We start from the raw sequence: 70,791 nt of genomic DNA on the forward strand, positions 1-70,791 counted from the left end.
CTAAGTACTGAGCTGAACTCAAGAAAGCCAGTAAAGAGAGGGAGACTGATGACCAAAGGGATTAAGACTGGGTTGGTTTAACCCCCAGAAACAGCTGACCTGACAAGGATTAACTCTTGAATCCCAGGCTGATGCATGGGACTAATCAAGACCCCTGAATGTGAGTGTCAGTGAGGAGGCCTAGGCAATCTATTGAGCCTTGGGCAGTAGATCAGTATTTATCCCGAGTATACACATGGACTTTAGACTCCCATCCAACAATATGAGATCCACTCTCACCCTGAACTCTTGGGGGAGGGTCTAGGCCCTGCCCTGGATGAAATGACAGACTATGGACACCCCCAAGGAGGGCTTCACCCTCCCTGGGGAAATGAGGGGATATTGGGGGGGGGGAAGGGGAGGGCACGGGAGGAGGGGAGGGAAACGGAGAAGGACCTGGAACTGACTTGTGAAGCAACCTTGTTTCTAATCTAAATTTAAATTTAAAAATAAATAAATAAATAAATAAATAAAAATATGTTTGTCAAATAAGACTTTAGGTGGGGGGATATGTGGTTGGCACTCTCAGCACCATGATTGGCACTTAGAAATCTCTAGGTCAGTGGTTCTCAACCTATCAGTCGTGACCCCTTTGGTCAAATGATGTTTTCTCAGGGGTAGCTTATCAGATATCCTGCGTACCAACTATTCACATTATGACTCATAATAGCAAAATTATAGTTATGAAGTAGCAACAAAAATAATTTTATGGTTGGAAGTCCCGCATACCATGAGGAACTGTATCAAAGGGTCACATATTAGGAAGGTTGAGAACCACTGCTGTAGGTAAATATTGACTATCACTATCATTATAATGAAGAAGATGAGGTAGGGAAATGGGAATAGGGGAGGAATGAATAGTTCACAAAGGCACAACTCAAAGACCAGCATGAGTATAATCTGTCCTTGTAAGCTGTCATAAGTAGACAAGAATCTATGCAAGTGACTCTGAGACAGACAGCACAGTAGGACTGAGTGGAGCTTGCACAGCTGTTTTTCCAAACACACAAGGCGGTTCTTACACTGAATTGAAGTAAGTGAACGGTGGAGTGGGAGAGAAGCCAAAGACTGCACTACAGATGAATGAATGATTCTACCTCATAAAACATGCCTATTTAGAGTCAGGGTTGGACTATGAAGAATGCTAAGACTTCATTGCTTATTTACGTGGTTGAGATGACATGTCCTTCTGTGTGTGTGTGTGTGTGTGTGTGTGTGTGTGTGTGTGTGTGCGCGCGCTAGAGACTGATATCAGGTCAGGCTCTCAATAAACCTAGAACTCACCAATTCAGCTCATATAGTTAGTTGGCTTGCCCTGAGGATCAGTCTGTCTCCCTGGTGTTAGGATTACAGGGAGGCCACATTACCCACCCAACTATTTCATGGGAGTGCAAGGGGTCAAAATTCTGACCCTCATGCTTGTGTAGGAAGCATGATTTGTCCACTGAGCGAACTCTCCGGGAGGGATATGTCTTAAGACATTCTCAAGCCAGATACAGTGGTACATGCCTATAATCGTATACACAGAAGCTCTTTCAAGGATAGCCTGGACTACTGAACTCTTCCTCTTTCCTCTTTCTTTCTTTCTTTCTTTCTTTCTTTCTTTCTTTCTTTCTTTCTTTCTCTCTCTCTCCTCTCTCCTTCCCATTTCCCTCCCTCCCCTTCCCTCTCTCTCACACACATTCTTAGTTTCTGTTTTATTCTATCCTTTTCTGTCTACTTTGACAATCTGTTAATACTTTTTTTATTTCCGAGAAAGGGTCTCACGATTTAACCCTGGCTGTCTTAGAACTTGCTAATTAGACCAGGTTGGTCTTGAACTCATAAACATCTGCCTGCCTCTTCCTCCAGAGTGCTAGGATTAAAGGTGTGTGCTATTAAGATCTACTTGGTACCCCCACCCCTACCCCAGTTGATATAAACTTCATCTAGGCTAAAAGTAACTCCAAGACCAGCTTATTCCTGAGTTTTTCTCTCCCAAGGTTGGCAGTAAAGAGTTGTTCTGCTACTATGCCAGCCAGCAGAGTAAGCCCAGAAGCTCAGAAGGCACATTAAGTCAAATTCTCAAGCAGGCTGCCAGTAGGTTTTATGCAGAAATGGAAGAGCACACCAAGAAAAAACAGAATTTTAAAATCACATTGCCCCTCTCCTGAACTCTCTGGGAGGTAGTTGCAGGACCCTCTTACCCTGAGTCACACACCCACACCCACACCCACACTCACACAGACACAGACACAGACACACACACACACACACACACACACACACACACACACACACACACACTGGCAAAACTTCTAGGCAGAGAAATTTGTTAACTATAAATAAAATGGAATAACTAAAGAAATGTTGAGAATAGAAATAATGAAGAAATGTTTTTAAATATTCAAAGAATTTCTAGATGGAAGGAGGACTGGTTTTATTCCAGTCTAAACAGAAGAACAGGGTAGATGCAGGTTTAGTAGACTGCGGATGTCACGATGCGCGCGTGTAGAAGCTGCTTTCCACCCATGCTTCCCAGCTCATCCCTCCCGTTGCCCTCAGAATTTCCAAAGGGACTAGCAGACTGTTGGGGTGTTGCGGCCCCAGAAGCAGGCCCAGCTCTATGACCTTCTGCCCTGCTCACCAGTTCCCCTTTCTCTGTGGAGAGCAGTCTGCATGCTCTGCCCTGACAGCAGTTTTCCCTGAGCTAAGGCGGAATGACTAGGGAGCAGCTGACCCCTGTCCTGAGATACACAGCTGACCACACACAACAGCTACTCCCTTCACAGTTTGCTGACCCCTGTCCTGAGATACAGAGCTGCCACTCACAACAGCTACCCCCTTCACAGTCTAATAAGCAACTCATCCCTGCTAGTGAAAAAAATCACTCCCATAACTTCGCATGTTATAATATGGAATTCTCTACAATTAAAAAAAATCTTTTGCTATCTGACCATACACTGAGTATTCTTAGAAGCGCTCCCACCTCTACATGTGACAATGAGTCTTTCCTATATAAACACATGTAAGTTTCACCACTTTCTTTGTTTCAGAAGACCATTGATTTGAGAACATCTCCTTTGTTCTCTTTATTTGGCAAAACTGTCTCCATTCTTTTTTAAAAAATGATTTATTCATTTTGTGTACATTGGTGTTTTGCCTGCATGTATGTCTGTGTGATGGTGTTCCATCCCCTGCAACTGGAGTTACAAACAGCTGTGAACTGCTGTAGGGTGCTGGGGATTGAACCTGGGTCCTCTGAAAGAGCAGTCAGTGCTTTTAACTGACTGAGCCATCTCCAGCCCTGCCCATGCTCTTTTATCTTCTGCTTGAGCTTATTATTGGCTTTGCTCTCACCATCAGCTGAGCTCATTGAATTTGGTATACATCAGCGATGGACTCAGGGCTACCGGAGTGTGTGTGTCTCCTCTCTCCCAGAGGCAATGATGTCAGGGATGTTGGAATTTGATCTGGGCACAAACTTCACTGACTGCTCCTATGATTGCTTCAAACCCTGACTGTCTACACTTATGTAAAGCAAAATGTTTGATTTATGAGGCTTGAAGATCTTTGGGGCAAAATAAGTAAATAAAGGCAAAAAGAATTGAAAATGTGTTACTCTTCATTTGGCCCACCAATCTCTATTGATTTTTAAGTCTCCCGTTTCATTTCCTCCTCTTCCAAATCATGTCACACAATCCTGATCTCTTTATGATCTGCAAACACATCAGTGTCCTTTGGCAGTTTCTGTTACAGGTAACTATTTTGTCTTCTTTAGAATTTTCATTATTTTCTGTGATTCCAAGTGACTTTATAATAAAGGGATGTCAAATAGTGGTTCTATTTCTTGACCTAAGTTGCAGAATCTCATTTTTGGCCATTCCATTAAATTTCTCTGTTTCCGTTGTCAGACCAAACCTCTCAAATAAAATAATCTTATCTTCTTGACTTCCGAAGTCTGAGCTGAGCAGACATCCCATCTGCTTAGCTAGGATCCCGTAGCTATGGTCCTTGTGTTAATATTATCAACATCCACTTTTATTTTTCAGTGGGTCCGGTAGACAATGTATTGAATTCCTTGTAATCATCCATTTATGTTTTTCATAACAAGGTTTTGCCCAAGCAACTGCACATATAACAGTGGCCCCATAAGATTACCGAAGGGCTGAATAATTTCCTATTAATAGTAGCACAATGCATTACTCACACATTTGCAGTGATCTTGGAGCAGCCAAACTTACCACATTGTCAGTCCTATAAAACCTACATATGCAGCACACAATAGTTGATAATAACTTCCATGCTAACAATGTATTTATACACTGTAATTTTTGCTCATTGTTCTAATTTTTTGCCTTACCCTTGTTAAGCAGTTTTGCTATCAACAGTCAAGCGGCATGCAGAACACAGCAACAGACACTCATTTGCCTTGTGTCGTGTTTCAGAGTAGTGCATCATTTTTTCTCTTGTGTTTTATCTATTTTTTGACTCTATTATTTTCTTAAGTATGGACTGAGGAACAGTAAGCTAATATACATACATACCACAGACACATTGTCAACTCTACCATTTAGACTTGTGAAAGCATATTTTAAGATGGTTGAACAATGGTGAAATCGCCTAATTATGCATTTCTAAGAAATTATCCCCAGTGTTAAGTGCCACGAAACTATTTTACTTTGCTCAATGAAGCTCCATTGCTGGGGTTCAAATTCAGAGCCTCACACCGTAGGCAGTGCTGTACGTTTGAATAGGATCTTCACTCATAGAGCTACTGACACCTAGTGGATAGAGTACAAGGATGCTGTTACATGAGCAGAACAGCCCATCATGACACGTTCTAACCCATAGTAGGAACTTAGAAACTACATTTTAGTGAATTAATCATTGAGTACAAGTAGGATTCTTTAGTGAAATGACTTAACCATGCTCAGACCCTGTCACTAATCCATGTTAAGCCTTCCAATCTGCTAAGGGAGGGGGCAGCTTCCTCTAGCTTTCAAGTGTTTTGAGCTAAGGTGAACTCAGTTACACTTTTGGCAAGTACATAACTAAGGCCACATCCTTCAGATGTAGAGGAGAGACCATGGTGGAGCCACTGGCGTGGTTTAGATGATTTTTTGTCATACTACCCTCGTGTGGGCAATGTGTAGAACTTGTTTTGAGCATCGATTTCTCTCTCTCTCTCTCTCTCTCTCTCTCTCTCTCTCTCTCTCTGCGCGCGTGTGTGTGTGTGTGTGTGTGTGTGTGTGTGTTTTAAGGCATCTGAAGAACCTTGGTAATAGTGAAAGTGTGTATGATGGCTATTCTTGGTGTCAAGTTGACTATATCTGGAACTAAAAACCTTCATATGGAGGGCATACCTGTGAGGGAATTTTTCCTTAATTTTAAGTAGGAAAATCAACTTCTTTTTAAAATTTTTAATTAATTAAATTATTTTACATACAACCATAGTTTCCCCTCCTCTTATCCTGTTCCCTCCCCCCCCACCTGCTTTTTACCCTCCCCATCCACTCCTCCTCTGTCTCCATTCAGAAGGACTAAGGCCTCCCATGGGAGTCAACAAAGCATGACATATCAAGCTGAGGCAGGACCAAGCTCCTTTCCCTTGTATCAAGGCTGGGCAAGGCATCCCATCATAGGGAATATGCTCCAAAGAGCCAGCTCATGTGTCCGGGACAGGTTCTTGTCCCACTGCTAGGAGTCCCACAAAAGATCAAGCTATACAACTGTCACCCACACGCAGAGGGCCTAGGTTGGTCCTATGCCAGATAACTAGCTAGCTGTTGGTTCAGAGTCCATGAGCCCTCACAAGTTCAGGTCAGCTGTCTCTGTGGGTTTTCCCATCATGGTCTTGACCCACCTTGCTCATACAATCCCTCCTCCCTCTCTTCAACTGAAGTCACAGAGCTTGACCCCGTGCTTAGCTGGGGATCTCTGCTTCTGCTTCCATCAAATACTGGATGAAGGCTCTGTGATGACAATTAGGGTAGTCACCAATCTGATTACAAGGGAAGACCAATTCAGGCACCCTCTCCACTATTGCTATGAGTCTTAGCTGGGGTCATCCTTGTGGGTTCCTGGGAGTTTTTCTGGCACCAGTTTTCTCCATAACCCCATAATGGCCCCCTTTATCAAGATATTTCCTTCATTACTCCCCCCATCTCACTCCCAACCTGAACATTCCGATCTCTCTAGTTCCTATCCATCATCCCTTCCATTCCTGGGCCCCTAGTATACCCAGGGCATCTCATCTATTTCCCCTTCTCAGGGTGATCCATGCATCCCTCTTAGAGCACTCCTTGTTTCCTAGCTTCTCTGGGGCTGTGAATTGTAGCTTGGCTATCCTTTGCTTTACATATAATATCCACTTATGAGTGAGTACATACTGTACTTGTCTTTCTGGATCTGGGTTACCTCAGGAGGAAAATCTACTTCTAATCTGGATCTTTGAGTTAGGAACACACACACACACACACACACACACACACACACACACACACACACATCCCCCCTTTAATCCACATCTTTCCAGCTGGGAAAAGACATGCCTTTCATCCAGATATTGAGGAAGAAAGACACACCTTAAATCAGGGCCACACTTTCTGCTAGGAACCATGAAAGATATGACAGAAGGAAGCTCTTGCTCTTTGTTGGCTAGCCCTCACCTTGATAACATGCTCACTCCTTTACTGGCATTAGAGCCTACTTGTTGGTATTCCTATAGCTACTGAAGACCAGCTGAGACATCCAACACTGTGGACTGAGCAACTACTGGATTCTTAGACTTTCCAATCACTGCCATCCATTGTTGGTTTAGCTGGATCACAGCCTGTCAATCATTCTAATAAATCCCATATATATGGGATTATATATGTACTCATATATAAATATTTATGCAATATAAACAATATTCATTCAATATAATGTATTATAATAATAAATATTCATGTGTATAATATTTATATTATATTAATATATATTCACTCTCTCTAGAAAATGTTGTTGTAGAGAATCATAACTAATGTAAATTTTGGTACCAGACATGGTTCTAGAACAACGAAAGTATAAGGATGAATCTTTTAAGCGTCTAGAATAGGCTTTTCAATTCTCCAGCACCTATAGCTGTTGAAGCCTCCTAGTCCCTCTCTTGGGAGCTCAAAGAGTACTGAAAGCCCATGGGGTGAACTATATTACAAACTTACGAGATAAGTGCACTCGATGTGCTGATCTCACCAATTGTGAGTGACAATGGATTTGGTGACCCTGTATAGTTTGGGGAAAATAAAGAAAATGTTGCTGCTGGTTAGTTGCTCTTAGTGTCTCTGGATAAACTGACGAAAGATAGGGTTGAGCTCTGTGATAAAATCAGTAGCTTTTAGCATCTCAGAATATGGTGAAACACAGTAATGAACTTAGTGATACAGTCATCCAGCTCCGCATGCACGAAACCATTTAAAACAGTAGTTCTCAACTTTCCTAATGATAAGACTTTTAAATACAGTAGAAAGTAATGAGTTTGCTAATTCTTTCAAGTAGAAGTGTGGGGAAATGGGTGGGAATGATTTTTTAAGGGTATGGGAGTAAGAACATAAAACTAGATCAGGCTGAGTTTATTGATGCAGGTCCTCTGAGTGGAGGTTCTAGGTTTAATATGGAAACTCCTGCAATTAAAAAAAAGCATCAAAAATGTGTTTGAATGGTTGACTGAAGCATCTGTCAAAGGATGGCCTACTGAAATGCAGTTGGCGATGCCTGATATCCCTTGGCTTAGTGTTGATGAAGGGATTTTTAAAGCTCAGGGAAATTGCAATGCTGAAGTGGGTACTCTTGTGCAAAGCCTAATCCTCCACCATGGGAAGGCCCAGAAGACACGCCCTTCACTAATTCTGTAAGACACAAAATGGTGAGAGGGGCACCAGCACGGCTGAAGAGTTTTGCTGTGGCTCTTTCTCTTGTGCGAGACCTGGGGTTTGGAGATGCTGCTGCTCGGTTGGATGGATTTTACCTGGGCCCTGAGGTGGCAGCACCAAAGTGACAAAGGCAGGGTGATTGTAGTTATCATAATAGGTAGCAAAGACAAAGCAATGTTCATAATAGCCTAACCAGTAATGGTCAGCACAGGCAAAGTGAATCTTATGGTGGCATGACTAGTCTTGCCCTTTGGAAGTTGATAATCAATCATGGTGTTTGTTGTAAAAAAAGTGGCTTGAGAGAGAAAGATGCCATGTAACAGAGTTCAAGTGAGTTTTATTTTTCAGTTAAGGGAAAAGGATAATAAGTGGAAAGGGGACGGGAGAGACTAGTCTCCAACAACAATGGGAAGGAGGAAAGAGAGGCAGAGAGAGGGATAGACAGACAGAAAGAGGGAGAGAAAGAGAGAGAAAGGAACACACACACACACACAGAGAGAGAGAGAGAGAGAGAGAGAGAGAGAGAGAGAGAGAGAGAGAGAGAGAGAGGAGGTGGATGGGAGGTGGACAGAGCCCTCTTAAAAGGGAAAATATGGAATAGCCACAGGTGGTGCTCTTAGTAGCAGCAGCTGAGGGTGCATCTTGTCAGAACTCCAAAGGCAAGCCAGTAAAACGCCTAAATATTAAGTGTTCCCAAGCATGAAATATATAAGAAGCCTACTGAATTTTTGTTTAATCTCCAAAAGCAGAAAAATTCTCAAACAAATGATAGAAAGACTACATTGGATCATGGCAAAAGAAAAATCTTGCCCCATGAATCAGTTTCCAGTCTTGAGTCAGTTTGCAGATTCAGAACCCCTTTAATGAAGGGACAGCTAGGTTCTCCTGAGGAAGAACCTTGGTAAACACCTAAAAGTTTTATAGTCACCCTTTCTCCTACCCTTCCCCAGAGGGACCTACTGCTGTTTACAACGGTAACTATACAAGGGAAGGAAACAACCAGACTTCCCAGAGTCTGTTGGATGCTGGTTCTGAATTGACAAAGATTCCAGTAGACCCCAAGAACCATTGTGGCCCTCCAGTTAAAGTCTGGGGCTTATAGAGTTCAGATGATTAATGGAGTTTTGGCTAAAGTCTGACTTACAGTAGGTCTAGTGTGTCCCCAGACTCATTCTGTTGCTTATTTCCCCAGCACCAGAATGGACAAAAGGGATAGATATACTTAGAAGTTGACAGAATTCCCTGTTAGCTCCCTGACCTGTGAAACAAGGGCTATTATGATTGGAAATGATAAATGGAAGCCTTTAGAGTTGCCTCTGCCAAGAAAACTAGTGAATCAAAACCAGTATGTTTTCCCTGGAGGAACTGCGGAAATTAGTGCCACCATCAAGGACTTGAAAGATGCAGGGATGGTGGTCCCCACCACATCTCCCTTTAACTCTCCTATCTGGCCAGCACAGAAGACAGATGGATTGTGGAGAATGAAAACTCAATCAGGTAGTGACTGTGAGCAGTTGCTGTACCAGATGTGATGTCCATACTTGAGCAGATCAACACATCTCCTGGTACATGGTATGCAGCTACATATCTAGCAAATGCCTTTTTCTCAGCACTTGTCCATAATGACAACCAGAAGAAATTTGCTTTCAGTTGGGAAGGCCAGCAGCATACCTTTACTGTTTTGCCTCAGGGATATATTAACTCTCCATCCCTGTGTCAGGAAAAGAGACACAGCCTGCTGAGTTTCTTGCCAAGGGTGGAGGAATTACTAGTAGAGGAAGGTAGTTATAAATATTAGCTAAGACGTGACCAGTTACAGAAGTGATGATTGTAAACTATAGTTAATATGAGTATTTATGCTGCATCTTCTTAAGAATGCATTTGTGTTTTCTTTCCTCAATTTCTTTGCCATGTGATGTAACATCATTTAAGAGAATACTAGTGGTTATATTTAAGTTTAAGATACTGAAAAAATGACCCTTAAGGGATATCACTACTTGTTCTAAATTTATAATATATTTGTAGTTATATCGGGAATAATTATATCATGTTAGTTATACATGTTGTATTATGGTTAGGCATTACTATGACCTGGTTATTGCTTTTATTTGAAAATTAGTCACAAAAGGAGATATAATTGTGCGTCAAGTTGACAAGGGGTGAACTTGTGATGGCTATCCCTGGTTGTCAAGAATATCCTTGACTACATCTGGAACTAAAAATCCCAGATAGAGGGCACACCTGTGAGGATTTTTTTTGCTTAATTAGAAGTAGGAAAATCAACTTCTTTTTTGAGACAGGGCTTCTTTGTACACAAGGCTGCAGCCTTGGCTGTACTAGAACTAGCTCTGTAGACCAGGCTGGCCTAGAACTGAGACATTCAACTGATTTTGCCTCCTGAGTTTTGGGATTAAAGGCAAGCACCACCATTACATGGTTGGAAGATCCACTTCTAATCTAGGTCTTTGAGTTAGGAATACACACATACACACACACACACACACACACACACACACACACACACACACACACCTTTAATCCAGGTCTTTCAAACTGGGAAAGGACAACCCTTTAATTCAGTTCTTGAGGAGGGAAGACATACCTTTAATCTGGGCTACACCTTCTGTTAGATACCTATAAAGGACATGGCCAGCCATTGTTGGATTAGCTGTACCACAGCCTGTAAGTCATTATAATAAATCCCCCATATATACTTATTATAACGTATATAGATGGATAGATAGATTCAGTCTATAAATTCTGTTACTCTAGAGAGCCCTGGCCAATAACCATGTGTTTAGTTTATTATAAGCTAAGTAAAGGTCTAGGGGTCAGTGATTCTCAATTAGGTATTTTGCCCACTTGGCAAAATTTAGCACTATCTGGGGCCACTGATTTTTTTCATTGCTGAGGTTCAAATTCAGGGCCTCATACAATAGGCTGTGCCATACCTTTGAATAGTATCTTCACTCATAGAAAGGGAGAATAGAGGATTACTGGCAGTGGGTAGAGCATAAGGATGGTGTTAAAAAGACAGAACAAAACATCGTGACGAAAATTTGCCCAACCCCAAATGTCAGTTGAGAAATCTGGCTCCAGATTCTTCTACTAGGGGAATTTGGTGTGTGTGTGTGTGTGTGTGTGTGTGTGTGTGTGTGTGTGTGTGTTGGGGGGAGATTCAGAGAATTACTGTGACAGTGACAAAAAAGTCAAATGCTTTTTAGACACTACTCTATCCTCTATACAGAAAATGGATCCTGGGTTTTAGCAGAGGGAGAGGCCTGGACTCAGTCTTGTCCACTCCCTTGGGGAAGAAAAAGCCTCACAACTTATTTTACCAAAGCAGTCACCTTAGGTGTTCACAGACAAGGCTGTGGAGTCATGGGTTGTAAAACATGTCCAGTCACACTGTCATACTAAGAAACATAAGACTGAAGTGAGCCTCTCATGGTGGATTAACTATACTTTGTTAATTCCCCAAAGTAGAACTATAGACACACACCTATAATTCTTGAAATTGGAAGGCTGAATCAGGAGACTGGGAGTTCAAAGCTGACATGGAATGCATAGAAAGACTTTTTTTTAAAAGTAGGAGAACCATAAATTTTAGGGGGCATATGAGCACTCGGTTTCTTCCCAAGCAACATGTGCGTTCTGTAACCATCACACACAGGCTGTGTGACTCCAAAAGAAGCTGAGGACTCCACCCAGGCATCAGAGCTTTAGCCTCTTAAAACTGAAAATGGGTTTGTTCCTCCTGACTTCTGAAGAATTCAGATGTGCTTGGTCAATTGAAAACAACGTTGGAAGAGCAACCTGGGGAATTCTGCCACTGTAGTCTTCTGCTTTAATACTGGCAGCCTGAGGGAAAGGTGATCTTGACTCAGTCAGGGCCATTCAGGGAAGACTGAAGCACACAAGTGTAGTACTGGGGAGGGTTCTCTTCCTTCTCCCCTGCTAGCTAGGCATGGGATTGCAGGGGGGTGGGAAGGCCAAGCATTGTTGGATGGGTGGCCAAAAAGAATGCCTCTAAAAAATAGCCCCTACCCTCAGTGAGGTCTGGAGTCTAGGGATTCAGGATAGCTTGGGAATAGAATCTCCTTCTTGGTTTCTGCATCTCCACAGGTAAAACTCAGCCACAGCAAAAACTCAAGTGTTAGGAGCTGATCTTCTATAGCTGCCTGAATGGCAGTAAATGAATGAGAACTTGTAACTCTAGGCTTTATACATCCCAGTTCCAAGTATCTCTATGGTTTTCAGAACCGACAGCTAGTCTTCCAGACTTGATACGGTTGATGCACACATCAATTCACAAGCAGCCTTGGTTGTCTACATAAGACCTCCACAAGACCAAACCAGTCAAAATTTCATCATGGAGAGAGGGATCTCTCAAAACTCCATCCTTAGCTGATGAGTTATTGACAGTTGATGGCTAATGAGAGAGGAGTTAATTTTCTTTACAGCATGGCCTTTTATAGGTTGTCCATGTCCCAGTGGATGACTCCATGCCCATTCTCACATGGTAAGCACTAACTGGATTCAGTAATAAAAAAGAGGGCATTGAGTCAGAAGGAAAATGGGTTGGTGGGTCTCTAGAGGAATTGTATAGGAAGGCAGTTGGGATGGATACAATCAAAATACATTGTACATATATGATAATTTCAAAGAATTAATAAGATTCTTTGGTCGAAGATTGTACAAGTGCATATAGCGAATCATTTTTGGTTTGCCATCTAAGCCTCACTTCTGTTTGGAGAACTTTCTAATTCATAAAAGGTAGAGGTTGCCAGTCACTAGAAAAGTAGTAAGATGAGGACATTGTGAGCTAGGTTTGGCTATTATGAAGTATCAAACTTTGAATTAGAAGCCAGAGATAAAAAGATGAAGGAAGGAACAATCATTTTGGTGGTGGACAATGCAGCAATAACAACTACTATTATCATGTTACTAGTGCAGCAGAAGCGAAAGGCAGTGGTCTATGCTCAGTGTTGTAGACAACGGTTACAAAACAGTGGCACCCAACGTAGCCTTGCAATCCCTAGAATAGCTTTGCAATTTTAGGATGGCCCTAACCATAGCCCATTCTCCCCTTACCCTCTTTACTTTCAAAGGAAGTGTGATGGCTGTTCTTGGTTGTCAACTTGACTACATCTGGACTGAACTACAATCCAGAAATGGAGGGCACAACTCTGAGAGATTATTTTTCCCTTCGTGAATACAGTCCTGGTCTGGACCCTTGAGGCAGGAAGACACACACTCTGCTGCAGATCTGAAGTGGTAAGACACACACCTCTGATGCAGATCTTGAGGTGTGAAGACACAACTTTAATCTGGACCGCACCTTTTCCTGGAAGCCTTTATAAGGACATGGCGGAAGGAAACTTTTGCTTTTTGCCTGTTCATTCTCTCCTACTAGTAAGTCCATTCTTCCACTGGCATTACAGCCTGCTTCTTCAGGATTCCAAGAACCTACTGAAGATCAGCTGAGACTCCTAACCTTGTGAACTGAGCAGCTACTGGATTCTTGGACTTTTCATTCATAGCCAACTGTTATTGGATTGGCTGGACTGCAGCCTGTAAGTCATTCTGATAAATCTTCCATCTATATTCATTCTATAAGTTCTGTTACTCTAGAGAACCCTAACTAATAAAGAAGGTTTTTCTGAACATCCTAGTAGTTATTTGAACCAACTGATATATTTTCTTTTTTACATAAAAATACAAAGTTAGCTTTTTTATTATAATTAGAAACCTTTTATAGAAGTTAATATCATGAGATGGGATACATAGAGCAACAGGACTTAACATTTAAACTGTCTAAATACATAAATGTATAGGGCAGTGGGACATCAGAGTTTTGAGCTGGGCAGTTGGTGTTCTTTGTTATGGAATGATACAATCAGGTTTTTTTATGCATGTGTAGGTTTTGTAGTGTGTGTGTGTGTGTGTGTGTGTGTGTGTGTGTGTGTGTGGGCGCGCGCGCACGCATGTGAATATGTAGGTGGCTGTGCTTGCAAACATCACAGGAGGATGCCAGTGTCTTCCTTTGTCACTCTCAGGGGACTTGATACTTATGACAGGCTGGGCCAGCTCACCATCAAGGTCTTAGGACCTGTCTGTCTCTGTGATACAGGCACTCATCCATGCCCATCTTTTTACATGGGTGACAGAAGTTTGAACCCAGATCCTGATGTTTGCAAAACAAGTAGTACTATCCAGTGAAACCCCCCTCCCCAACTCCACAATAGTTATTTCTTAAAGAATTTGCCCAAGTTGTGAAAGAGGGAGAGTAAGTTGAAAGATGGCCTCTCTGAGGGCAGACAACATGAAGAAAATAGGACTTAACATTGAAAGACTCCTTCTGCCTACAACTTGTTATCTAAGTGATTGAAATCCAATCATTTGAAACTGTTTGATCAAAATAATTTAATTTTCATTTGAAGATACATTTAGTACAAAGAGGTATTCAGTGAATAGGAAGTGCTTGGTAGACCTGCAGTCCCACAGGAGACCTGGGTTATAAAATGGACTCAGAGCCAAGGGAGGGAGAATCTTGACAATTCTGGGGTTTTTGTTTTTGGTTTTTTTCTTAAGGGAGTAAACAGAGAACTTAGATTCAAAAGTCCTTTGAAGAAGTGAAAAACCTCTGTGGGACAAGTTCCTCTGAGTATCCCAGGTTACTGTATAACAGCATTACCAAGCACTTGCTAACTGATTTCAACAGAATGCTGCTCGCTGACAACTATACCGCAAGGAATGCTGGGTAGTTTGCATTCTGTCTTCCAAAGCTTTAGTCGTCTTCAGTTTATTGACTTAGTTTGGGTTTTGCAAATAAAATACTGGTCCTTTTCCAGACTGGTAGCTGAGAAACCAGCATAGGACTGATCGAGACCCCCCTGAACGTGGGTATTAGTTAGGAGGCCTGGGCAGTTTATGGAACCTCTGGTAGTGGATCAGTATTTATCCCTAGTATGCTAACGGACTCTGGGAGACCATTCCACATAGAGGGATACACTCTCAGGCTAAACAAACAGGGGAGGACCTAGGCCCTGTCCCAAATGATACAACAGACTTTGAAAATTCCCCATGGAAGGCCTCACCCTCCCTGGGTAGCAGAAAGGGGATGGGATAGGGGGCTAGTGGGGGGGGCAGGGGAGGAGGGGAGGGAGAGGGAACTGGGATTGACATGTAAAACAAGCTTGTTTCTAATTTAAATAAAAAATCACAAAAAATACTGGTCCTTTTATAGAATGACCTCAGGCAACAAAGAATTCATTCTTCGTACGTCGCTTCATCTGGAGAGTGAGAGGGAAACTGAGACACAGAGCCTTGATCAGGTCTTGAGGTAACTGGGATCATCTTCCAGAATAAAGCAGAGAGTCAAATGAGACATCTTCAGACTTTGTGCCTTGTGCTCAGCCGTCTGAGACAGATGTTTCATATCCTGGCTGTTTTTCTTTGGGTTTTGTTACCTAACCCAGCAAATAGTGAGATGCTTGAACTCACATCGTCTATTTTGTCTGCTACAACAAAGATGCAATGCTGTATCAGGAGCTCTCTGCTCCGTCTGTGTGAGCTGCAGAGCAGGTTGCCTGCTTGGGAAGCCTCGCTGCCTTGTCCACAGATACGCCTGTGCAGAGCGGTCACCAGGGAATTGATTGGAGATGGGTACAGACGTGCAGCTCCCGTCACAGAGAACTTGGGACCTACGGGCAGGCTCAGTGTGTATTTTTATTCTTCCGTCTTCCTTCAAAAAGTCCTTTCACCGGGTGTCTGGGGGTCAGCTCTCCGGTAGTGTCACACTGGCATAAACTGTGGTGGGGTTTGGTTCCTGCGGGCAAAGAAGGTCATGAGTGAGGAGGCAGGGGAGAAGGTCACAGGCAGTGAACAAAGCAGCATTCCCTGAGAGAAGGAATGGCTTAGAGTTCATGCAGCACAGCTTTGAGTCTGTCACAGTCTGGACATTGCTAGAGCCACCACTCAGGTCTCCAAGCGCCTACCTGCAAACGGGGCTGTGTCTCTCTTCCAAGCATGTGTGCCGCCAAGGAAATGAGAGATGTGTCCCCAGTTATCTGAAGACTGGCCACGCCCTTCCCTCCCTCCTCTTCCCTCTCCTCCACTCCCTCTTCTCCTCTGGAAGAAACTCCCTTAAGTCAGGACATCTGCCATGCCGTGCTCTGCCGTGTCTTCACATGATAGACTGAATCGTCCACAACGGCAAACCCCTTCATGTTGTTCTCTTAGTTATTTTGGTCACAGTAACATAAAAATAGTTAACAGCCCTCCCATAGGGCCAAGAGAGTCAGAGGAAAAGCAAAGTCAGAAAAGCTCACATCCTGGCAGATAGGAAACAGAAACGAGGGATACCAAAAGAGACTACAGCAACATAATCCTCTTTCAAGGACACAGTGGGTGGGCTTCCTCCAACTAGGCCTCACCATGTCCTAACAGCATAGCTGTGTTTTGAGTATATTATGGATCAGAAACCTGTCAATCAGGTAAGAACCCTCACCATCTATTGCCCCTGGAGATGCCCTCGAAGACACACCCAAAGCTATGCGTCACCAATTTCTTAGGCACCTCTTAATCCAATCAAGCTGACAACCAAAAATAACCATCACTGAGTTCTCCAACAGTTCTTTTCTCCCTCTCCATCTTCCTTCCCTCCCTCTCACTGTCAGGCCCAGGGTACAGTTTGGGGAAGCCAAAAGAGGTCTAAGTTATTGAGTTTTTATAGGGACCAGTGAGGTCCAAATGTGGATGAGAGAAGTGGTACCTGCTCGTTGTTTTCTAACCAGTACGCCAGGTGTTCCAGATGTGTCCTTGGACGACTCTCAGGGAAACACTAGTCAGTAGATAGTGGCTCACGGTCCGTGAGCCTGAATGAACGGTTTTGTGTAATTAACCATGGCTGCAACTATTCCTTGCTGCTTGTGTGGTCTAGACTACTCTCCTAGTCCACATCTCTGCCCTAAAATGACTAAACAACAACCTTCCTCCTCCTCTTCTCTGCCTCTCTCCAGACACTCAGTGAGAAGGGGGAGAGTTGCCTCACCTGGACTGACTCTGGAGCAGGCTCTGTGGCAGCCACATAAATGGTCGTGCAGGGGTCCTGATCAGTCAGGGCATCATCAAGTTTCTTCTCTACAGGCTACAAGGGAAGCGGAGGAAACAGATTAGTTGAGCAGAAAGCTGGGCCCCAGCCCACAGAAAAGTAGCTCACATTCAAAACCTCCTTAGTTACTGGCTCTAACTTCCTCCCTGGCGAGAATTCTCCCAAACTTCCCTGTAGTTCACTTTGCTAGCCACTCCCAGAGTGACATCTTGGGACTTACAACTTCCCAAGGCAACATCATTCCTTATTTGCACTCCAGAGAAGAAATGTTCATCTCAACTGCCATGCATTTCTTAGATACCACGGTTTATAGAAAAATTTAATTTAATGAAACATGTCTGATTAGGGATGAGACAGGTGAGGAACGGATGGAAGCGCTTTATTAATCAACTTCCATTCACTGGTGCGCCCTTTGCCTCTTCTCCTGGCTGGGGGAACTTCAGTGTGACCAGACCTAAATGTAGGGATGAAGGGTGGGTAAATCACTTATATGTTCTGCCTTCAGTTGGGAAATTTTACAAAGAGGAGAGTACTTGGAGCAATGTTGTTGAATTTCCCTCTAAGATTTTTATCTAGGTATAAGGAATTACTCTAAACACAATTTAACAAGGTAGCCCATTTTTGTTTCTCATGTCTTCAGTTAGGAGCACTGATTCTCACGTCTCCAGGGATACCACATTGGAGCAACATCAGGTGTGTAACTTGTTTTTGCTACTCTTTGTGAAAGGAAGGCCTTGAAATGACAGTGTACGGCAGCAGCCATGCTAAGTCCTGGAGTAGTTTCTAAAAGACAATCAACAGTTGTTTAATTTTCTATGTTATTATGTTCTGTTTTCACTTTTTTGAGACATGGTCTCACTGTGTAGCCTTGGCTGGACTGGAACTCCCTATGTAGACCAAGCTTGCCTCAAACTCATAGAGAGCCACCTGCCTCTGCTTTCTGAATGCTGGAATTTAAGGTGTGCCCCATGACACCTGGCTGTTACTATGCATTATATAAAGATATTGTGCAGCCATTATGATGAAAATGAAAGAAATGCTAATTTTTGAATAATTATTTGTTATCATCTTTGTAGTGATAACATGATAGCATGATAAACATAAATGAAAGGAATTGTAAGGATATAGGTAAGTCTATGTATTGATATATAAAACAATAATAATGTCTTATATATTTAAAATACACATAAATTTAAAAAAACATAAAAATAGAACATAAATCAAGATTCAAAATTATAGTATAGCTAAAGTATTGTACTGGAGTATAAAGAATAAAAGGAACAAATGTGCGTTAGTAAGTCAGGGATCTAATGGACAATGGTGGCATATGCCTTTAGTCCCAGCATTTGTGAGACAGAGGAAGACAAATCTCTGTGACTTCCAGGCCAGGCTGGTCTACATAGCTAGTTGTATGACAGACAAGGCTAGAAACCCTGTCTTGAAAAACAAAGTAAAACAACAACAATAAAAACCACAAAAAAGAAAACAAAATGCATTAAGAACTAAGGGATGTATTTTGTAATTTCTAGGATATCCACTAAAAATGGAGAAAAGTTATTTAAATACTAATGAAATACAGAATAAAGTGGAATGATAAAAGTATAAGTTTAAAAAATCCTCCATCAAAGAAACCCCAGTCTCAGAGAGACTGTCATCTAAAACTTCTGCCAAATACATAAGGTAAGAAATGTGATCTATCCCACCCAAACATTTTCAGAGAGTCATGAAAAAAAATATGTTTGTTGGTGAGCTGAATTGTGGCCGCCAAAAGATACGTGCCACCAGAGTCAGGGTGTGCCATTTTGTGGCATTAAGGCCTAGGCAGAGGCGTAGATAAGACAGATAGTCAGAACACTGAGGTGAGGTCACTGGGTCAGAGGGGCCCACATCCAGTGTAGGATGCCCTAAGGGGCGGAAAGGAGAAGGCAGAGGTGCAGATAGCAATGTTACATGGAGATGGAGGCAGAGACTGTGGTGCAACCACAAACCAACAGATGTTGAAGTTTGGAGCCATCGGATCACACTGAGGTAAAAGCTTGTTCCAAGAGATCTCAGAGGATTTGGGGTGCTGCCATTATGTCACTTTCATTTTGGATTAATGGTTTCCAGAACTGAAGTAAACTAAATTCTGGTTGCTTAAACCACCAAGTTTGTAATAATTTGCTATGACAGTCTGACTGAAAGAATACAAGCCTCACCATTTGTGAGGTTAGCATAAACGTGATACAAAAACCTCACAGAGTTGCTATGAGGAAGGAGGATGACAGGCCAGTTTCACCCAGAAACAACTAAGTGTGTGTGTGTGTGTGTGTGTGTGTGTGTGTGTGTGTGTGTGTGTGTGTTCTTCCAGGGCTGGAACTGAAGCCAGGGCTTCATGCATTTCATACATGCTGGCAAGCACTTTATCACTGAGTTATATCTCTAGCCCCAGACAATATTAATTCTCTCTCTCTCTCTCTCTCTCTCTCTCTCTCTCTCTCTCTCTCTCTCTCTCTCTCTCTCTCTCTCTCTCTCTTTAATTTTTTAAGACAGGTAGGTAACCCTGTTGGTTTGAAACTTTTTACATAGTCCAGGCTAGCCTTGGATTTGCTATCCTCTTGCCACTGTCTTCCAAGTGCTAGGATTACAGGCATGGACTTCCATGCTTAGCCTGACATTATTTTTTTATTTATCTTATTTTAATTATGTATGTGTTGGGATGCTGACCGACTGTGTGGAGGATCATGTACATGAGAGAAAGTGTCCGCCAAGGCCAGAAGAGGGTATGTCATGCCCTGGAGCTGGTGTTGCAGGTGGATGTAAGCTCCCAGACTAGGAACTGAACCCAAGTCCTCCACAAAAACAGTATACACTCCTAATCCTGGAGTAATCTCTAGGCCCTGACAATATGTTTAATGCTATAAAAAGCTCACTAGAAAAACTTCAGCAAAATTCATGCTTAATGATGGTATATGTAAAGGCTTTCCGTTCATACCTGGAGCTTTAGGGTAATGTCATTATCACTACTTCTGTTCACCATCATGCACAAAACTGCAAAACCCCAGTCAGTGAAATAGGGCAAAGGAAAGCAGGTAGAGCTATGTGGTTTATAAATGAAAAAGAAAAACTAATTCTTGGAGATGATACAGTGGTGTAGGGGAAAACCCAAGTCATCTGCAGACAAATATGAGAACTTATGAATTAATTCAGCAGTGTTGCAAATACAAAGTCAATATAAAAATTGATATATCAATAGTAAGTAACTAGAAACTAAAATTTTTGAAAAGGGTAATGGTGATAATATTCTAAAATATAAAAGACCAATCGACAAATTAGAACGATACAGCCATATTTGGAAAACTATAGAAGATCATTTAGAAAAACTAAATAAGACTTAAAGAAAGGATAAGGAAAAATTTAAAACAATGAAGATGTTTACTGTTCTCATTGGTCTATTCAGTGCTAATTAACATTCTAGCAAGATTTTGAACTACATATCAAAGCACCAGAATTAGTCAAGAACTTTTGATGAAAAAGAACAAACAGGAAAACTCATTTTTAATCAGATACAATTTATATCTCTAATCAAGACAGTCAGCCAGTGGGCAAGGGAGCAGAATACATGACATCAAATGGAGCCACACATACATGCCCTCAAATTGTAATGAATAGGACATGGCCGTCAGGGAACAGCCTGTACAACAAATGACCAAAGAATGTATCCACGTGAGAAAAAAGTGAAACTTGGCCTCTCTTACACTAAAGTCAAAAACATTTCCCAAGTGTGTAATAAATAAATGTGAAAGAGGATACCACAAGAGTATTTTTATTATCTAGGACTGGGAAACATTTCTCAAACAGGTTATAAAAAGTGATAACTGTAAAGGAAGAGGTTACCACATTGTTCTAGCCTGACATTAAGAAGTGTTCCTTATCAGTAGGTCTTACTGAGAAATTACAAAGGTAAGCCACACATGATATGGATCTAACTTCTAAAGGGCTCACTTCTAAAATGGCCTTTTGGTTTCTATTAATTTGTAAAAAAAAAAAAAGGTCTAAAATTCAAACGTAAATGGGCATGAGATTGGAAAGTCCAGTGATTTTAATATGGTAATTAGCACATGAAAAGTTGTTACTTATCAGAAAAACAAAGCCATAATAAGACCCCTTACTGATATGGATAAAATAAAAGGGCTGATGGGAACAAATTTTGGCAAGCATGTACAACTATTAAAACTCATTTATTGGAAAAGTAAATTGATATTAACTTTGAAGAACAATTTGCTCTTATCCAGTTAATTGGAGAATCCATATACTGTATTATTCAGCAAATCTACTTCTAGGTATGTGTCCAACAAAAATATGTATAAACATATTCATCAGAAGATATTCATATCAATTTCATTACTGTAATTTTCATAATGACCTCAAAATGGAAATAACCAGATGCTGGTTAGTAGCCAATTGACTAAATCTATTCCAAAACAGCACATTCACACATCGATAAACCAATGAGAATGTATGTATCCTGAGCTCAAAGATATGAGTGAATTTATGATGAGATGTTAGAAAAGATACTGGCAGATTCTACTTTTATGAAGTTCAAGGAAAGAAGTACATAATTCATATTTTCTAGAAGCCAGGATAGTCGTTATCTCTGGGGAGGAGTTGGACAGTTGTGGTACTGAGGTGTTCTCGGAGGAACTGGCCATGTTCTGTTGCTTCAGGTGGGTGGTGTTTTACAGTGGAAGACTCAAACTGAAAGATGTAATTTCTTCTCAAAGTAGGTCAATAGGTTTGATGCTATCCTAACTTTTTTTTCCATTTTGTAATACTTGAGAAGCTGATTCTAAAAGACACACTCAGTCTCAGCTAAGTGAACATTTAGGTGAGAGGGTATCATTGGGGCTCTCATGTCTTTACATGGAGGTTTGTTTTTAATAGGAGTCTATGATGATTGTGGTGGTTTGAAAGAAAATGGCCCCCATAGGGAGTGGTACTACTAAGGAGTATGGCTTTGCTGGATTAGGTGTGGCCTTGTTGGAGGAAGTGTGTCCCTATGGAGTTGGACTTTGAGGTCTCACATATGCTCAAACCATGCCCAGTGAGACAGTTGCCTGTGGATCAAGATGTGGAACTCTCAAGCTCCTTCTCCTGCACCATGTCTGCCTGCATGCCACCCACTATAATGATAACGGACTAAACCTTTGAACTGTAAGCTAGCTCCAATTAAAAGTTTTCATTTATAAGAGTTTGCTGGGGTCATGGTGTCTCTTCACAGCAATAAGACCCTATCTAAGACAATGATGTAATAAACCCACTAGACTATTGCAGGCAGCAGAAAGGGATCTGCTCAGGACTCTCTCCTGGTCCTCAGAAATGAATTTATTGTATTATTAGGCAATTATCTTTACCTTCATAACCTTTACTCAAGAATATGCTTCCCCCACCATCCTAAATAGCCAAATTATGGGCTAAAAGTCCCTTAGAATTAACTGTGTATATCTATTGAGGATCCCAAACTATGTATCTATTGAGGATCCCATAGACTCCCTATCTCCTACTGCTAACATATCTGTTCCCGGACTCTATCATGTCTCATATTTTCCCATCACTCCCTTCTTAGTTCAGTGGTCATGCTACCTGTTTTGTTTTGCTCAACTCTCCCTCCATTCAACATGTCGCCCTTCGTTTGAACCCCACACTGACTGGAATTCTCAATATCTTCCCTTTCTCACCCTGGTTGTACTATGCAGATACCTTCATTTGAATCAGGCCAGCATGCCACACAATAGCTTTCCCATATCTCCCCCTTTTCCTAAGCCTGTACCCTTCAGGAAGGAAACTGAGGACACGCCGTATAGACTCCTAGAATGCCAGAGCTGGAGAGAGTCCACTGTTGTGTGTTTATAAGTTCATCTCATTGTGATGAAGAAGCAGTTGAGGAGATGGCTCAATGTTTTCCATTATTTCAAACAATATAGAGTTCCAGTGACACGGGTTCAACAATTTTTAGGGGGCTCTTATTCTTGCTTCTGCTTCCCTAATTTCATCAATCTAGAACCCCTGAAGAACCATGAATGTGTGCAATGTGGCCTAGTCTGGAATCCTGTAGGAAATATGATAGATATGTCCCAAGAAGTGCCTAGAACTTACCCCTGATTTCTGTACTTGGGCATAAATGGTAAGGCTGTTTTCTTCCACTGGTGGCTGGCCGTTCTTTTTACCTGTAAAGAGACACAGTGGTTATCTCCCTCTAGTCTTCAGCATGAGCCTCCCGCTCAGTCCTGTCTGGCCCTCCCTCTCCATGTTCCCCATCACCACCAAAAGAACAAGGCACTAGTTCCCAGCCTCCACTCATCTGTTTATAGCATTGGATTGGTTACTCGATCTGTCTAGACCTGTGTCCCCAACATCGAAAGGAATTTGAGATGCCTGTCTCATAGAGTTATTGTAGAAATTAAATGAGATAATACTTGCAAAGCATTTACACCAGTCACACTAGCAGATAGCAAATGTCCAATATGTGCTGTGACTCCCAGCTTTGGGTGGTATTTAGTTGCTGATTCAGTTACTGTAATCTCTATTTTTGTGCATATCTGCTCTCCTAACAGGGCTCTAGGTTTTCTGAGGCCATAGCTGGCTATTTGCAGCGTGTCTCTTATCCTCCAGCTGGTGACACGTTGCTTCCTTGCAGCTCTCTCACCCCCGCCCCCCCCCCCGTTTCTGGAGGGCTTGCTAGTGCGTGGGGTGGTGGTGTAGGTGGGATGATGCACTTGGAAGAATCTGGAAAACAATTCAGCAGTGTCATTCTTTCCTTCGCAGTCTAGAAAACTAGCCCAGAGCCTGAGGTCTCTGTAAATTAGTGAGTTGTGAAACATTTTAATTTTTAGCTGACATTTACATTTTCCTTTTTAAATTACAAAGAAACTCCTCATCATAAAATTGAAGTTGGACAGAAATACATAAGATAATAGTTCACAATTCTTTCTCCCTCATTAACCAACCCCGTCTCATTCCTAGAAGTAACCAATTAAAAAAGGAGAGGATGTGGAGAGAGAGGATCACTCCTCCATTGCTGGTGGGAATGCCGACTCATACAGCCTCTTTGGAAATCAGTATGGAGATTCCTCAGGAAAATGGGAATTAATCTACCACTAGACCCAGCAATTCCACTCTTAGGCATTTATCCAAATGAGGCAGGTTCATACAACAAGGGCATCTGCTCCACTATGTTCATAGCAGCATTGTTTGTAATAGCCAGAACCTGGAAGCACCCTAGATGCCCCTCAACTGAAGAGTGGATAGAGAAAATGTGGTACATTTACACAATGGAGTATTACTCAGCAGAAAAAAACAATGGAATCTTGAAATTCGCAGGGAAATGGATAGCACTGGAAGAAACCATCCTGAGTGAGGTAACCCAGTCGCAAAAAGACAAACATGGTATGTACTCACTCATATATGGATTTTAAATATGGATCAGGATAGTGCCAGTCTGCACTTCCACAGATAGAGAGTCTGGGAAACAGGAAAGAACCTAAAAGATATGCATATATGCATAGTACCCAAGAGAAGAGGATGGAGACAAGATCCTCTGAATGGATGGGGAACAGGGCGAGGGGGGTAGTGGGACCTGGGAAGAGTAGAGGGGGTAAAGAGGAAGGGAGTTGGTCATGGGGGAACAGGAAGTTGAGGGGGTGGGGGTAAAATAGGGGGAAGAGGGAATCATAGGATCGAAGACAGATCAGGCACCAGAGTGACCTCGAGTGATCTAAAGGTATAACATCAATTGGCAAGCTAAGCAATAGTGGAAGGACCACCTCGAATGCCCATTCCTGATAATGAACTTGATGTCTATAACTATCCGGGAGCCTTCATCCTGGGACTGATGGAAGCAGAGGCAAACACACAACTAAGCACTGAACTGAACCCAAGGAACCCAGTGACAGAGAGAGAGGAGTGATGAGCAAATTGGCAAGGAATGGGCTGGCAAAACCAGCAGAGACGGCTGATCTGAACAGGGAGTGCTCTTGGACCCCAGACCGACAGTGGGGAGGCCAGAATGGGACTGATCTGGACCCCCCAAATGTGAGTGTCAGTGAGAAGGCCTGGGCAACCTATGGGGCTCTGAGCTGTGGATCAGTGTCTATCCCTGGTATACAATCTGTCTTCATGTGCCTATGGCACAAAGAGAGATGCTCTCTCAGCCTGGACTCTTAGGGGAGTGCCTTGACCCTACCAAGAGTGAAATGATAGACTCTAGACATCCCCTATGTGGAGGGATTTGGCAATAGGGTGGGAGGGAGGGTGGAAGGGGAGTGCGGGAGGAGGGGAGGGAGAGGGAACTGGGATTGACATGTGAAACAAGCTATTTAAAATTAAAATAAAAAATGATTAAAAAAAAAGTTTCGTGTATGTCCATCTCTGGGCAATATAGTACTTCTGTGAGGGCATAAATGTTCCTTCTGCATAGACTAATAGCCACAAGTGGCAAGCACTTGAACTGTGTGACTAGTGAAATCAAGAAATTGTTACGTAATAGTAGTTCAATTAAATACTGGATGAGCATCTCAGATACCGTCTATATTTGATAGGTTTCTCTCTTTTGCACAAACGGTGCCATTGTGATCACACATCTCTGTGACTTGTCCCTTACAATGTGTTCAGAGGCTCCTCATGATACCACAGTGGACCTCTTCACTTTTCCTATCCCTGAATCACTCCCCTTCATGCGCCATGCACGGGTGAGGATGTGGAAAGGAAGGGACTGACCTGCGCAGGACTTTCAGGGGACCTCTGCAAGATCTAAGCCAAGACCACGGAAGCTCAGTTCAGCTCAGAAGAAACCACAGCCTTCAAGGCAAACTTGCCTAATGTCAATTCACTTATCTTTTTCAGAAGCTGGGAGCACACCTCTGAGAGGACAGCCCCAGGAAGTACACTTGCTTGGAAGAGAAACGCCTAGTCCTGTGATGTGTGTGTGGTGGGAGCTTCTGACTGAGGGTGTGGCTCTCGGTGAGGAAATGATGGGAAGTTACTGGGAAAGTTCAAGGAATCATAGTGAAATTTCCTCTGTGGGTATGGCATGCCGGATGGTTCAAATCTCACTGGTGTGTGTGTGTGTGTGTGTGTGTGTGTGTGTGTGAGAGAGAGAGAGAGAGAGACAGAGACAGAGACAGAGACAGAGAGACAGAGACAGAGACACAGAGAAAGATGAAAAAACCAGAAGTTAGGGCTCATAAGTGCATAGAAACACGTGGGGGGTAGGAGAAGGGTGCCAGGGATTTCTGTGAAATACTACTCTTTCATTTCAAATCCACTAGTGTTGAAGAGTGAGACCTGCTTGCCCAGCCCTCTCCTAGGTGCAGCCTGCTATGCAAACTGAGACTAGACTCCAGCCTAAGAACTTTTAACCCTGCAGGCCAGATAAGGATGAAGTTTAGAATGGCAGGACAGTCCCGAATGATCAAAAAGACCACTGAATCAAGGTGGCTTAGATTCCTCCTCCTCCTTCCCTCTCTCTCTGCCTCCCTCCTTCCCTCTCTCTCTGCCTCCCTCCTTCCCTCTCTCTCTCTGCCTCCCTCCTTCCCTCTCTTTCTGCCTCCCTCCTCTTTTTCAGTACAGAAACAGATTTTTCAGGAGGCAGCTCAACTTGGCTCCAAGTTAGCCAAGTCTTTGGATGTAACGAAAAAAATCTGAGCCCTAGATCTTAGCCTTAGAACCAGCATTAGCATTTGCTTTGAGGCACTGAACAGATTAAGTCATTTCAGTGAGGTTCTTTAAATACTGTAGTTGTAAAACCAGAGCATAAACCACTTTTTTAGTTCTCACAAGAAGCAACAAATTGTCTTATGTGGCCATAACTACAAGTACTTTAAGCCTCTCTAAGTACCATTTCTAGAATCTCCTGGGATAGTTCTCTGTGGGTCTTAAGACTTAAATATTGGCCCACTCACACTGAGAGATCTGTTTACAGATGTATGTGTATACATGTATCACCCAGGAAAACCACTGTGTGCTATCTGCGTATTGGCTTGCCAATCTCCACAGCAATACCACAAAAGGCATAATATCCTCGCTTTGCAGATGGTGAAACATTTGCTTGGTTACACAGCTCATTAGTGCCAAAGTCTGCATTTGGTTGTTGTCTAAGGCCAAAGTCCCATGTGTTCATTTGTTAATTTTGGGATGGGGGTCTCACTGTGTTGCTCAGGGCTGATATAGCATCCATGGGCTAGAGTGATCCTCCTGCCTCAGACCTTGCAAGCAGCTGTTACTACAGGCTTGCCTCACTGCACACTGCCCGATGCCCACACGCATAACTAGCGTATTCTCTTGGAAACGCCCTTGCCAGAACCACCTTAAAACTCCTGAGTCGGGCGCACTCTGGAGGAGACACACTACACGTTGCCAGCAGAACCTCTTGAGCAATGCTTTGTGGAGGGTACAGCGACTAAATGTAGGTTTTGGCGTAGGTTTGTATGATGCTGAGTTACAAGGTGTAAATGGTTGCTGGAAAAGCTGGGAAGGGAAGTACTGCTCCCTCAGAGCTCAGTCACGTGCTGAGCAGAGTGCGGGGAGGAACGTGGTGCGGAAGGGCAGCGCGCCTTCACTAGCTAGGCGAAGGTGGGAAACGTCCTCTGCTTTCTTAGCCACGGGATCTCACTGGTTTCTTGTAAGGAAAGCCAAGTGGGCCCACTCCCGGACCCCTTAGCTCTCAACAGAAGTTTTGTCTGAATAACACGGCCCTCCCCCACTGTCTTGTCAAACTCTTTGATGGAGGAAATGAGATAGAGCTCCTGCACTGTGCTCGACATCTCTCTTATATAAGCAAAACCGACATCGAGGTGCTGAGGTAAAGGCTTCTCTAAGAAGACCGTGTGCGGATCACATTGATCTGCCTGAGAATGACAGGAGCTGTCAGCTTGGTGATAGCCGGCATAGGTGTCTGTGCTCCCCGAGGAAAGGCCAATGGGGAGTCTGAGTCAGGATGCTCTGATCCAGATGGGTGAGTGGGAGTCAGTACGGCTGAGGGGGGCACGTGACCCTGAGATAGCAAAGAAAGGTCAAGCATTTAAACTTGGAATCACAGCCTTACTGCTTTTAGTCTACCCCGGGACATGTTTCACAGATGCAAGAGCTATCTGAATTCTCGTCCCTAGCAAATCTCAGTAGAGTATGCCTCCTGTTTCAATTCCTTTAGCCTTCTGTACAAGCCAACCTCAGTACTGCATTCAAACTGTCTACATACTGTCTTCTATCTCAGATGCTTGTGACTCTTTCCTCTACGGATTCCCTTAACCAGGTACAGGGCTCAACAGACTAGAATTAGGTTGAATTGAGTGAAGAGGTATTGATTTAGTACTTTTCACTGGGTGCTCCAGGTAAAAAACTATAGTGAGAGTGAGTCTGTGTTCATAGTGAGAGCGACCTGTGCTTGTATAAGACAGATCTTTTCTGCTTACCACTGGGAGCTGGTAAGAAGCCCTTCTTGCAAGACCTACCTTGTTTTTTCAGCATCATCACTGCCGTAGGAATCAGGATGATGACTATAATGACGCCTAAAGGCACAGCAGTCTGTGGTAGCCATGAGCTTGACTCTGAAAGAAAAGTCAAAGGACAAATCTCAGATGCACTGTGGGTTTAAAAATACCCCACCCAGAAGTGAGAAGACTGAGCCTCATGCCCCATTTCCGTGCCTGCCTCCCCAGGGAGACATTTGTTTACGTGGCTTTGGAGACCAGCCTTAGACCACTAAGATTTCCATGTCTGCCTTCTTACCCTCACTTCACTTACTATCCCTGACGTTCACGTTTCCAATTTCATAAAGATGTTCTAAATACAATGCTTTATTTTCTCTTTAAATACCACTTGTCTAAAATTAACTTGCCTTCTGTCTCCTAAGGCAATCTCTTGCCCTGCTTCTCTCTTTTTTTAATTTCTAAAGTATTATGTGCCCATTTTTGGTAAAAGGGATGTGACGGTCCCATGGGCTTGTCCCTATGCCCCCAAACTACTCCCATGAGACAACTGGGAGGAAGAAATATGCTTGTCTTCTTAAAAAAATAAACACAACGGTGCTATTATTGCCTTTGAATGCAAATGATTGTGTTGAACCCACCAGACCTGAACTAAAAGAAAAGCATGTCATTTTTCTTGTCAGTTGTTGTCATATTTTAAATTATGGAAGCTAACTAAATTATGAGCTTGAAACTGCAGAGACAAATTTTGTGGCTTTCTCTCCTTTAGCCACTATGCTGAATCTTTTTGAACCAAGAACACCACTTTGGAAAAATGAATAAGGCCTTTGTCTCAATCAACAAGACATGTGCTTACTAACATGATAGTGGACAGCCACTAAGTACTTACAGTACAGTGTTTTTAATAGTGAATCTTGCTCAAAAATGTATTTAACCCGAACAGTCCTAAGGGGTGGCACTTTTATTTTTTCCATTTTATAAGCAAGGAAACGGCATGAAGAATATCAAGAATTAGGGCTAGGGATAGGAGAGAAAACATGACTGAGTACTAAAGTCAAGCTCCCTGGGGGTCAGAGGGATTCCTGGACTTGGAATGAGCAGTGAGGTCTCATTTGAAGCACCAGGTTTCTAAGTAATGACACTAGGTTCTAGTGTTACTAATGAAACAAATGCAATACCAGGTATTAGCACTAATGTGTAGGGACACTTTATAAAAATGATAGTGAGAGAAAAGTGGGTTTATAAACATCTTACCCAGCAGTATACATATATACAAATAAGAAAACTTCCTCGTTGTTGAACCTTTGAGGGGTATGTCAGAAGTTGAAAGGAAGAACTAAGTGGGTTACAAAGGAACAGAGTAATTGTAGACACCATTCAGTTGCTTATAGAACTAATGAAAATATAGACAGAAGTCCCACGGAACTAATAAAAGGCCTTAGCCCAGCAGCTATTCAGTAGTTTCCTTTTGGGCTTGGAAGAATTACCTTCTTCATAGGCTCTCCATATAGCCAGCCACAATCCCGCTGCAATGACAGATTCTCTTTTTCAAATAAACTATGTTTTAACTCGGCCAACTACCAACTTCAATAGTCTTGAGTCAAAAAGGAGAGGATCTAGGTGTGGTGGTTCATGCCTCTAGTCCCACAACTCAGAAGGCTGAGATAGGAAGGCTGACAGTTAAAGGGCTATGGGGTAAGACCCTGCCTTAAAAGTGAATACATGAATGAATGAACAAACACTGGTAAGCAGAGAGTTGTCTTTGTATAACTCTGTATGACACCCTGAATGGCATATGATGGCTGAGAACCCTATGTGTATGTATGTGCATATGTATGTATGTATGTATGTGTGCATGTATGGCTGACTGAGAGTATACTTGGTTCAGATTTTTGCTGTCAGTACCAGGGACACACAGAAAAACTCCCTGGTACAAGGAGAGAAGCAGGGGCAGCAGCCCGAGCTCCTTTCACAAATCGTGGTACTAGTCCAGCAAACCATGATAGTAGCACTTACTATTTTGAGAGAGTTCCTCTTTCTTCTTCTAACATTTGTATCTTGAGAAAGTCTACAATAAAAGCTAATTTAAGACCAAAGACCTCAACCATTTATATCATTTCCAAAGATAATATTTCTTCTAAATTTCATAAGAGATTTACAAAAAGACCAAAAGCCAAGATGATGCCCCTGCTGCTGGAAAACAACAGATGACAGACTTTCATGCCAAAGCCGCCTCTCTCCCCTCCCCGGGCCTACTGCTGCAGCCCTGCTGCCCACCTAGTCACAGAAGTCAGTAACTGCAGATACGTGACTGGGGCTCCCTGCACGGTGACACCAGGCCCGTGTCTTCCCAGGATCCCAGTAGGATGCAATCAACCTGCTGCCTGCATCTCGTGACATAAAAGACCAGCTTCTGCTAGATATGAGAGGCAATCTGGCCCTCATATTGAAAGGTATTTCTATCAACTCTAATTCTCTCCCTGCCTTTTAAAATATGTATGAATATATTGGTGAATTAAAAAAATAAAACCATTGGCTTAAAAAAAAAAGAAAAAAAGACCTAAAAGGAACTATATATATAGTGTTTAGTTTCCTCATTTCACATTGAGGAAACGAGTATATACTGCATTCTAGATGTCAGTGGCCCAGCTGGGAAGGTGAGAACTGTGGAGTATGAGGTTTGTGACAGCCTCTGAGATGGAGCCCCATGGGGAAAGTAGCCACAGATGCCTGGGAGAGCTAAGGCCAGCCTGTCTCTTCGCCATCTTCCCTCCACACTCCACTCCCCCTCCTGAGGGTGCTTCAGCTGTCCACCACACCCCCTCAGGCTCTGCTCAGGCCACTCTTCCTTCCCCAGTGTCACCTTTCCTGAACATTCCAGCCTCACTCTGCCCTCTCAAGACTTTGCCATCACATGTAGTTTATGGCATATAGGTTAGAATCTGTGTTTTTCCACCGTTGTCTTTGCAATGCAAACCATTTTAACCGGTGGTATTAGAGACCAGATGGATGGATTCAACTCCTCGACTACTAATTAGTAACTGTGTGTCTCAGAGAGACTTTTGTACCCTCTGAGGCCTGTTTCTCGTCAATGAAGTGAGCACAAAAATACCTAGTCCACAGGGTTGTTCTGATGAACCAGCACAATGCTGCACATAGTGTTCAGAGCATCGTTTAGACTCGTCACATGATCATTGGACGTCGCCTGCTTCCACTAGCCTCAGCTCCCCAGTGAACCTGCAGGAGGCCAGAGGTCATCTCTTGACAGAGATATCTTTTCAGTCCCTTCAGTACTTGCCGCAGACATCCTCAGTAAGTTCCTAATGGTTGATTGGAACAAGAAAACGAATTGGCTCCTCACTGAAGCCCTGAGGTGCCGAGTCCCATCCTGTCACTTGGTTATGGCTTAGTTTTCCCATCTGAGTAGCAGGCCCCAAGGTGCCTATACTTAATGTTCACCCACTTGGTGCTATTGCTAGTCATAGTGTTTATACATAGAAGTTATCAAGGAACTATCAAACTTGAAGGCTTGAGGAATTCAGACAAATATGGACACAATGCCGCTTAGCTAGCTTGTGGGGGTCAGGTTGCATACAGTTTCCAAAGTTTCTGGAAATGTTTTCCTTGTGGTCCTCTGAGCCCCTGTTGCCCCTGCTCTGCTTGCTCTTCTGAGTGCTGTCTCGTGCGAGGACCGATCCCTCCCTCAGTTTCTACACCAAGCTAAAACAGGACGGAAGAACTCCCCACCAAGAGTCTGTGTTTCAGTCTTCTGTGGAGGATCTGAGGGCACTCAAGGAGCAGACGCTACTGTGACCCGGGAGCTTCCACACATCGCCTGATAGACTTTTCTTTTTCCTCATTGTTTTTTGTTTGTTTGTTTTGAGAGGCTAGGTTAGCCTGGAACCTGCTGTGTAGCCTTGTGATGCTCCTGTCTCAGCCTCCCCGTGCTGGGATTACAGGCATGCACCCGTTCCCTCAGCTGCTCTGTTTCTGTATGAAAACCATCTTTCCCCTTTCTCAGAGCATCCAGGCTATATATCTACATTTCTTGGGGTAAGGCCTTATTGTCTGTCTTCTACTAGCTACTAAAGCATGTCTTAAGTACTGTGTATCCTTCAAAGAGGAAGTATTTTGGGAGTAGCCTATTTAAAATGATAGGTTTATTTTTCATCTAGTAAAGTACAGAAGTCACATTTATGTTGACATCTCTAAAGGTGGTCTCTGTGCCTATTCTTTTTTTAAATAGCCCCCCCCCATCCCATCAGATACAGGACATGAAGTCGCTCCGTATACATTTTGTGAACTTGGATTATTGAACATGAATGGATCTTAGAGAACTGGCATGTGTTCTTTTGTTAAAAGTTATCAGAGTGCTAAATATGTGAAGGTCTCAGAAGGCATGCTGGGTCACTTTCTGAATGCCCTGAGACAGGAGTCCAAGGAAGTACCAATGACCTACTTGCCATAGCTTTGCAATAACAACACGAAGCTGGAAAGAGAGTGCTTGCCCGAAGCACATCACCTGTGCGCCTATTTCCAAACCGGAAGATCCCACTCTCTCTGCTTTTGCTCATTCATGTAGTGAGGCCTCTCAGGATGCTGGTTCTCAGAAATCAGATAAAACTTGTCCTTGGCTCCACAAGCCATTCAGTCACAAAGAAACATTACCTCAACCTCTTCTCTTGTCTTTCTTTTTTCCTTTTCTTTTTTCCTTTTCTGAATCAGAGATATGATGCTAAGGGGGATGGCTGAAAACACCTGTGCTGTTTAGAGGAGACAGTACTTTGCATGAGTCTCCAACCTGTGGTTCTCCACTATTAGCCGTGAGTTAACTGTAAGGAAAACTGTTAGCTGTAAGAAAACCTGCACAGAGTCACACCTCCAAGGAAAATGCTGGCCATCTTCTTTCCCTTTTTGTCTCTGAAAACTCTGTCGTCACAGCGACACAAAAGCTTCTCTCCCTTCAAGTCCTCAGATCATGTTATTTGAAGACGATAAAAAGAAAACAAAACAGAACCCAAGAAATAAATGTAGTTCATCCAGGAGCCTCTGAAATGCTCACATAACGGTCTGAGAGTACCGGATCTCTTTCCTGCCTTTCATGTGGTTTTGTCAGCAAGGTTACTGGCATGGAGCAGGCTCCTTGTGAAGTCGGCAGTCTTCAAGAGATGTCTTCTCAGTGGTAGTTTCCAGCGAGAATTGGGGGTGGGGAGAGGATACCAACTTAAGTCTGGGAGCATCCAAGAAAAGGTTTTTATGGAACTCACACCTTCTGAAATGCCACCTTACAGCAGCCTGTTTCTCCCCAGACAGTGTTGCAAAGGGAACTAGCCATGTAGAGTCATTTCTTCCATTCTTTCATAACTGTGGACACACAGCTGCCCAGCTAATAACTGTGCTTCCTGGATTTCCTTGTAACACGTTTAGCCACATAATGAGACTGTAGCTGATGAGAAGTATCCTACCTCTATCTTTTTGCCCTTGCTGTCAGGTTTGCTAGATGGGGATGGCACTGGGGAGGACCATGGCATGGAACATTTAAGTGACTATGAAAATGACGGGGGTGAGAGGGACACTCTGGAGCTCAGGTGTTAGCCCTTTCTTCCACTGAGCCAGCATTATACTAACTTCTTGAGAAAGTTTTTCCTTTTAGTGTGGGCTTCCAGGGGGTATTCCCTTCTAGCTAAAGTTTTAAGATTTTGAATCAGTCATCCTCACACAGACATAATACTTTCAAAACATAGTGATTAAGGGCAGCAGCAAGTCCCACACAGGATCTACTGTCAAACCACATTAATGTGCTTCACATGACCTAGATAAAAGATGTTGTAGAGCCCAAGAATCTAGGTCTTGTCATAAGAGACTTCATTATGAAGGACATTGAAGATCTATGAGGTTCTTAAATGCCAATCAGAACCCAGATGATTATATGACTGAGAGCCTAGACAAATGTCATTGAAACTTCCTTTCAAGGAACAAATATGTTCATGCACACCTTGTCAATAATTAAAGTGGAAAAATGTCTTCAAAATGACTCTTCTGACTTACTGATGGCAACACTGATGCACCCTCAGCCTACCACACAGTTTCATTCTGGGGCTGAGGCATCCCTTAGTGCACACTATGTAAGAAGTCTTTGTTGTACTAACAGCTGCTGCTTGGACAGGGGTCTCAGCACATCTGGATGGATTACTGTCGCAATGTCCTGCTGTAACTGGTTTCTTTCTCTTCGGCCTCTTACTGAACCCAGCCTATTCTCTGCACCACTGTACTTTCTCTTTGAAATGCAAAGACAATGGAGCCCTTCCCCATCTGAAACCTTCAGCTCCTATCACACTATAACCTTCTGGATGGTGTAGAATGTGGCACATACCTTCTCTGTTTTCCCTCTGCTTAAAACACCTTTTGTCAGAGAAGTTTGGGTAACTTCTGTACATTCCTCAAATCCCCATCTTTGATAAACCAGTGCTGTTCATTCCTTCTCTTTATTACCTTGCACATATTTTGGTTTTATAACCTCTCCTACATACTATGTGATTTAGGATAATTGTCTATTTACAGAATTATCTTCAGGACAATGATTGTACATCTCTGTTTTTCCATATTTGTGTGCTTGGTACCTTGCATGATGCTGGAATGTGGTGAAACCCCAACAGATGTTTGTGAAAGCAAGCACAGAACTTTTAAAATTAGCAGCTTCCATTTACAAACACAAAGTGATAGACCAGTGGCTCTTAATCTGTGACCCCGTCACAGGGGTCACCTAAGACCATCGGAAAACACAGACATTTACATTATGATTCACAACAGTAGCAAAATTACAGTTATGAAGTAGCAACAGAAATAATTTGATGGTCGGGGGTCACCACAGCATGAGGAACTGTATTAAAGGATCACAGCACTAGGAAAGTTGAGAACCACTGTGATAGACCAATGAAAGTGGCTTTCCAGTAATTTAGGTAATTTCCTCTACAGCTCTGTGTAGAGGAAAGGTCATGCTGCACAATGCCAGTGTGTCTGGTTTGGATATGGTGAAGAACGTCTCCATCTTTGGAGGGGGAGGAACCTTTACTTCAACTATGAGTTAAATTGTGTTCTCTAAAATCTTTATTTGGAAGTCCTTAGGATGTGACTTCCATCAGATATGGGAGCCTTACAAAGATAACCAAGTTAAAACTAGGGTGCTAGCCAGGCATTGGTGATGCACACCTTTAATCCCAGCACTTGGGAGGCAGAGGCAGGTGGACCTCTCTGAGTTAGAGGCCAGCCTGGTTTATAAAGTGAGTTCCAGGACAGCCTCCAAAACAATACAGAGAAACGCTGTCTCGAAACAAACAAACAAACAAACAAACAAAACCAAAACCAAAAACTAGGGTGCTATGGCTTAGTTACTACACTGTCAACTCTTATTGAAGCTCTAAGCCTCACCAGAGTACTGTTTGGGAACAAGTTGTTATGAAGGTAATTAAATTAAATTCAAACAAGGTCACTAGCTTGGCCCTTATCTAACTTGACTGGTATCCATATCAAAAGAGGGGAGGGAGAGAGGCATGAGGGATGCACAGACAGAGGAAAAAAGACCATCTGTAAGTCAGGGAGAGAGGTCTCAGGAGAAATCAAACCAGACAACACCTTGCTCTTGAACTTCTAGACTCCAGAACATTGAGACAATAATTTCCAACAGCTTAAAGCATCCAGTTTATGACTTCAATTCCCCAGGAAACTAAGACTCCTAGCAACTCTTATTAACAGTTCTTGTTGACACAATCATGAATTAAATCATACATGTCACCTCTGGAAGGAACATCAGTAATTTACCCTTTGTCTTGCAGATGGTAAGACAGAGGCCCAAGAGAAAAAAGTGGCTGCTTCATGTCTAGTAGCTTTTCTGAGTGGATAAGGTCTTGATAGAGTTCTACTCAGAGCACCTACTACTCAAGGGCCACTTAGTGTCCCTCCACACCCCACAGAAGCCTGCTTCATACTCAGCCACACTAGTGTATACTTCATCCTCAGGATGGCTTAAGTGGGTAAAATCACCTTCAGTGTTTGCTTAGAATGTCTTGAGCTAAATGCCCAGGTGTAAACTTTATGGATTACCAAGATTTTATTATGCACTAGTTAGATGCTTGTCAAGCTATCTTGAAAGGAGTTCCTATCCCCACATCTCATTTTGAGATAGGTCAGGGTAAAAACTTGCTCCCTTGTCTCTAAACAGGCTTTATCACGAAAAAGGACCCGGGCTGCTCCAATGGGTCTTCCTCATCTCCAGGGAAAACAACTAGTTTTTCATTGAGATTTCTAAGGGCATTTTAAGTAAATTCACTCTTCCATTAAAACCTACGATGATTCCAGTACCAAACAGCTCAATTCTCTCAATTGCTCTGTGTTTGATCTTACTCAAACCTTTCATAGTTCTTTTTTTTTCTTTTTCACTTCATTCATAGTGTGAAGATGTCAACACTATCTACATCATTTGATTACTGTGAGGGTTAATGATGTGCCATGTAGCCACTACACAGCAAACAGTCAAATCCTCTCAGCCGTCAGTTACAGATGAAAATAAGGTCTCAGGGAAAGCTGAGCTTCTTACTCCAGTAATCAGAAAGAGCCCCCTGGGACCATGTTCTAGAATCTTCCCACTAGACATCATTGTTTTCTTCCTTTCTCCAGGATACCCTGAATGACTGTGGGCAGGGAGAGACCTGGAGAATAGTTTACACATGGTTTGTGGGCCACATTCAGAAAGTAGAGATGGTTGGCTCTTTCCATGACATAGCTGCAGTAGGTTCAGAAAAGAACTCAAAGGAATATGCTGGGGTTCAGGAGGGCTATTTCCTATCTGAGAATCCTCTGGGGGGTGGGGAGTCTCAGTTACAGGAAGTGCTATGCTGAGGGCATAACGTATCTCCAGTACCCTTTCCTCTGTCTCTGCCCATCTGGTGTGCCACACAGACACCAAGTCTGTGTGGGTGGGAGTCTCCTTGGAATGACTCTTGCTCTCCTCCCCTGCTAGGACATGTCAGGATATAAGTAATGCCTTCCAGGGCTCTCTCTGAACATTCCTGTGGCATAGACACAGCCTGGCACAAGAGAGAAGTGGTCTCTTCTGTCTCTTGGTTAGATGGGCTTAGTTGATCAGCATTCTCTCCCAACAGAACAGTCATGCTCTCTATCTAGGAAAAGAGAAGACCTACTCAAAATATTTAGGTTAGGCATTAACGCCACTATTTGAAATCCAACAGACTTGAAAGAGATACTTAAATTCCATGAACTTCAAGTTCCTCCTATGTAAAATGAAGCTGGTAATGTCACCCACCTGGCAAATTTGCTGTGAACCAGAGACGGTACATTCAAAGTGCCTTGCCGGTAAGGAGTACCCTCATCTCATCACCGCTCCCTGGTTTCATGCTCCAGGACTTAGCTTACCTCTCTCTCTGCTCCTCTAACTGGCTCTGAGATTCACAATCCATTCCTAGTGCAAGCCCCTCCCTTACAGCCTGTGCTTCATTATCAAGCAAACATCTCACATTTGCACTGTGTCGCTGAGGTGCAGAGAGCACACATCGTATCTACTCCCTTCTCTTGCAGCGTAAGTGCTAGGGAAGCACTTGCTGATGGCATAGAACTGTCTCACCATAATGGAGCATGGATTTGGGACTTGGGACCTGACACCTGCATCCCTTTTCCAGACATCATTGAAAGCTGGATCCAGGGCAGAAGGCATGGAGAAAGGTTTTCTTTTGGACACCTTTGCTCTGGGTCTGATTCTGTTTTTTCTTTCCTTCCCCTTTTGTTCCTTAACTGTGAACCAAATGTTATACAATGTCAGCTGGGGCCACCATGAAAGCACCTTTGTTGAATATACCTAGAGGCTTTGGCAGTATAAAGAAAACAAGTGTCATTGGCAAGGCTTGACTATGGACGAGAGTTATTGGGCCAGTTATTCTGGGGCTTGCCATTGACGAGTGCCCTAGCCACCACAGAGTACTCACCGGAGGAGGATTCTCGCCTGCACTCCTGCCATAGGTCAAAGGTCCGAGAGTGACTGCTGACAGGGTTGCTTGCAGTGCAGTTGTAGATGCTGTCCTGATGCTGGTTGCTAAGGGTGATGTACAGGAGGTGAGACTGGTTGGCTGGGCTCAGCAGACGGGTGCCTGCCTCGTCACTCCAGCTGTAAGCCACATGATCCCCTTTCTTCACCTTGCAGGCTAACATCAAGCTGCAGGTTCCATTCTCGGTCTCCTGGGTTTTGTTTAGCACTTTAATCTCTGGAGTGGAGACCTGCTCTGTCAGGAGGAGGAGAAGGGGGCCATCACTGAAACACAGCTCCTGGAACTATTGACTGCTTTATTTGTCAAAACAAATTCTAGACAAGTGTTGCTGGAGTTTTCTTTCCAGCCAGGTTGCTTCAGCCACAAATAAACACACAAATGCTATATTAGTTATAAAACTATTGGCTGATGGCTAGGGCTTCTTATTGGCTAGTTCTATCTTAATAATTAATCAATAACTACTAATCTGTGTATTTCTACATGGCCTCGTCTTACCAGAGAATGCCTGGTGCGTCATATCTTTCTGGTCTCTACATGGTGTCCCTTTGCGATCTCTCTCTGCCTACTTTTCCCAGAATTCTCCTCATTCCCTAGTCCCACATATCTTCCTGCCTCTATTGGCCAAACAGTGTTTTATTAATCAACCAATAAGAGAAACATATATCCAGAAGGACATCCCCTACGAGACAATGGCATTTTTCCCCTCACCGAGAAGTGTGAGTTGTCTCCTGTGGAAAACTGTCATTCACATCATTCCTCACCCCTCTTTGTTCTTCCTAGGACTCTCTTGAGATAGAGAAGCATTTGGTTTTTAGTTCCTTTCTGCTAATACAGTTACGGGACTGCATGCCTTTCCTGATGTTCACTATGTAAATTGTTCTGCTATATTCTATCAGGAATAAGACAGGTTTTGATTGGCTTGAAGTACAGCCTCCTAGAGCTAAAAGCTTGAGTTTTCAGTGGTAGGATTTCATCGTGCCTATGTGGTGTCTGTGTGTGTGTCTGTGTGTGTGTGTGTAGTATGTGTGTGTGTGGTGTGTGTGTGGTGTGTATGGTGTGTGTGTATGTGTTTGTGTGTGTATGTGTGGTGTGTGTATGTGTGTGTGTGGTGTGTGTGTGGTGTGTATGGTGTGGTGTATGTGTGTGTGGTGTGTGTGTGGTGTGTATGGTGTGGGTGTATGCGTGTGTGGTGTGTGGTGTGTGTGTGGTGTGTATGGTGTGGGTGTATGTGTGTGTGTGTGTGTGTGTGTGTGTGTGTGTGTGTGTAGCAAGGGTTTTGTGGGTCGACGGCAGCGGTAGGTTTTCAGGGTTAGCCATAGGCCCTGTCAATCCATACAGTTCTAAAGCCACGAGACAGGCAAGGAGAAAAGGGTGGTTGTGCTTATTACAGCTATTACAGGACCAGCACATTGCTGGCATTTCATATTCATCTTTAATTCTCTCAATAGTTATAACTAAAAATAATTATTCTCATTTTGTGGATGAGAAAACTGAGTCTCAGAGAAATGCATGTCTTGTTCGACATTATGCAACTTCTAAGTGGCCTCGCTAAGTACCTTCATCAGAGTCTGAAATCAGCGCCCCCCCATCCCGCTCCTCCGCCTCCGGTAAAGAAAGTCAAGGTTGCAGAGACCACAGTTCTCAAAGTACCCAACTTTGTAAATCTCAGTAAATCTATAAGAACAAAGGGACAGATCATTTGACATATATAATACATGCTGTGCGGCCTCCGTGCACACTCAGCAGAGGGCTATGGGCATTCTGCATTCTCTATTTGCAGGAGGGAAACACCGGGGCAGGAGAGAGTCAAGATGTTTCTTTTTCTCCCCTAGATATCTGAGAGTTTCAATGAAACATTGGCTGTGGACCTCCTATCCCATCCTTGGTGGTGCAAGAGATCCCTTTGAAAGACCAGGGAAGCCCCACAGAGACGCAGAGATGCCAGGGAGCCTTGGAAAGCAGATGAGGCTCTGGGCCTGTGGGATAGGGATTCAAGGTGTGGTTAAGGAACAGGAGCAGAGGTCAGAGGAACTCAGAAAGCGCTGGAGTCAGGCAGTCCCTCAACTAAACAACGACATAACCAGATCCTGGTTCAAATGAGAAAAAAAGGTGTTTCTTTCACCATGTAGGTGGAAGCCTCCCCCAGGGCTCTGGGCTTGGTGAGCTAGCTGCCTGTGGGTGGAATGTCAGCTTTCTGTACTCAGAACCTCTGCTTCAGCAAACAGCCTACACAAATGTGGGCAAGCACGTGCAGAACCACTTGCCCCTGGAGTTGGGGGTCCCTGGCAATGACAGAGAGGTTAGGTTTGTTCAGTTATATCCCACTTTGTACTTTTTGGGCTTGATAGAAAAAATGCTTTTATTAAAAAATTGATATGCAGACTCAGCCTGTTAGAGGGGAAAGCCCTTCAGGCCCCACACAGTGGGCTTCCTTCCTTTTAAAGCAGGAATCAATTCAGCCTCCTCTGGTGTGCAGTTTGGAATATAACTAACCAGCTAACTAACTAACTAACTAACTAACTAACTAACTAAATGTCAGCCTGTCAAAGTGTTTCCCTTAAGCTTAAATACTCGCTGGACCAATTGCAGACACTCTGCTTCTGAGAAAGGCCCAAGGCTTCGAGGCCTCCTGTGTGAAGTGTGAAAACTCCCATTCTTACCATAAAGTTTCAGCTGCATACAGAATTGCTGAACAGACACATTCTCCTCCAAGCTCACAAAGTACCATCCTTCATTCTCCCTACTGCTTGCCAGGATCCCCAGGCTCAGGTTTTCTGGTTGGAACTGGTAACCGTCCTCTAGATGATCTGGATAGCCCCCTTTCGCAAGATCAAAAGACACTATTTTCTTGTTGGTTTTGCTTCCTCGAGACGTTGCCATCGTGACAAGAATTCGGACGCTCTTGTTACCACTCTTATTTATCTGATTTGTCAGGGGCAGCCACATGTCACTTCCCAGTGGCTGGGTGATCACCGAGCAGTCCATCACACCTCTACCTGTGGGAAGAAAGGGAAGGTAACGCCTGATGATGCAAGATCTGGAGACTATGTTGTATCAAGGACAGAGAACGACAGGTTCGAGGCTCGCCTCTCCTCTTGAACTATCTCAAATTACCACATGGTAGTCTACAAAGGACGACCACCGGGATCCTAACCATAACTTCAGTGTTTCAAAGCATCCAGTGGAGCTCATACAATTACTTACACCAGGGTTCTGCCAACTCAGACTTAACAGTGAAGGCATAGAGGGCAGAAGTAAAGTAAATGACTTTCTTAAAGTCACATTAGTAAGTGGCAGAGCCAGGACTAGAATCTCAGTCTGTAATTTCTCTGCCAAGGTTCTTGCCAGCACTCAGTATCAGGGTGAAGAGTGGATAACAGTAAAAAGGAGCCCAGGGGACCACAGTCCCCAAAGCACTAAGCCAGGTGACAAGACGCAGAGAAGGGTAGGAGGGCTGTGAGAATTAGGGAGGTGGTGTGCTTAATGTTCAAACTGGGATCCCAGTTCTCCGAAAATATCTGAGATAATTAATAATGGTAAGGGTAAGGTATTATTTTATTTCCCTTTTAAAAAAAGCTGAACCAACATGAACAAGGTGGGGGTGTGTGTTAAAAAAACCCACAAAACCCCAAAAACCTTTCAAACCACTCTGAGGGGTTCTAGTGCTGACTACTTAATACCTCCACTTTGCTCAAGCCCACAGCCCGCCTTTCTGCCTCCTCTTGCAGGGGTGACTGCCCTTTCTGTTTCAGTGAAAAAATACAGAAGAAATAAAAAGTAAATTTCAATCTATGGAAATCCCAGTTGGCTGTGCTCCCACCCAAGGCTAGCCTCTCCCCTGAAGGAACACTCGATCGATCTCATGGTTCCTCTGTGACCTACTCCCTGTGTTGCCAATGCCTTCTGGATATCTTTCACCAGCACACGCGCACAAACACTTAATTGCCCCCACCTTCAAAACAAAACAAAACAAAGCAAATCTCTCCTCTGATCCTAGGTCTGTCCTCAGTAGTTAGCCATTTTCATTTTCTTTCCGGAAGGTTCTTGCATGTCTGTTTATGTTTTCTGCTTTTACTTCCTGACCCAGTTTCCCCTGTGCCCACTCCAAAGAAGTATTCTCCCCAAATTCTCATTGCATTACACTTGTCAGGATCTGTCTGGTATACAGAGCCAAGTCAATTAATTCTCCATCACTGTCTTGAGTGTTTTTAAGGAACACTCAATGGACGTAGTTCATCATCCCTCCTTTAAACACTGTCTGCATTTGGTCCCCAAGATACTACATTTCCCTGACTTGCTATTTTGTTCTTTTTATCATTCTTAGTTTCCTTAGAGGAAACTTCTGTTTTGTACAGATAGTCTCTGTATCAGACTATGCCCCGGCTCAGGCTTCTTCTCTTCCTTATTTACACTTACTCTATTACTCATTTAGCTGCACAGTTTGGCAGATTTCTGCAGTATTTACAGTTATATATTATGGCTAACCCTTTCACTGCCTTGCCCTCTGCTGCCTACACAGATGCACATGTGGAGCTTTAAACGGCAGCTGATGTTAGCAAAGAACTTTCTGTTCAAACGTGAGTATTCATCCAGTTGCTCAGGCCAAACCATTGGAGCATCCTTGAGTCTGTCCTTCCTCACATTCCACATTTGATCTTGATAGGAAATCCTGCTGGCTCTAATTTCCACGTAGGTCTGACACAGAAGTACTTCCCATGTATTCCTGCCTACCCCAATACCACAGGCCTAACTGCTACCACTGTCTCCCAAGTAATCCCCCAGTATTTGTACCATGGAAAGAGAAATTCTTTAAACCCATGTCTGATTTATTTATTTTTCTTCCATGGCTTTTGGTCTTCCAGGGCACCCACAAAGTTCACAGTCCTTGACTCTGCTCACCGCGACCTGGCATTGCTCCAAATCCATCCCTGCCCACTCTCTGGCTTTCACAGCACTATGGCCAGGTAGCTTCCTGCTCCTAGATCTCATCAAGAACATTCCTGCCTCTGGGTCTTAGCATGCCCTATTTCTCTCTGGAAATCTCTTCCTTTTTGTACCTGAGCGGCTCAGTTCCTCACTTTATTTTAGGCTCTCTCTCAGAGAACCCTTTCTTCTGAGAGGCTTCATCTGACGGAGTATCCAGGCTAGCCCCCTGCCCATTGCTCTTGCTGGCACTGCCTGGCATTAGAGTGCACTTTTATTTATTTTATTGCTGTCTGCCCCACTCCAATAACAGTCTTCTCCAGAGAAAGAATTTCACACTACTGTTTATGTCTGACAACCAGATACAGTGTTTGGCACAGAGACACTCTGAAATAAATATCTGTTCAATTGACAAGTGCTGGAAGCCATATCTTACCTTGGCAGACCTCTTATTTAGCTTAGCCTAATGTGCATATAACTGAATTTAACCATAAGTTAATGTTCATTATAGGAACCCATGACTCAATGAGCCTAGATCGTTCTAGATGATAAGAGATTCAAAAGAGTAAAATGAAAACACCTGCTTCTGTGACGGGTCTACCTAGAAGAGATCCCTTCTTAATTGTGCTAAAGCTAAGCTACTGGAAAATTGAGTAAACTGGCTGAAATATTCTTGACGTTAGTGTGCCCTGAAATCCCTACACTGTCTACTAAATGGCCCAGCCTAAATTAACTAAAGAGTAGTGATGTGGAGTAAAAGGAGACACAGTCTGTATGGGCTGAAAGTCAGGACGAGGGTGGTCAATGCATGGCTGTTACAGGAAAGTGGGGTAGATGACAAGGAAGTTGGTCTTTTGGGCATTGCTAGTATTTCGTCTTGAAACAATGTGCTCTCCCTGTCAGATGAAGACTCTTATTTCACTGTGGTTGTTTTGGTGCTATTTTGGCATGGGTGCACTGGGAAGCACATTATTCCAGTCACACTCAGGGATGCTTGACAGTTAGAAATGGCACAGCTCTTCTGATGGCTTCACACCTGAACTGTACAAAAAGGTACCTCTTGAGTCCTAAATATAGGTAACAGAAAGAGGGAAGAGCCATTCACGGACCTCTGAATGCATGTGCAGTTTGGGGGAAAACTCCTCCAAATGCCATTTCTGAAGGAGGTAACAGATATTAAAAAACAGAATCCGTATCATACTGTAGACATTTTAAACTAATTTTGATATGGAGAAGGGAGAAATGGGGAAATTTACCCAGTCTAAGACTGTTACTCTTCATTCACCCTCCCAATGCCTTCCATGCAACCTTTCCTACCATAACCGGGCAGGTTTGTTTGTTTGTTTGTTTGTATTTTCAGAGTACAGAATTGGTACAAGGAGGAGAAAAAGCAGGGTAAGGCTGCGGTAGGAAGCAGCCGAATAAACAAACAAATAAACAGCAGAAGGTGAGAGGAGGCAAGGCGAAAGGAAAAAATGCGGCAGATACAGACAGACTTCACGGTTTGCAGGCGCAAGGCGTAGAACCAAGACTTCACTAAGCGGAGACCCTAAGGCCCAAATGCACAAAGAATGATGATGTAATTGCTCCCATGACTGCCGAGTCTGGAGGGGAGCAATTACATCATCACCAGTGGAAACACAAGAGAAGTGTGAAACCCTTCACACAGAGTCTCTGTTCCTGAAACATCCTACTGCCTGATGAGAGTTTTCCAGCGAGCCTGTGATTCAGTCGGCCCTGTTTACTAGAAGAGGTCAGGAGGAAACATTCGTGCTCTTCACACCAACTCACTTTCCTCCAGGGGTGATTCTACTTTGATGGTGGCGTGATTCACACAGGCCGGTGAACAGGAGCCTGAAATTTGCAGGCTTTGGCTAACTCGTTCACAAGGTGGGATCCTACCCCAGAACTTTATTTTTGGCTTTATTCTGATATTTTATAGATGCTTTTAGCATCTTACTCCATTTTTTGTGGGGGTCATAGAAAAGAGACAGGTTTTACAGGCTTCACAGGTCTAGTTGTAAAAGCAGACGTGAGAAGAAAAAAATAGCTTTCCTAAGGTTTGTTTTTAAATCTAGATGCCAGTTAAACATCGCTGTCCCATGGTGCTGAGAGCGCTGGGTCTTTGTTGCTTAGACTCTGCATCCATAATTTCTCAGACTAAAAGCCTGGGCTGCCCTTTGCCTGGCCAGTTCCTTCCAGCCTTCAGGTTTTCACCTTGACGGCTGCTTCTGAGGGAACTTCCTGGACTCAGGGCTTGGGATAGCTTTCCTGCCGCATGCCTCCATCTTACATTGCATCACTCCTTTATAACCAGTTTTAACTAGTTCATCACTTGTCACCCTCACAGAGAAGCTTTCAAGAAGATGGATTCATTGTGGTTTTCTAAGAGGTACCTGGGACGTAATGGGAACCCAGGAAATCCTCGTTGTCAAAGTGAATGAATAAAATGAGTTGAATGAATGAATGAGTTCATGAATAAATGATGAGTCTAAGTTCTCTTTCCACAGCTAAAGCGAATTACATTTTTATCTCCGTAGCATCCCTATGTGGGATGAGAGACAGTATTTGTCCCCACTTTCCAGGCGAGGATTTAGAAGATCCTCAGTCACAAACCCTTGGTTTTGGGCTACAACAGCCCCTTTGCCATCCCACCCAAGCACTCACATCCGTTTAGCTGTATTTGTATGTCCCTCTAAAATATCTTTCCCAACCCTAGGAGAATCCAACCTCTATCTTGAAAGACACACAAAAACTGGCAAGTGTTGCCTACAGCAAGGATCATAGAAAGATGGATCTTCATTCCAATCTCATTTGTTCTGTTGAAGTTTTAGAGACACACATGCGACTGCATCTCTCTTCCAATGAAAAGAGGTTAAAACAAAAACCTGTGTACTAAAAAGGTTCCCATATACTTTCTAAACTTCCCTTTGTATGCACTTTCTACATTCTCCTATAATTTATCAATTTCTCTCACTTTTGAAATTTTCTATACTTCAATTAGTGTCAATTCAATTCAAGGTCCTCTTGGGGCCTTGAAACACTGTATCATCCTTCCCAATTTCTCAATCAGAAGCTTATCCAGTTTCATTCACTGACATGTCTAGAGTGTACAAAAATTGTTGATCTACTCTGTTTATCTTTCCTCATTTACAAAGTTGTAATAGTACTGACAGTGATGATAACCTCGCAGGGTTGGTGTGATAAGTGATAAAAACACTTAGCATAATGTCTTGTTTAAAGCAAATATATAAGAATTTCTACTATTATTTATTCAACGATGAGTTTTAAATGACTCTTACATACCAGACACTATGTCAGGTGGTTGTTGGAAGCTCTGATTTCTCATTTTACTCTCTACTCCTACCCCTTGCCAGACCATGTCAGATACACTCAGTAGATCAGTGCTGAATGCAATCTTTGAAGGTCAGTCTATAAATAGCAAAATCCCTGATGCTTTGAACTCTATTCCAGTGCTGCAGATAGAGGTTTTATAGCATGGGATTAAATTCTTTTGAAGAAGAATCTGGACCAATATATTGGCATAGAATGGGCCAGTAGCTGCACTAGGTTGGGTCAAGCATAGAACCCAGGCATTTGTCCCTTATCTCTTACTCAACATGTATGCACCTAATTTTTGGAGAGTCATTAATCATAACTCATATATCCCTGTAGTGGCCAATACTGATGATGAGGTTATGCAAATTCAGGGTGAGGGAATGAGGATCTGAGCCAACTGATTCCTAGACATGATGTGACAACATGTTTGGTCTTTGGTGTGGATTCTTCAGGATGTGAGCTTATCATTTTATATCTAATTCAAGTGCTCATGGGAAGATTAGGCACAAGCTATGAAAATATCTGTGAACTGCAGTTAATGGCCCAGATCGATGAGGACCATAATGTTCTGGCACGAATGATGAGGGGGAGAGCAGTATCAGAGACCAACAAAAATGATATTGTTACACAAATCAGTGTATCCAATGGACTGAAGAAACCTGAGGCTGGCCTTGCAGGAACTCCAGCTGGGGTTATATCCATTGTAAAGAGCATAAGGCTTCCTGAGAGCCTAATAAATATTAACATTGTGACATAAGCACGATAGGTCTGTCTTCTCTAAGGGCAAGAAATTAAAGATGGCTCCCAGTAAAACATAAAGAACAAGGCATAAAGGTTTGCCTGCAGTTGTTTGCCCAAAGGATAGTAACTCATCACCGTGGCTCTCAGATGCAAGTCAAGACGCTATATCGAAGCTGTGTCAAATAAGCACGCCATTCAATATTAATTAATCAACTGTCACTTAGGAGAATTTCCTTTACTTGGGCAGGGACATGTGGATTCTTCGCTTCTCACAGATCTGACTGGGAACTGAAAATTGAGCTGGAAAGAAAGGTGCTGACTTGTACAAGACTCGAGCTTCTTTGCTGGGTTGCCCTGACGTGACTGACCTGTCTCATTTGCAAGGCACTTCTATTTGAGTTTTATTGGGGTTTCACAAAAGAGTCCATATTTAAAAATAGAAGCCTGACAAAAATTGAACCAATTTTAGAAGATGGAATGCAAGCAAAGAATAGTTGCCAAGTGGTGTGTTCTGGGCCTGGGCTGTCACTCACTAACAAGTGACCTCTCACCCTTCAGCAGAACATTTGTTAGCTACACCTGAGCTGCCACAGGCAAGGTAGCCAAAACAAAAATTCGCCCCATAGTTCTTAGTCACCAAGTATCCCAGCAATGATGGGGTTCAGACAGGATGCAGTGAGGAAGGCCAAGCTCTACCTATGAGATGCTTGGCTCGGCAATCTACACTCTCAAAGTGGGGCTGAGCAAGGGCTGCCTCATCTGAGACTTGAGCAAGAGATTCCATTTACAGCATCCCCGCATCCCTGGCACGTTCCCGGGCTTTTCTTAGAAAAGTCCAAAACGGATTTGCAGTTATGAAAACCCCAAGACCAAAATGCTCTAGCCCTCAGGATTTCCCCATCCCCTTCCTAAAGCCATCTCTACGCCAGGCTGTCTCCTACAATATAATCAAACCCTAAGACGGAGTTGCCCATTCCACTCACACGGTCAGCCCAGCATCACCACTTAGCACTGGTGCTCTTAAAATAACTTTCCTTATAGCACTGACCCATTGCACAGAAAACAATAGCTTGCGTGCCTTGGAGAGAAGAGTCAGCGGGATGGGAGAGAAGTCCGGCTACCAGTTGGGCCCACTACAGGAGCCTCTTTGACCTTAAATTTCTCGATTTGCATTTCCCACATTCTATAACCAGCCCCAGGCTCCAAAACTCCCAACCTCTCCCCTTTTTGCTGCTTCAGAATCATCTTTTAAAAGAAAGCGTGACCACACTGAAGCCACCGTCTGTTGTCAGCCAAAGGTCTGAGGTTTCTCACTTCTACCTGTTTCCTCTGCCACCTTTGCTCTACACCGGACCATGTCCTTTGTCTGCTGGTGCATGTGTGAGAGCCACTTTAAACAGCAAGGATTCAGGACAATTCTTCCAGAGCTCTGCTCCACAGCGTGGGTCATTGCCAGAAGGGTACCCACCCCAAACCCACCCATCCAGAACTTCAGCCTGAGTTCCTTACACCAAGAGGCTGATTATGAATGTAGCAGGTGCCTTTGGCTTCTTGTTTCCTTAGAAACTAGTGCCCATGGGGCTAATCCCTGGAACCTGAGGTTCAAGGAACACATTAGTTTCTTCCTCTTTGAAAGACACAGTAGAAATCCGGAGGCACTCTTTAAAGATGAGGCAACTGAACCATACACCCCAGCCCGTGTCTCCTCTATCCCCAAAGCTCTGATTCCAAATTGCTGAACACAGGACTCAAACCCTTAAACAAATGGACACTCACCTGTTCCGTAGCTCAATTCAAAAGCCAGGGAAAGAAACAGAAGCATGCCCAAGGAAAGGGACCTGTTGGGATCCATTAGCCGGCAAAGAAAGGGACGCGGTGCCTGGCTGGGAGCCGGGCAGCTGCTCACAGTTGCCCCGGCAGAGGCTCTAATCAGATAACGCTGCCTCTGCCGTCAAGTTTACACATCAGGAACCACCGAGTTCCTGAACCAGCTTCCTGTCTCAACTGGGGTTTTTTTTTTTCTTTCTCTTCTTGAGCCTCAAGGATTGCTCATATGTGATCAAGCTTAAATCACTTCGTTGTTCTTGAGAAGCCTAAGTCAGGTGTCTAGACCCATGGGAGCCAGGAAAGGACCTGTGTAGTCACTTCAGTCAAACTCTGGTTTGAGGCAGAAACGTGACCCCTCTCCACCCTCCCTTTTCTAAGTGGCTTCCAGGAAATGCGTATCACAAGTTCTCTGAGTAGGTCTGTCTGGTAATTCTTGGGTCCTGAAAAGACAGACCCTGGACAGGCTACCTCCAAATGAGGTAATTCCGAGCTCAGGTTCTGTAACTAAACTTCAGTGAGATAATAGTCTTACTTCTTACTTGTTCCACAGTCTCACTGAACACCTCTGTAAGATACAGAGCTCCAGTCACAGACGGATGGGGGCAAGAGTGGACCACTGACCAACAGCCCATTTCCTTGACAGACACAATGTGGCAGGATCAAATTAGTTCTGTTCGGCCTTCAATTTAGAGCCGGTGTGTAAGTTGTCTCTATGGAAAGAACTTGCTGTGGGAACAGAACACTAGAAAATTCTATGATCAGGGGGCACACAAGCAGATTTTGAAAGATGAGGCTAGGTGTGTGTGTGCGCGCGCGCCTGCCACAGTTGTACATGTGGATGCCAAAGAACAACCCTTGGAGTCAGCTCTCTCCTCCCATTATGTGGGCTCCAGTCACTAAACTGAATTTGCCAGGCCTGTATAGACAGCGCCCTTATCCACCGAGACATCTTGTTGGTCCCCAGTCTAATGCTTTTAGAATCCATTGTCGTAATCAGAGATGCTCCACTCTTGGCCTGCCCAAAGGTCTGAGGGTAGAAAGAGCTGGGGACAGAGGAAAGCTGGTCTTTTACCCTTTCTGTTTTCCCTTTCCATCTTCCAGTATCCAACTTCATAGTGGTAAGGTACCTTCCAAGCTCTACACTTAGTGTCATCACTGTGGGAACTAGAAATCTGCCACATGTGGAGTTAATACCTTGGACATTGACAAATAATATAAATTAGAGTTTCCTTCCTTCCATCCTTCCTTCCTTCCTTCCGTCCTTCCTTCTTTCCTTTTCCCTTTGTTTTGGCTTTTGAGACAGGACTCACTATGTAGTTCTGGCTGACCTGGAACTCACTACATAGATCTGTCTGTTCTCACACTCTGTTTCCCAGCCATTAAATCAGTTTTCAAAAATGATGTAGGTCCTGGAGTCACACAGCTACTAAAATGAAAGCTCCACTTGCTGTGCTTCTTCCAAGCCCCACCCTCTCTTCCAAATGTTTACTTCATCCTTCCAAAATGCACCATCTTCTTTTTAAAAATTTTTTTTTCATTTACTTCTTTGACAATTTAAAATTTTATCATATTTATGCCCCCATTCTTCCAAAGACATTCACCCAACTTTGTGTCACCCAATTTTGTGCTGCCCAAATATTCTTGGAGGTGTGGTCTTCTACTGGAGCACAGTTGACTTATCAAAGACTATATACTCTCAAAGAAAACTGCCCCTCCCTCTTCTAGAAGCTGACTACTATTAATGCTTCCATGCTAGCAATGGGATTTTGTGCCAGCCACACTCTCATCTCCAAGCTGAGATTTGGTCTTGCTTGAGTTTGCACAGGTTCTGTGTATGATGTTAATATTCCTATGAGTTCATATGTGCAGCTGTCCTCTGTGTCTTGAAGACAGTTTCCTTGTAGTTGTCTACCTCCTCTAGCTCTTACATGCTTTCTTGTCATTTTTAACAAAAATTTCAATTGTTTGATTTTACCAATGAAGACTTGGGAACCAGGCGCTGGGATCAAAGCTTGCTAGCTCAGAGAAGCAGAGAAAGCACCCAGCTGACCTTCCTCTTCAAGTGATGGCCCAGAAGCTTCCCACCTTCTACCTGCCATCTCAAGACAGACTCCTCAAACTCAATGTCCCTCCCTTCCACTCCTGTGTGTCTCTCTTTCCATCCTAACTCCCTCTTACTCTCTGTGGTTTTTTTTTCTTGATAATCCTGTTCACTTCCTGTCAACTGGTTGCTTACTCCACCTCTCAACCTATGGTTGACTTTATTTAATCCTGTTTACAATATTCAAACTCTTGTATTAAAGCGGAATGTTGAGGCTGAGCCATACCACAACTAGAAACAGGTTTTTCCTGTAAATAACACAATTTTGGGGTTCACAGTGTTCTCAAATACCCTGCAACACTCTCCACCCCCACTCTTGGGAGGAGTGGGGTGCAATGGAGATGTTCCATTTACAGATGAGTGTTTTACAATTTCTTATTCTCTGAACCTTGCCCAATTGTGGGATCTCTGTGCTAGCCACCCACAACAAATAAAGTTTCCTCTGATACAACTGAGATTAAATAAGAATGGCTCCCATAGGTTCCTGTGTTAGAACGCTTAGTCATCAAGGAGTGGCACTACTTGAGAGGGTTTAGGAGGTGTGGCCTTATTGGAGGAAGTGTGTCACTGGAGGTGGGCTTTGAGGTTTCAAAAGTCCAAGCCAGGCCCAATAACTTTCTCTTCCTTGTGTCTGTGGATCCAAATGTAGAATGCTTAACTCCTTCTCCAGGTTCACGTCTGCCAGCATGCTGCCACTCGACCTGCTCATAATGAACTAAACCTTTAAACCTATAAGCAAGCCCCAATAAAGTGCTTTCCTGTGAGAGTTGCCATTGTCATAGCGTCTTTTCACAGCAATAGAACATAGACTAAGACAAGGGTTGAGAAATGCACTAATCTATAGGTATGATGAGAAGTCTAGAATTAACTCTCTTCTAGTCTCATCTTGAGGAATTTCTGCTTCGTGCTCAAACATGGGTTTAAACCAATAGAAAGTCTTTATTAATTAGCTGGTGGCTATACCTTGTGTTCAAGATCCCAGGTTAGCACTGAGCTTTTCTTAGGGTGAGCTTTTAAGCAAAAAACAAAAAACAAAAAAAAACCAGAACAGAACAAATAAACAAACAAAAAAACAACAACAAAAAACCCCAACAAGAACAAAAATAACAAAACAAAAAAACATGTTAGCTAGAAGTGGAACTATAGGAGCAAAAAGCAAGGTTACTACATTTAGAGACTTTTCCAGAACTGTGAACTGCAGTGGACTAGGTCTTTGTTTTCAGTTTTGGAAGGTGCTATTGTCTGCTTGCTGAGTTGTACAGCCTGAATGGTACTTTCCTCATGGAGTCAGTTGTTCTAAGGTCTGGAGTCCTGTTATAGCCTCATGATTCTCTCTTCAGACCCTGCAGGTCTAGGGTTTCCATATGTTATTCCATAAATCTTTGAAACAGTAAATAGAAGGTATAATTTCCCTATTTTACAGATGGAGGTATAAGAGTTGCTACACACACACACACACACACACACACAGAGAGAGAGAGAGAGAGAGAGTGAGAGAGAGAGAGAGAGATCCTAACTCTACATCTATGCTTTCTCTGTTCACCATACGATTTCCAGTAGAGTATTCTAGGCAAGAATGTTTGTCCATGGTGACCAGTAACTTATTATCTATAAAATATGTCTTCTAGTATGATCAGCAGGAGAATCCTGGTTTCCCGTTCCTAGCCTCCATCATCTGTGGCACAGAATCACTTCCTTACCTTTGGCTGCAGAATGCTTCACCCTGAGAGCAAGAGGACTGTGCAGAGAACAGCTTCTCCCACACTTCAATAAGGTCATCTCCAATTCTTTATTTTTAATTAGTATTGTGTGTGTGTGTGTGTGTGTGTGTGTTGTGCATGCATGTGTGTGAAGGTGCGCTCATACATTCATATACAAGTGGAGTCCAGAGATCAATGTCAGGTCTATTCCTCTATAGCTGTCCACTTTATATTTTCAGGCAAGGTCTCTCACTGAACCAGGAGCTAATCGCTTCAGTTAGACTGACTGGTTAGCAAGGCTCTGAGATCTGTTTGTCTCTGTTCCCCTGCTCCTTGCACTAGGGTGACTTGGCACACTGCACCTGGCTTTTATGTAGGTGTCAGAGATCCAAACTCAGGCTCCCAAGCTTGCATGGCAAACTCTTTATTGTATTAGTCGTCATCCCAATCCCAATATCCAACTCTTGAATGCAAAGATATTCTGTCTCCTAAGATTTGCTACCCATCTTTCTCTTGAGAGTTCATGGTTCCTAGTGGCAAAGTAGCCTGCCTGCCTGCCAATACCTGGGGCTGATGCCTCTCACCATCTTGGTTTCCCAGCCAATGACAATCTTCAACATGACTTCTAACTAAAAGTTCTCTATTGCACAAGATATCTTGGCAACAAAGTCACTGAGGGGTGGCCAGGTCACCTAGTCAGATGAGGTTTATGATGAGCACATTTATCTGGGTAAGAGAAAAAAAAAACCACAAAAACAAAATGAAAGTGCAAAATTTCCCCAAATTCTGAGCATCTCCTAGAAGACTTAATTGCAGAGTCTAAAACTTGCCCCGGGGAAAACACTGGGAAAAAATACCCCTGTGCCTACCCTGATGGGTAAGATGAGGAAGCCTCGAGGGATGGAGGTAGAAGGGGCAGGTATCTGAAACAAGGCCTGAGGGGATCAGCCACACAGAAAGCTGGTGTGTGTGTGTGTGTGTGTGTGTGTGTGTGTGTGTGTGTGTGTGTGTGTGTGTGTTAGGGCCCAAGAGGTTGCAATAAAGAGAGAGCTGGTAAGAAACCAGATGAGAGGAGATCTGGCTCAGATCCAGGCCTAGGCATTGTCCAGTCCTTATCTCGTCCGTGGAGACTGAGATTTCCCACTCCAAGTTCATAGAGTCTTTCACACCGGTGCATTCCCCAGAGCTTCAGAATCAGTTCAGAGCAATGACCCCTGGGGATTGAGAGACACTGTGAACTTCCTCTCCAAACATTTTTCTTTTTCACTGATACTCCTGCCATCAGACCCCAGAGCCAATGTGGTGTGAACAGCCTCCCTTCTGGGGCTAGCCTGGACTTAGTGGCCTCTCACTGTTCATCAGAGTCCTTGGCTGAGTGCCACTACATCACAGACTGCCCCCACGGCACTTTTGGAATCATTCTTGTTAGGGTGAGGGTGCTTCCTACTGCTCCTTACCACACAGTTTTCTGGTCTGCTTGTTACTGGCAGCAGTCCTTAGAGAAAGGGAAATGCCTATGTCATGCTAGTCCTTCTAGGAAAGAACAGAATTCAGGAACAGAGGATGCTGAGTCACCAGCTTCAGATCGTTTCTGAACTCCCAAAACTGCCTCCTATAACCACCCCACACCCTTTTAGTCCAAGTGGTGGTCATAGTTTCAAGTGGTGGTAGTTTCAAATACTCTTGAAACCTGGATAGCTACTGATGCCTTTCTCCTCCCCTCTACACACATTTCTAACTTCTGTCAAACATAGGGAAGTAGATATTAATGGATTGTGTGTTTACAATTCCAGTTATAAAGAATTCAAACTTTTCTAAAAGATTATCATATTTCTTTAAAAAAAGATAACAGTACAGAACAGGAACAGAGAAGCATATAAAATCATAGCTGAAAATTGGAAGCAGAATGAAAATATGCATTTAATTTTTAGCCCTATTTGGTTCAATTTCACAAAATTCACTTAGGGAGGGATTTGAAGTCAACACCAAAATCACAAGAGTAAAAGTTGCAAGAAGAGTTTAACTGTAAAACACATGTAAGATTCTTTTCTGTGGAATGAGTTTGTTCACTTCAATTTATCCTCTTGCAGTACTGTGAACTTTCAAGTCAATAAGAGTATTGTATATGAGAAATGAAGTAAGAAAACGGAAAGGGCTGTTCCACAGTATGGTTAAAGGGAAGGTTCCTATTGAAAAGAGAAAATACCCAGAGCAAAGACTTCTTTTAAAGCAGAGAATATGAGATAGCAAGACAGACACACACACACACACAAACACAGAGAGAGAGAGAGGGGGAGGGAGGGAGGGAGGGAGGGAGAGAAGGAGAGAGGGGGGAGAGGAAGGGAGGGAGGGAGAGAGAGAAAGAGAGAGAGATAGAGGGAGAGAGAGAGGGAGGCAGAGAGGAAGAGAGGGAGAGGGAGGGAGAGGGAGGGAGGGAGAGAGAGAGAGATGGAGGCAGGGAGGAAGAGAGGGAGAGGGGGGAGAGAGAGGGAGGGAGGGAGGAAGGGAGAGGATAGTGAGAATAGCAATGACACAGGGAAAGATCTTGATGTTGGATGTTGTAAAGAGAACAAATGGGGTATCTGGGAACAGGGAAGACTGAGGAAGCTCGCATGAACTTTGAAACATGTAACAAGTACTTGTGGGTAGGAACGGAGGGAGTCTGGAGACCAGCATGGACTTTGATATGTAGCTACAGGTATATGTTAATGGAGAATCCGTTCCTTCTGCCAGAGGAAAGGGAGATGATGCCTCTTGGCAGATGAGAACCAGTTTCACAAGTTCCTGAGGAATGCTGGTTTTTATCTAACCACCAGAAATCTTCCTATAATCCAGGTTGAGCTGAGCCTAGGTTCAATTTTGGGGGGAATAAGTGGGGCTCCCTTTTTGAGTGGGATGGGGTACCTTTTGGATGTGACATGTATCATTATAATTAGATGTCTGGTAGTTATTCTATCATTAAATAATATTTATAGTCAATATTCCAGTGCTAGGGTAAAAGACTTTGCAAGAATTACCCCTTACTGAGCAGTATTTGAGGGGAGGGGAACTTTACTGTGCTACTCCTTCAAGAAACACATCTGTGTCAGGGCCAAAGGAAACTTCCAGCCTCCGCTCCCTATACTTCCTCCAGCTTCCCTCCTCCCAGCTACGCTCCCTCCTTACAACCCTGCTATTCTCACTGTGTTCTGTCTGCTCTGCTCTTGCTTCCCTCAGTGTGTTTCCTCTCTGTGTCCTGATATTCTCCCCTCTCTCACAGATAGCCCTGGTCATGTCCAGTCTCTTTTCTGGACTCTTCCAGACACCTCTAGCTGCACTCTCTGTCTCTCTCTGTCTCTCTGTCTCTGTTTCTGTCTCTCTCTGTCTCTCTGTCTTCTCTCTCTCTCTCTCTCTCTCTCTCTCTCTCTCTCTCTCTCTCTCCCTCTCCCTCTCTCTCATCCACAATAAAAACCTTACCCTTAAACTGAGGGTCTGTGGGCTCACAGATGATAACTAAAGTATCAGCAGATTCATGTGCAGTCGCTAAGCCAACAGAAAAGCATCAAAGTCCCTACTTGGGATCTTTGATACAGTTTAAATTGTTCCTCAAATGATTATTGTACGTGAAAACGTACACCGCCACTCAAAGCACCTGCAAGTCCAAGTTTGTGCTCATTGTAATGAAAAGTTTACACTAACAAAGTTTCAACCTTAGAGGTAAATGTGGCCAACAGAGCATGCAGATGACTATAACTTAGGAGCACAGGGACTTCTGTGAGCCAGGGTAAGTCGCAATGCTGGTGAGACTGCTTTCTTACCTATAAAATTGTGCCCATGTTAGCTCAGGTAGTGAATTGCTGCTCAGAACCCCACTCCAGACCAAAGCAATTGTGCCCCAATACTGTGAGTCTTAGAGACTGACAGTTATCAGTTGAGTCCTTCAAACAGTTCTTTACTGAGATCTGCATGTATCTAGAAACTAGTCCGCTGGTGGATTAAAAAAAAAGGCTAGTCCTCTCAATTTGGAGCAGACACATGGAAGTGAACTGAAGCCCTTTCTGTGACTGAATCCAAAAATCCCACTTCTGCTGAGCCCTTTCTTCTTGCCTCACCGGCAGTGATTGGTTTTCCAGCAACCATGCAATAAACTTCCTGTAAACTGTCACATGGGGACAAGTGGTATTAACATACCAATGCTCCCATGGGCCTCAGCCCTTCTCATCTACACCCACCACCCCAAACCTCTCCAGCCCAGGCGTTTCCTTTCCCTCAGCTTCTCATTCAGATACCATTTCAGCCAAGAGCTCTCCTGGCTCTTGGTTCTCTTTGCCTCCTGGTCTGCTTGCCCTCATTTCCCTTGCCCTCTCTCTTGCCCTCTCTCTTGTCCTCATTTTCCTTGCCCTCTCTCTTGCCCTCATTTCTCTTGCCCTCATCTCTCTTCCCTTTCTCTTCTTGTGACTCAAGTAAGTCTGCTAGCCATGTTCTTTCTCTGCTCTGGGCTCTTCCAGACATCTCTTATCTACAACAAAACCTTCTCCTCAGCCACAGCTTGGAACAGTTGTGTTCTCATATAATTCATGAACAAATCTTCACTTGAGTGTAATGTTTGAGAGCCTAGTCTAGGCTCTCTCACATAGTTTGGGGAATAGAGGTATTAAACCAATAGTGTAAAAAATACATGATTTTATTGTTAGTTTTTTTGTCTCCCTTTTTGACGGAGGCCTTCCCAAGGCAAGCAATGTCTTTTTCTCATGCCAGATCAAAACTTTCTTCTGTTTACAAATAGTTCAACGTATTCTTAATAAAAATCCATTCATTCCTTGGTAGGAGCCACCAAAAATGTTAAGCAGATTAGTGTCTTGTTCATATGTTGCATTAGGTGAAAGTTTCAGCGCCAGACGCATGAACTGACAACATGATTGCCCCCAAGGTGTGGTTAAGTGGAAGGTTTTTAGTGTAGATATGAGGGAGAGAACAGAGGCATCTGAAAGAGTCCAGAGGAGAGAGAGAAGGTGGTAGATGGCATGTGGCCAGCAGATTGGGTGTGGCCAGGAGGGGAGGGAGAGAGAAGAGAGTGAGAGAGGAAGACAAGAGATAAAAGAACCAAGAGAGAAGAGCAAGAACGAGAGAGCGAGAGAAAGAGAAAGGGAGAGAGAGAGAGAGAGAAAGAGAAAGGGAGAGAGAGAGAGAAAGGGAAAGGGAGAGAGAGAGAAAGGGAAAGGGGGAGAGAGAGAGAGAGAGTGAGAGAGAGAGAGAGAGGGAGGGAGGGAGGGAGAGAGCAGGGCTATAAGGAAAAGTGAGTAGCTAAAGGGGAGGGAAGGTGCTGAGCTAGAAGAGTTTACAGCAGGGAAGGAGGTGAGAAGAGTTAAGTACTTGAGATACAGCAGGAGCCTGGAGGCCAGCATGTTCTATGATGTGCTGATCACCACCATAGCCATTAGTCTCTTCTGCCAGTGATAGCTTCCAGAAGAATGCTGGCTTTTGTCTAACTACCAGAAGCTCACAGAGTAGAGTTTCCTCTGGATCTGACTTTACTTTGAAGAAATTACTTTGGCCACAGTGATAGAGATTTACATAGAACTAAAATCTGGGAGAAATAATGGTTTACAGTTATCTACTCTGGAAGCATTAATGACCTAACTCAAAAAGTGGTCATTGGATGGGAGAAGCAGTTCACAAGGGAGTTGTTTAGTATGTGGACTTGGCAGTTGTATGCAAGAGAGCACAGAAAAGAAACTGCAGGCATGACCACTCCATGGTATGGTTAAAGTGAAAGCTTTAATTGTGTAGAAGAGGAAGAAAATACCCAGAGGTATCTAGAAGAGGCCGGAGCAGAGAGAGAATGAAGGAGAATGAATATGACCAGCAGATTGGACATGGTCAAGGTTATCTATGAGAGAGGGAAGAAGAGTTAGGTATTGAGAATAGTGAGAGAGTCAGGAGCAGAACTAGAGAAAAAAGTGAGAATAGCAGGGTTATAAGAAGAATGAGTAGCTGTGGGGAGTGATAGGCCAGGAGACTGGTGTGGGAACTTTGAAAAATATAACAAATACTTGTGAGTAGTGACTGGGGGAGCCTGGAAGCCAACATGGACCTTGATATTCTAATAAATGCTACAGGTATATATATGTTAATTGAAAAGACATATGCCCCCTTTGACAGAGGTAAGGGAAATTATTCCTTTTGGCTGATCGGAACCAGCTTCACACATTCCTGAGAAATGCTGGCTTTCATCTAACCATCAGAGACCCTCCTGCATTCCAGGCTGAGCTCATTTCTGGATATTTAAACTGCCTCCTAGACTTTGGGGAACTAGAGATTCCTTTGGATCTGAAAAGAGGAGTTGTTGTCTAATTGGATGTTGGGCATGAAGGACAATAACCTGAATACTAGATGTGAGGTTTAGTCTCCTGGAAAATGATGATGCCCTTCTCTGAGAAAGGAAGCACAGAAGTCAAGAAAAGTTTGGGACAAAATTGGGAACAAGGAGTATAAGGTTAGTTGTTAGTTTGAGGTACATTTAGTTGAGGTATTTACACTTTATCTAGATGGAAATTTCCAGTAAACATTTGAATATACAGAATGACTTTAAGAGGAAAATAATCTAGAAGCAAAACCCCAAAATACAACAATTTTAGAATTCACTTTTTTTTTAGCTCTCCCACTTCATTCTGAAAAAAAACTAAGACTTAGAAGCTAACACCTTTAAGGGACTTACCATGAGGTCCATTTTTTTTTTGCAAAGACCTTACCAGAAACCATATCTCTTGGGTTTAAGTCAGTGTACCCAGCTCCTGGTTAAGTTCCTTTTTCTCTCTCTCCTTTTTTTTCTACTTATTTTCATGCTCCTCCAATGTAACAATGTCTGACATAGAATATTGCTGAATGTGTTTGTTAACAGAATACAATAATTATACCTATTATTTTCGGCATGAGGTTGGTCCTTTATATAAACATCATCACTGGAATTATATTTTAGAGGCATCTTGGAAGTCATCAGACCCAGGGAAATCCAATTTAGCCACCGAATTTGCATTTTACCTCTCTCCACTTCCTCAGAGCAATGTCTCTGTTGCTCAGGTCACAGCCATGTGGGAAGGCTTTGTGCTAAACCCTCTGACCGTATTGGGAAGATTGATCAAAGCAAAAATACTGAAAGGAATGACTTGGGGTGCAGAAATCATGCAATTAATTCTGTCTTATTTTCACTAGGAGGAACTTGAGCTAAGAGCTCTCGCCTTGAATTAGTCCATTAAAGTCCTGAGCCAGGAAGAAAGAAAGCAGCAGTCTGGGACAGAAGAAGGATCCATACTAGTTAAGCACTTACTGTAGGCTAGACCTTGTATTTCATGATTCAGTGGGGTTTTCCCACTTCATATCCATAAAAAGATCATCCACATGTTTTCCACACAAGGGAAGCTTATTTTCCTAGAGTTTTACAATTGGTCAATGGTAGTTTTGGAGCATAAACCCCAAATTGTCTGACTCTAGAACTCATGCCTTATCCTCTGTGCCATAGAGTCTATGGTATGCAACCTCTTAGAGGTTTCTAGTACCAATCCAAGCATCAGGTATAAGCCTGGAGACCAAAGTGCCTTTTCTGGCGCTTTCTCCAGAAGTCAGTGAACTTGCCAATCTTGACATCCTAGCAAGCCCTGTAAAGTTCTGGGATATAAGAGAATCCAGGATATTCTTGTGATTCAGAGGATGCCCAGTGGGTGTCAGTAGGAGGAGGAATTATCCTTAACCTCCAGCCCTAGCTCTGCCGCTAACTAGTCTAATGGTCTTGAGCAGGTCACTTCACTGTTATGGTTTTCCAAGACTGAAGGAAATATAGAGAAATGTAAATCTTGTGGGCTTCCCTGCTGATTTCCAAGCCTTGTCTTCAATAGTCATCTTTGTCACAGAGTAGGTACAGGAAGGTAATCTGCATGCTACAAAAGGAGAAATGTAAACACCAATCCAGCTACAAAACCTTAAAATCATACTGGTGCCCTACCTGCAAGATACAGTAGAGAAATGACTGTGGATATAACCAAGCAATAAGGTCTACTTAAGACCTACTACACAAGATGGAACCCATACCTGACACTGCTTTAATGACCAAGAATGTGAAACTAGATAGTAGACAGCTTAGGGACCCAGGAAAAAACAAGTACTATTGTTCTACCAAAAGAATGCAGCAATAAAAGGACTCATATTGACATTCTGCTATATTTATAGACCATTGCCTTAGTCAGCTATCATCATTGGTTCTTCTTCCTGCACAGATGTAAACAAATCCAGAGACAAGTAATGGCAACATGCAGCCAGTGAGAGACCTCAGAATGTGATACATCGATCAAATCACCCCTCCATGCTCAGGTTAACTGAACCAAAACGGCTTCACAGTCAGAGGGACTGAAGGACAACAAAGATCAAAGCCCTGTAAATCCATAGACTTACACATATGTAAATCGACAGAAACTGAGGCAGTATGAACAAAGCTTGCAATGTTCTGTGCCATATGGTGTCCTAGAGCAAAATGAGAACTGGACACTTGCCCTCAGGGCTAACTGTAATGATTGTGTGAGGATGTACATCAGGGTGTTGAGAAATGGCCAAAGAACACATTTCAGTGACAAAAGAAGGATAATTTCAAGAAACACTTCAAGATATATGTAGAAGAAAATACTAACAAACATTGTTCAATTGAAAAGGTCTTTGTGTATATTTTAAGGATTCTAATACTCAACATTTTGGAAGAGTATACATAAGAGATATCTGTTTATTTATTTATTTATTTATTGGGGAATAAGTATATGATTTCTCCTTTCCTTTCATCCTGCATAGTCTAAGTATACACCACCCGCTCTTTTGAAAACTCATGGCCTTATTTTTCATAAATTCTTGTTCCCTATGTAACATATATACATGTAATAAAATTTCATTTGTCTTATACCCTAAAAAAAAAAGAAAAAAAGAAAAAGTCGATATATCGGGGAGTGAGTCTCTGTCTCCTAAGAAATGTTTCTTGGCTTTGATGAATGGTTGCTTTGAGTTTTAACAAATGAGTAAGAGTTTATCAGATCAGTGATGATGAGGAGGGGATTCCAGGAAGTGCAAAAGTTTGAACAAAGGCACCTGTGAGTTCTAAGGAATTGCAAACACAGGAAAGTTGCAGCATTTGGTGAAAGAGAGGGTCTAAGCTAGAAATGAGAGAGGAGAAGTCCACAGAAACCAAGTCATGCAAGGAGCTGTCAGATTGGACTCTCTAAACTGTTTGTCTCAAGGTTTCAAGCATGACAGTGCAGTCAGGAAACTTGTGCTTAAGGTCCTTCTACTCTGTTCCAGCTCTCTGCTGGAGATGGCAAGAGAGACGCTCCTGCTCTTTAGAAGGGGAAGAGATGGGGCAGAGCCACACTAGTTTATAGGCCTTGTCTATCTGCTACATGTGGTGATTAATGTTGACTGTCAGCTTGGTGGGATTTGGAATCAACCAATCCTCTGGGCTAATATCCAAGGCATTTCCAGGAAGAAAACAAAACAAAACAAAACAAAAAAAAAAAAAGAAAAAGAAAAAGACTCTTTCCTTGAGTGGATGGGACCTTCCAGTGGGTGGTTTAAAGTCCAACAAAAAATCCTCCTGCATGCTGGCTTGTCTGGCATTGCTTCTTGCTTTTGAGTGTCTATTCTCCTTGTTACCACTAATACCACCCTCCACTAATATCTGAATACAGCTTCTCCAGCCTTCCAGAAAGCAGGAGTCTAGGACAATCCAGAAATCTTCCAGAACTTCAGTAACAGATCGGGACTGCTGAGGAGCCCAGACTCATGGGCCGAGCAGCTAGCTACTGGGTTCCCAGCTTCTCCAGCATGCAGATAGCCATTGTTGAACATCCCAGACCCTGTTTTTAAGCCATTACATGATATGTGCACACTACAAACGATGCTGCTAGCATACTATTCTTGGACGCTTTGCTCCATTTCCCTCTTCTCCCCTTCCTCTCCACGTTCCAGCTCCCACCTTCCTCTCCCCACAGAGGAAGAACCTGGTTATGTTGTCCAGGTGGCATATGCCTGTAATTCTTTTGCCTGCACCCTATGAACAGCTTGAGAGCACAGACTTATGCCACCACACCTGGACTTAGCTTGACTGAAAGAACAGAAGATTAATCTGTCATCCTCTAGATGGTGGTTTAATGGGCGCTCAGTTGAAAATGATTATTAGTCCTGAGAGCCCAAGGGTCTGTAAGAGCAGAGTCCTATAAGAGTAGAGAAGAGGACATGGTGCATGTGAACACAGCCTCGTTTTAAGTGAGAAATGATCAAGGCAGATTATTCATGAATCCGTCTTTCTACCTTTTGACTTAAAAATAAAGATATATAGAGAACATCCTTACACCAAGACATGGCCACACACACATGTCATCCCAGCACTTAGGAGGTAAAGATGGGAGGATCAGAAGCTCGAGGCCAGCTTCAGCTACAGTAAATCCAAAGATATCTAGAGCTACATAAGATCCTATTTCAATACCCCATTTTGAATAACAACAACAAAAAGCCAATAACAAAAACTAATCAACAACAACAAAAATTCACTTTTATAACCTATCTACAAATCTGTGAGTTGGCTGTAACTGAATACCTGTTCTTTAATGCTTCCTTCATTTTAATTTTCTCTGTGTGTATGTGTTACATAATATGCATGTATGTGGATATGTATATATTTATACATAAATACACATATATAAACTTTACTTTTTCCTTTGCTATGGCAAAATACTTGACAAAAGCCACTTAAGAAGGACTTACTTGGGCTTACAGTTTAAGGGTCCAGTCCATCATACTGGGACAGGCATGGTGGCAGGAGAGGCTCAGCTATGGAGGCTACAGCATGAAGGAATTGCCTATATTGGATCATCGCAGTCAGGAAGCAGAGAGAGAGAGAGAGGAATACCGAAGCTGCATTCACTGTCTCTTTCTGGTTTAGTCCAGAATCCCAGACCATGGATGACACTGCCCACTTTCAGGATAGGTCTTCCTTCTTCAGTTAGGCTTTTCTGGTACACCCCTCATAGACACAGTGGTTTGTTTCCTAGGTAGTTCTAAATACCATAAAGTTGGTAATCAAGATTGACCATCGTAAGGCACGTGTATAGTTTTTCCTAAAACATTGGACTTTGTATATATCTCGGCCCTTTATTCATAACTTTGATGTGAAGACTCAGGATAGTCTCTAAATTGAAAGAAGAACCAGGCAGTTTCAAGTTGGTAAGGGTGTGCGTTTTAGCATTGTAATAAGCTGCAGGTCTCCTCCAGACACTCCAGATGTTTCCACACCTGCACCAGTGGCACTGGCACATTTAGTCCACGTTGCTTTTGTCTTTGCCAGCTGTCTCCCCCCCACCCACCTGCAAAGCTAATCTTCGGGCTTGGTTTGTATAAGCTCTTCTAGACTCATTCTTTGCCTTATTCTCCTGCTTCAGACTGTTACACTTACATGTATGAAAGAGTTCAAGTGTGTACAAGCAAGTGTGCTCAACAGCCAAGGAGAGTAGAACATTTACCAACCTACTCACTCTCCCCTCTTTCTCAGAAAAGTGTTACCATAGAATTCCCTTCTATTGAGGAAAAGTGATCAATCAATGTTAACTTTCTTAATAAGAGAGTTAATTACAGAAGTATGACCAACTTACTTTTCAGCACAGAATGTTACAGACTTCCAAAACACCAAGAGACCACAGACTCAATTTAAATGTAATTAACTGACCTTTAATTTTTAAGCTACAACTGTCCTGGGTCCCCATGGTTGGACTTGGCACCGAGGCCCAGCTGCCAGGGGATGAAGACTTTTAAAGTCAGGTCAGTCACAATTATTTCATTCCTGTGGAATCGGAAGCTGCCTCACTCGCCCCTGCACACAGCGATAAGAGGAGTTTTCAGAAACCAGGGCAGGTGCTTAATCATTTCATAATGGTTTTACCATCCTGGGGAGGGGGCGAGGAGTCAGAGTTGCTAGGAGATTGTCTTTTAGGAATTTAGAATGGGTGCCTAGCACAAAATGGACTTTCCCATAGTCATCACAATATATAATATTTCAACAAAGGATGACAGTAATAGAGAAGCTGATTTATGGGTTTACCTTTGACATCTCCTGTTCTTGACTGGGAACAGTCTGAAGAAATACTAGCCTATTGGAGCATGCGGCTCTGGCAGGCCTTGCCCTTCTCTCCCAATCCCTCTGCCTTACTAAAAATCATTAGATTACATCCCTAAAGCTAGCCACCAAGGTCTATTCCCTTAATAGGCTACGTCCTTCTCCTGAGGCCGGCTACCAAGGTCCAGCTATCAAAGTATAGAAGTTCAGGAATCAAAAGTCCACCTTGGTTCACCTAATTAACATGCCCAATTGAAATTAAACTCCTCATCCTAACAGGGGACTTCCTCTTGTACCTCTATAAGGACTTTTCCCTTGTACCTTTGTAAACTGCCATTTTCCTATGTGCCGCGTCTGTCTCCCCTCTATCCAGAGGGTTTTTCATCCTCCAGGACAAATGCCTCCACTCCCTAGCTGCCTTTCCCCTTCTCCCACATCCTTTATCTCCTGTCATCCTTTGTGTCTTAATCCCTCTGTCACTCTGGGGCATGTAAATCTCCTTTGTGCTGAGGACTTGGCCTTGGGGGGTCCTGAGCCGATTCTTTTCCTTTCATGTTCTTCACTGTTCATCTAGTCCTGTTATTGACTTCATAACTCTAATAAGGAAAATACTGCAGTTTTGAGGCAAGACTGGTTGCAGGTTTGGCACCCAGGTTGGGATATGACTGATCATTGGAGAACCACCTCTTGGAGATAAGAACGGCTCAGTCATCACTTCCCAGTGTTCAGAAGAGTAACTTTTTGGCTTCTTGTATAGTCTTCCTGTCGGCCTGGTTCCAGAGCCACATCAGTCCCAAATGAACACACAGGAGGCCATATTAATTATTAAGCTATTGGCCGTTTGCTTGGTTTCTTACTGGCTAGCTCTGACTTAAGTATTTAACTCATAATTGTTAATCTAAGTATTTCTCTTACCAGAGAAAAGGGTCCAGACCTCTTATTCCTCTGGCGCCTACATGGTTGCCACTGTGTCTCTCTTTCCCAGAATCCTCCTCAACTCCTAGTCCCACCTATCTTGCAAATTGAAATTGTTAAATAATTCAAAATGTCTTTTAGTTCACATGATATGGGTAAATCTGTGACAAATAACTTAATTTGTTGTTAAGTCAAAGCAGAAATGTCTCCAGCATTATTAGCAAATATTTTAGCCGTGTTTATGTTTATCTCTGTGAGATATCTAAGATAAAAGGCCTACCACTTTCTATATTTCAAATGCAGATTTCTGATCCTTCATTAAAATATAAGATTGCTAAGAAATATTTTGTTTTATCAAGAATATGGGCAATTTCATCTAAACTCAGAAATTTGATAACTGTTCTTTCAAATTATAAATGTAAAGACAAAAAGTAGAGAGCAGCCATCAAGTTAGAAGGAAGATAATTAAAAGTTTCACATTTGAAAACAAATTTTTGAGAAATAATTCTAAATAGGAAAGGAAATGCTTTGCTGGTAAGAAAGTAGTTCACATGCTAAAATAAGGGGGTTTCAATTATTTTTATTTTAAACTTTGTACGTGAGGACTGTATTTGTATCATTTGTATGTTTTCACCCATTCCCATCTCCTCCCTTGTCTCTTCCACTCCCTCTCTTTGATCATTATTGTTACTTTATGTGTGTGTGTAACATGTGTACTTATATACATAATATGTATGTATAAACACAGCCTGTTTCAATATTCAATATTTCTCATAGTGGCTGCACAGCAAGTTCAAAGTCAGACTGAAGTAAATAGGGAAACCCTGTATCAAGAATCAACTTTACAACAAAAATATTTTTATCTGCTTTAACATTTTCTTTACATTATCATTAGTAATTCTGGTTAAATAAATATCTACTATTTGGGGTTATTATATCTATTATATATACATACATGGCTGCAATTAGAGATGCATGCACTTGAGGGCTTAATAGTCTGTGATCTGAGCTTTGTCTAAATGTTATGTAGAAACCTGTTGAATTAGAAGTGTATTATAATGAGTCTTTCTTGTCAATTTTCTTTGGCTCACTAGTCCCAAAATAATGACACAGAGACTTCTTATTAATTATGGAAGCTTGGCCTTTAGCTTGATCCCAACTAGCTATTATAACTTAAATTAACCTGTTTTTATTAATCTATGTGCTGTCACATGACTTCTACCTCTCTCCTGTTCTGTACATCTGACTAGTTCCCCGGCTCACTGGCACCTCTCTCCTGTGTCTAGAGTCATTCCCTGTTCCCTTCTCTGTCTGGACATCCTGCCTAACCTTTCTTGTCTAGCTAAGGTTGGTCAGCTTCTTATTAAACCAATCCCAGTGATGCATCTTCAGACAGTGTGAACAAATATCCCACAACAGGGTATAGGGTTAATGCATGCAAAGAAAACATTGTATCTGTGCTTTAAATACATAAAATGATTCTTAAAAGTCCTTTTACATTTTTGTCATTGTAATTGATACAATTAAGGTTAAAAAGAAAGAAAGAATCCCATCATCTTGTCAGTCTTGCTATTTAAAACCTGATCTGAAAGGACTTGGGTTCAATTCCCAGCATCCACATGGCAGCTTACAACTGTCTGTAATTGTAAGATCTGACATCCTCACACAGACATGCATGCAGGTGAAACATTGTTGCACATAAAGTTAAAAAAAATAAAACAAAGAGTTAACACCTGTATCTAATTAAAACCTGTGTTTAATTTAAAGAATTAAAGTTTTATCTGTTTGCATCAGCTTAAATAAGCACTTCCAGGTTGTATAAGAAATCTAGCTAAGCATAGGCCACAGAGTTAGCCAACAAGCAGCAAAGCTAGGATGGCCGGAGCCTATCACCATGCTTGCCCAGTTTTAAGGTGGTGCTATAGACTGAATACAGGGCTTTGTGCATACAGGGCAAGTACTTGTTAATAGTTTCTTCTGGGATTCAAACATTCCATCCTACAGGGAGGCTCTTTAAAAAAGGAAGGTAAATAACTCAGAATAGCTCCAGGAAGTCCCTGAAATTGACCAGATTCAGTAGGCTCCTCCCTGCCAGAGCAAGCTGTAAAAGCTAGGAGTCTCTCAGAGGAATGGAAACAAGCAGCAGAACAAGACTGAGACAAGCTCACTTCATTAGGGTTTCTATTTCCCACTACAAAACACAATGACCAAAATGCAAGTTGGGAAGACAAGTGTTTATTTGGCTTACACTTCCAGATCATGATCTGTCATTGGAGGAAGTCAGAACAGGAACTCAAGCAGGGCTGGAACCTGGAGACAGGAGTTGATGCAAAAGCCTTGGAGGAGAGCGGCTTACTGGCTTGCTTCCCATGGTTTGCTTAGCCTGCTTTCTTATAGAATCCAGGACCACCTGCCCAGAGATGGCCACATTCTCAATTGGCTGGACCCTGCCCCATTGATCACTAAATGAGAAAATGACTTACAGATGGATCTCATGGAGGCATTTCCTCAGCTGAGGCTCCTTCTTCTCTAATGACCCTAGCTTGTGTCAAGTTGACACACAAAACCAGCCAGTACACAAGCCAAGCTGCAAAGAAGACTCTTGAGATCAGATCCCCTGCTTGGAAGAAACAACCTAAATGAGTTGCTGGGAAGAGTTCTAAAGACCACCTGAGGCACTGGAAAGGACACTCTCCAATCAGTTGAACTGCCTGCAGGTTGTGCAGTGTGTTCCAGGTTCTCAGCATTGATAAGCTGTCCCTCATGAACTTCAGTGATGCAACTGTCTCTGGGTCTTTCCTGTTCCTACAAGTAACCCTTTCCCAGTTTCCTGTAGGTCACACCAAGTTGGGCTTTGGTCTGTTGTGGGATCCCTATCTGGGTGAGTAGACATGCATATTGCATCTCCTCAGGGAACGTTTTGTCACACAACAACACTCTTCCAACAGAGCAACACTCCCGGCCTTTCTCCGTCATGAGAGGAACACTTGTGTGACTAACTGCCTCGCCCTCTTGCCATTAATTACAGTTACAGATGCTCTTGCTGCCATCCCTCCCTCACCATGAAACTCGGAGGCAAAATGCACCTCCCTCCATTAATTTCTTCTGTCAGGTATTTTTGTACATCAGCAGGAAGAGCCTCTAGTAGACAGGGCATCCCTCGCATCATCTCCTTTCCTTTTCCTTGGAGACTCCTCCTCACACAGTCACCTGACCTGCCCATCACCTTTCATTTTTCCGTCTCTAGTTTCAAAGGAAGGCTCTCTCTGACTTTAAAGTCAGATTCAAGCCTTGATTCCCTGTTGTCAATCCTCAATAGCTTGTCTGTATAGAAGTTGTCAAATTTGACCTGTGCAGCTGTTGTCATAATGGAACTTAAATTAGTGATGTTCCTCATAGGTATCTTCCCCAACTGGAATGAAGTCTGCATGAAGACAAACTCTATCTCTCTCCCTCTCTGTCTCTCTGTCTCTGTCTTTGTTTCTCTCCCTCTCTCCCTCTCTGTCTCTGTTTCTCTCTGTCTGTGTGTGTGTGAGAGCATGTGTGTGTGTGTGTCTGTCTCTCTCTCTCTGTGTGAGCGTGTGTGTGTGTGTGTGTGTGTGTGTGTATGTTAAATGTAGAAGGAAGTGCGACTCATAGCAGATGCTCAGTAAATACATCTAACCACATTTTTTTTTGGTTTCTCTGTATTGTTTTGGAGGCTATCAGTCCAGCCCGGCCTCGAACTCACAGAGATCTGTCTGCCTCTGCCTCCCGAGTGCTGGGATTAAAGGCGTGCGCCACCACCGCCCAGCCTAACCACATTTTTGAACAACTAGATTATTGAATTTGGTTGGTTGGAAGTTAACATGAGAGGGCCTTTTGTTCTCCATGCACCAGAGGACCCTGTCACATCTGCACTCATTGCTTAAGGATGTTTGGGGCAAATCTCTCGGTTTCACTTTTGTCATTTCCAGTAATTTAACAGTTCAATGTAAAACTCCCCTTGTCTCTTCCTGTCACTTCTGTTTAAGCTTACCTCATGTTCTAATATCTGTAATAGGGAAGAGGACGTGATTTGGTCTCCCCCCACCCATCTCCTTTACCTCATCTTCTTGAAGCTTCTCACATGACATAGGGCAAGAGGTGAGGACCAGACCATTTTTAGTTATCTAGCTGTGGATGGTAGTCTCAGTCTCTCTACGTAGTACTGTTCCTCTGTGGCTGCTCCCCGTGGCAGACATCTACCACGTGCTTGTTCACAGAGTGTCTGTGATGGCGCAGCAGAAACACAGCTCCCTTCTGATGGGAGATGTCATTCTGAAATCTGTCTCTCTTATTGGTTTTTGAATAAAGCACTGTCGGCTAATAGGGAAGCAAGATATGTGGAACTAGGAGTTGAGGAGGATTCTGGGAAAGAGAGACACAGTGAGATACCATGTAGATCGCCAGAGTAAGAGGTCCAGTCCCTTTTCTCCGGTAAGAGAAATACTTAGATTAACAATTATGGGCTAAATACTTAAGTCAGAGCTAGCCAATAAGAAACCAAGCAAACGGCCAACAGCTTCATAATTAATACAAT

At 43.1% G+C, this 70,791-nt stretch overlaps 1 protein-coding gene across 1 annotated transcript; it reads right to left on the reverse strand.

Annotated features, from left to right (window-relative positions):
- Positions 1-15,143: 15,143 nt before the first annotated feature.
- Positions 15,144-49,610, reverse strand: Slamf1 (signaling lymphocytic activation molecule family member 1). The gene is made up of 7 exons (XM_005078217.3): positions 49,346-49,610; positions 41,227-41,562; positions 38,507-38,800; positions 28,536-28,631; positions 23,185-23,255; positions 16,990-17,085; positions 15,144-15,765 (listed from the first exon to the last, which is right to left on the reverse strand). The coding sequence occupies exons 1-7, from the start codon at positions 49,419-49,421 to the stop codon at positions 15,715-15,717; spliced, it is 1,020 nt and encodes a 339-aa protein (XP_005078274.1). The 5' UTR covers positions 49,422-49,610; the 3' UTR covers positions 15,144-15,714.
- Positions 49,611-70,791: the final 21,181 nt, after the last annotated feature.

Source organism: Mesocricetus auratus, unplaced genomic scaffold, assembly GCF_017639785.1.
Source record: "Mesocricetus auratus isolate SY011 unplaced genomic scaffold, BCM_Maur_2.0 Super-Scaffold_100676, whole genome shotgun sequence".
In the NCBI taxonomy this organism is placed as follows: domain Eukaryota; kingdom Metazoa; phylum Chordata; class Mammalia; order Rodentia; family Cricetidae; genus Mesocricetus; species Mesocricetus auratus.

Bases quoted from the DNA above. Each gene is read 5' to 3' on its own strand.
- Slamf1 (XM_005078217.3), bottom strand. From the start codon at position 49,421: ATGGATCCCAACAGGTCCCTTTCCTTGGGCATGCTTCTGTTTCTTTCC. The intron at 28,632-38,506 runs GTGAGTACTCTG...CTTTTCTTTCAG, and splicing joins CAGGCGAGAATCCTCCTCCG to AGTCAAGCTCATGGCTACCA. The intron at 15,766-16,989 runs GTGAGGCAACTC...CTTTGCCCGCAG, and splicing joins CTGCTCCAGAGTCAGTCCAG to GAACCAAACCCCACCACAGT.